Source organism: Helianthus annuus, chromosome 17, assembly GCF_002127325.2.
Source record: "Helianthus annuus cultivar XRQ/B chromosome 17, HanXRQr2.0-SUNRISE, whole genome shotgun sequence".
NCBI classification, from domain to species: Eukaryota; Viridiplantae; Streptophyta; class Magnoliopsida; order Asterales; family Asteraceae; genus Helianthus; species Helianthus annuus.
The window spans coordinates 33365372-33437460 of NC_035449.2; the positions used below are offsets into that span (position 1 = coordinate 33365372).

Genomic DNA, 72089 nt, shown 5'->3' on the forward strand with positions numbered 1-72089 from the left:
ATAAAGAGAAATAGTAACACGGTAAGCTTTTTTGGAGCTTTGTATGAAGTTTACTCTTACAAAGTGTTTTAGCCGGTTGGTCCATATATTTCTTATCTTTTTTAACAGGCTTTGTCAATCACTAATAAGTGAAGTAAGATCTAGTATAAGATCTTACAATCCTATGGATATGATATGATTATGATCTTTTGAAGGAAAGATACTTTTTCATCTAATAAGATCCTAAGATTTTAATATTTGAGATTCTAATAAACATCTCTCTCTTGGTTAAAGAATTTTACGTATATAAATAGTGTAGTTCATATTTAATTTTCATTATATAACTTAGGTATCCAATCGATATCAAATTTGTTTGTCACCGGTTATCTATAAAACACAGGCTACTTTAAAATAATTAACTTATACACATTCAATCATTTGAATTAGACAACTTTTTTTTTTTCTAGAAGATCAAGTTCAATTTTAAAAGTTTTTAATTACCTTTCTAATAAATTGCTCAACTTTTTTGAACGGAAAGCTAATTGGCACTTTAAACTCTTGATCTCGACATCTTATCACCGTGTAGTGGTTATTTATATATGATTTTATCATGCGTTGAATAGGGATCAAGTGGTGGAGGGCTTGCATTTCTCTTGAGAGATGCAGGTTCGACTCTCACTTGGTGCAGAGTGAGGCACTGGTGGGCAATGATAGGAGTCCCAGGGAAACCTGGGTTAGATCCTTGAGCCAAACGAGTTTTACCGATAATTTCATTGTCGTGCCTACGGGCGGGTGGGTTACCGGGTTTTCCTCAAAATTGGTGGTGGACTCGGGTTACTCTCGGAGTACTCCGTTTGTCCAGTGGGTGCCCCGAGAGTGCTCGGGATTGAGTTTGTTGGCCGTTAAAAAAATAAAAATAAAATAGGGATCGTTCGTTTTCAACATTCTCAGACGTTTTGGTCAATCACTTCACATTTAAAGGATTTTGGAAGACAAACAAAAATGCAAGTAATGTACGCCTCTTTCCATAAAGAGAGCTACACATGCCACAAATATTAAAAGAAAGATAAGATTATGTTTTCTTTTGAACTACGAAAGATTATATCATGCAACATATCACTTTTAAATATAATATAATATAATCTATATGGAGGTGAATAAATCATAGAGGTTTCACGTTCGGGTTCGACGGTGCTTCTGTGTGAACCGACGGTTTATAAGAAATGATTTTGATAGGTTGATGATTTTCGAAAATGGCAACTAACATACTATTTGCACGGTAAAATACAACCGAAAAAACACCACCTAGCGACAATATATAGATCTATATACGGGTTGGTCTCAGTAATCTGCAAGGGATAGAACTTAAGATAGTAATTTCAACAGGAGTTAATTCTTAATCACTTCTAGATCAAACAACTGATGTAGTCTTGAGAGCTAATATGCAAAACAGAACATCGTGAGCTCGTTACGAGAAAGATAAGTGGGGGGGGGGGTTCTTCTTGTAACCACCCTTCGGCGTCAGACTAAGTATCGCTTTAAGAATAAAGCAAGTGTGTGTTAAGAGTGAGTGAGAGAATTCAGATGCTTAAACCTTTGGAGGAGAGGGGTATTTATAGCCGAAGGGTTTGATGAAAAATGTGAGCTGACATGTGTCATATTAGATTTTTATGGGCAATGACAATTGAGTCAATTTTTAAGTTCCACCATTTTTTTTTAACTTAAATAACTTTTATATGCCTGGACTATTTTAAAAAAAAATTATACCATAAACCCTATCATTTTTATCTCTTTAAAACGTGTATAATATTGGTATTTTTTAATATAAAAATAACAAGTTTTTTTCCATTTCAAGTGTGACTCACTGCACGTATTACTGTGTTGTTATACAATGTATATGGTGTTTTTATACGCCCATTATCTGAGCGATTACTCAAAGACACATCAACATTGAAAAAATGGTATAACAACGCATCTATATGCGTAGTTATCTAGACTTGTGCACATATCAACATCGTTTTTTGGTCTATTTTCCATTGTGTTTTTAGTTTAATACTCATTTTGTTTTACGTTATGTCCATTTTGTAATACGTAACTGAGTTTTCAATTTTTTTTGAAAGGTATAACAACAAGGTATTCATATCAAGAATATAAAGACGCTCGATTTTATTGTATATTTTTTTATGAAACAAATAACGTATAAAAAATTTATGGATGTTCAAAAAGGGGTACTCAATTATGGATATAAAGATCGCATGTGCATTTTTTAAGCATTTAACTTGCATAGACATATTCTTTTATTTCTCTTTGACAAAATTACCCCCTTCTACTTGATTCTTTCTTGCATATTTGTCACTCTATGATGGTTGTTATTCTTCTTATTTTTAAATTTCTTTGTACTATAACTCAACCTGATTAATGGTTGTTACTTGTGAATGGATGAGAGAAAAAATGTTAGTGTTCATTGTATATCTAAAGAGACACTATTCACCATATCATTTTTAATATATTTTAAAAAATGATTATGAATGGAGGATAGAGAAAATGTAATGATAAAAATATAAAAAAATTACTTAATTTAAAAGTTTAAGAAAATATAGTCGTTTTTAATATAATTAATTATAAGATTGAAATAATGAAAAGGATATGAATGCTCTTTAGGCTACACGGTATCGTCCCGTCCTCCACCCGGCGCCGCCACCGTGTCACCGTCCATCCACGCCGCCCCCCTCCGTCCCCCCCTCCGTCCCGTCCTCTTCGTCCATTGTTCGCCGTTTGCGACGGAGCAAACAGGTGGGCCCCCCTCTGCGACGACCGTCCTCCCACGCCGCCGCCCCCGTCTTCATCCCCTCCTCCCACGACGCCCGTCACCATACCGGAGAGCCTTATACACCTTGGACCAAATTATACCATTTGTTTTTTTTTTTTTTTTTTTTTAACGTCATACCTAGTCTATTCTTTTGCAACATACCCGTGAATAAATGATATCCTTTTGGTAGTGACATTTTAACACATATTCATTTAATATTTTTGACATTCTAGCGTTGCCATGAAATGATTATCTCTAGAAAACAAAATATTAAAATTATAAAATATAACTAAATTGACATATTTGACGTGACATGATACAAGGTGCTTAATATTGAAACTAAATATCTCGTTTCTCAAAATTTTAGATGATATAAAAAATATGATCATACCGTTTAATTTAGACACAATAAATATTGTGTTTAATATCGACATAATTATTATACCATATTTTTTGATGCATTTAACTCGATATCCAACTGAAATTCTTCTTCAACATCTTGGATCTTTTCCTTGTATTGATATTGAGATGCGACTAAAAGAAAATAGCCCAAATTCAACACCCCCAATCCAGCTATCACATAATAAAAGTAATCAACTTTGCCAGCATTGATATCTGCGGTCAACCAATCTGGTCGTCCATGTTTTCCGGTCACCTTATGCACGGTAGTAACTAATGCACTACTTGCATAACTTGCTAACCCAATTGTCACACCGAACAACGCATTAGCAACACTTTTCATGTGATCCGGGAACTCCTTATAGTAAAATTCCATTTGTCCGAGAATGTTAAACGCCTCGGCAAACGCTGCCAAGATTAGTTGTGGCGCGAGCCACAAGACCGATAAGGGTGCCTGCCCGCCTGGCAGGTTGTGAGAAGTTGCGGAATGACGTCTCTTTCTCTCAACCAATGCAGCAACAATCACTGTCAATATAGAAAAAACGATCCCAATTCCAATACGTTGGAGGAGTGTTATCCCGCTGTCTATTTTTGTTCTTTTTCGAAGATACGGGACAACGATCCTGTCATAGATAGGGAGCCATATGCCAATGGTGATCATGGATATTACACCTATTGATCCTGCTGGTATCTGAAAGTGTGGACCTAGATGACGGTCCATTTTCAGGGCTTGTGACACGGTAAAAGTCCCTTGTTGAATTATCGCTATTAAACAAATAACACCCGAAAATAATACGGGAATAACTTTTATTAGGCATTTTACTTCTTCAACTTGTTGTATACTTGCCAACTTCCAACAACTTACTCGAGATCCATCCGGGTTTGTTTCACCATCTAATATTATCGCTGCTTTGTTCAAGCACCTAGAATAGTTGATGAAAAAACAAATATATATTAATTAAACTCTATGGATATAAGTATATGGAGTGTGTATGTTTAAATTTGAATAAATTACCTAAACTTATTAGTTAAAGGCAACTTTGAGACTTGATTTGTTCCTTCTTCAGCTATAGGTGGATCATATAGTATTGCCTTTTCAACTTGAATATTGCGCTTCTTGCAAGCCGCAACAAGCGTTTGTGCAATCCCGGAGAAAATACTACCTCCGGGTTTGACGTAAATGTAGAGCCTAGTACCCACAAAGAACAACACAATGGAGCATACCATGAGCATGGTTGGGATACCGAACCCCAAGACCCAACTCACGTTGTCTTGGATGTAGACCACAAGAGTCATGGCTATGAGCATGATGATAGTGAAGGTGGCGTAATACCAATTGAAGAAGCTACTGATGCCTTTCCTTCCTTCATCGGTGGTTGGGTCAAACTGATCCACGCCAAAAGGCAAACTGCAAGGCCTTATCCCACCCGACCCTATGGCCAAGAAGCCAAGGGCCAAGACCAGGAACCCAAATTGTCCAGTGGTTGGACCCTCACATTGGTTGAGTAGGGCTAGTTGCCGGGCGCATGATGGTGGGTGCAACTTTGGTAATGCCACTATTAAGGTCAAAGTCAGCATTCCCTGTATTAACAAGTTATATATATATATAAGATTAACATTGATATGTACCACTTGGTTTGATAGGTAACCCGTTAAAGTGGGTCAAACTCCTAAGAAAATAGATGGAAACCAGAAGAATATTTAGAGAGAAACTTAAGACTTAATTCATTTCATTCATAATTTAAATAAAAGCATACAAGTGATATTTATAGCTATTACCAAAACAACTAAACCCACTACTCAAATAACTACCCATTACTTAGAAGTTACTAATAAACAAAGAAAATGTAGAGAATATGTAGGCAACTTGGCATCGTGGTGATGAAAAGAATTAGCACATAACAATCCCACCCTCTCGAAACATCCTTGTCCTCAAGGATAAACCGGAGTGAAACTTGGCGAGAACTATGGCGGACGCCACTCGGTTCTTCCAATGACTTTAAAAAAAGTTGTAGCGAGGCACCAGGGTGGACGCCACTCAGTAACTTTTAATGTCTTACATAATGCTTTAACTACGGACAAACCAACATCATGCACTCCATATGAGACTTCATAATCATTACTAGCCCCACCAATTTTTTTACTGGTCGTCACCCCTGATTTTTTTGAGCATGGGTGCAAGTCAGTTAGGACCCCACATTCATTGATAGTGATACACAGTGACCCGTTTGAAAGGAAGACATTATCAACCTTTGTAGCAACCCCCATTTCGGCTTCACCAACAATACTGTGTAATATTTCATAACTTTCTAATGCCTTCAGATTTTTAGATCCATAATCCGTTGGCTCATTTTCCCCTTTCTGCACCTCTGCAACAAAGCTTGATGAAGACGACATGAAACTTCTTATTGGAGCAGATGGCGCCGGTGATGTGGCGGAAGCTGATGACAGGACACGTGGTGCAGTGGCGGAAACGGGAGGTGGAAGTGTAGGAGATTGGTCTTCCCACGCACTTCGGAAGGATCGAAACTCGTTGAAGAGAGTTTGCAACTGAGACTCGAGTTTCACAAGGGATTCGTTCATCCATTGATAGAACTCGATTTCGGATAGAGTTTGAGCAGCCATTGGTCCAGGGGGATCACGGCAGCTCTGATACCAAATGATATGTACCACTTGGTTTGATAGGTAACCCGTTAAAGTGGGTCAAACTCCTAAGAAAATAGATGGAAACCAGAAGAATATTTAGAGAGAAACTTAAGACTTAATTCATTTCATTCATAATTTAAATAAAAGCATACAAGTGATATTTATAGCTATTACCAAAACAACTAAACCCACTACTCAAATAACTACCCATTACTTAGAAGTTACTAATAAACAAAGAAAATGTAGAGAATATGTAGGCAACTTGGCATCGTGGTGATGAAAAGAATTAGCACATAACAAACATTCACCGTTAATTAATGCTACATATATGCTCATCTTAGTTAAAACATTACCAAGGTAATATAAATGTTTTATTAAATTATAAGTAACTATAATGAAGGTAGAATGTGTGGATATGAGCTTTTGTATTAATGTTAATCGAATATAAGAGGTTTATTGATCAAAGATAATTATTAAGGTGTAGAGTTATTAATATACCATGCAATATGATCATTTCCGCATCCTTATTAAATCAACTGATAAACCAAATTTTAGAAGTCTGAACCTGAAAAATCAAATGTTTTATTCCTAAATCCTTATATTTTTTGATAACTTCTTCGACCAGATAAACATAAACTAAAACAAGATAAAGTGTTGATTTTCTACACGCCTTTAAAAAGATAAATATAAAATAAAACAAGATAAAAGCATGCCTCACTTCCACCATTCATGAAATACATGGCCAGAAAGTGTTCATCAGATATTTTATTCTTAAATCTTTATATTTTTGCCTTTTTAGCTGTTGTTTTTTAAAGTTTAATATTTTTTTTATTAAAACAGGTTATTTATACGTAAAAGTTTTGAAAAAAAATTAAATAAAAATAATTTTTATGGGTTTTTTTACATGTTTTACTCATAATTCCCGAATTCGTAATAAACCCTCCCCTCTAGATACGTGCATATGCATGACACGTTTTAAACGATTTATGTACCATCTACATAAATAAATATATTATTTTACACGTTTTATAGTTTGTGTTGCCAATAATAACTAATATATATCACGAATATTTAAAAAAGAATTGTTAATAAATTTGACTTTTGATTGCTAATTTGCTACAATTAAGACAATTAAGACGACGCATGTTCAATAATTTCAGCTAAAATGACAGTAGACCAATAAAGACAAAAGAGTACTAACATGTCTACAAACAAGTGTGTCGTTTTTTTAAGTAATCAAAAAGTCCAACCAAATTGGTTATACGTAATAATCAAAATATTTGTTTTTGAAGAGCAATTTAATCAAAATAAATAACGTGAAGTATTATTATACTTGATATAACAAAACCCCAAAATGTACGACACACATCATTCGAAAATTACCATTATACCATTAATTGGTTGCAAAAAGATAATATTACCATTGAGGTAAACAAGCTAGCAAAGATGAAGAAAATTACCGCAAGAGAAGCGAAGGAGGAGAAGGCGATGACCCAAAATTTGCCAACATAAGCATCGGAGATGAAGGCTCCGACGAGAGGGGCAAAATTGTTAACTCCAGACCAAATGTTGAGTAGGTTTGACGCCGCTACTTGGTTCATGTGGAATATCGTCATTAGAAACACCATGAAGTTAGCCATCAACCCAGTTGATGCAAGTCTCTCAAAAGATTCATTTCCTATATGTAAATTATATTTTTTTAAAAACTCTCAAAAGATTCATTTCCTATACGTAAATTATATTTTTTTAAAAGACAGATGAGAATGTACGTTATGAAAGTGAACTAGTATCCAAACAAGAAAACAGAGGTTACCATAGTTTTTACCATAAGTTTAATTAATATGTTTCTAAAGGGAAGTTAATAATATTCATACCTAAAATATAAGGCATGGACTTCCAACCACCAGGCTTTCGTCGGACGGGCTTCGGTTGTGGTGGATCGGGGTGGTGATGAAGTTTTCCGACTTCATTTTCCAGCAAAGACGATGGTGGTGGCATTGATCTTGAAAAAGAGTTGGGAAACACTTGCAAAGAAGCAAATAAAACTTTAATTGCTTCTTGCTATTTTGTTAAAGGCATATGCTCACAAGTACTATATATTCTTTCCACTTCTACTTCACCGTCTATTTATAATTCACATGAGGCACATAACACAATTATTTCTCGGTAAAATAGTTATTTTTTCTATGAATGAATGATAAGCAAATCTGTGGTCATAAAGTCCCTTTTGGGGCGTTATGCGACAAGTGACACGCCACGTCATGGAGGGGTTTTATGAGGTGTTATATCACTAGAGCGTGTAGTTATAAAGCCCCTACCCACAATCACCTAATCATTAATTATCATTTTTATTAATTATTTAAAAAAACACTTTTTTATTTTTTTCATTTAATCTCTAAATTATATAGAAAACACTTTTAATAGCGAAAATAAAAAGGATTTTGAAGATTCAAAAATCTGTTTTGTAATACTAAAAAAATGCAGGGACCAAATATTGCAAATTCATACTTTTATAAAACAATTATTACCCACTTTTGGGTTATCTCTCTCAGGACCTCCCATCTTTTCCGGCGGGTTCTCCGACGATTACCGAACACATTAAAATTCGATCTTTTTGATCCGTTTCTCTGCGTTAATGCTTATCTCCATCTAATGCATACTTGATACCATCGAAACTATCCCGTTATTTGTTGCATACGTAATTATCCGGTCAAAAAATTGAATTTGCTTCATCCTCGCGCCGCTATGCTCATCACGAGACCTCCATCTTTCTCCCCCATAGCGCCCCCTGTATTTTGTATTGGGCGGCGCTATGGGGCGCCATAGCCCATTTAGCCGTGATATACCGCCCCATTACACATGCTCTAACGATAGGAAATGCGTCGTTTTCGAGGGTAATTAAGGAATACTTGTGGGATTCTTTGTGTGATTCGGGGGTATTCGGTATCGGGTTGTTTCCTTATGGTATTGGAACTCGCTATAGCAACCTAATAATATAACCCAAAAAATAAAGTCACGAAATGCTCAAAAAGATATCGACGCGTGTTTTACATCAATCGGAAAACATAAAAACGAATACCGGTACCAGTTCTGATAATACCGATACTGGTGGTAATGTTCAGGCGGGATTAGTTCAATTTGTTACGAGGCTAGTACAACACTGACACTCATATAATTTACAATAAAAATAACTTTATTTTGAATACATCTCCTTTTAAAAAAGATTTATACGGGAATGTCAAAAAAATATTTTAAACAAAAAGGTGCATTCAACTCGAGTTCAAACGTTGTGTAAGTTTTCTTTTTTTGTATTCTATCCTTTTAGTAGATATGGTGGGAGTTGGATACAAAGTCTATTTTTCCTACAAAATGTAAAAAGTAATAAAACACTATAATGTCAACCATAAAACATATTAAAAACATACAAATAAAATAGTGAAGATTACTAAAACACCATATTTGTGAGTCTTATTTTGTGTTTCGGATGATAATACTTTGATTATCGAATAATTAACATTAGTGTGTTTTATGTTGATTATCATGTTGTTTTTTATATTCATGGTTCTACGATAATGAATTTGAAGTTTTATAGACTGTTAGGGTTTAAATATGGTGTTTTAGTAATCTCCACTCTGTAATTTGTGGGTTTTGAGTGTATTTTATGACTGAAATTGTGGTGTTTTATGACTTTGTACACCTTTTAGGAAAAATGGACTTTGTAGCCAAACCCCAACTTTATTGCGAAAACCGCGAGAATCAGTGTGAACACAACCAAAAATACCTAAAAAAATTAAAACCACACATTATTTTATTAAAAATAGCTAAATTTCGCCATTAAAAAAATTGAACAATAGTACTGCTGCACACATGTGCATATGTCGTAGTTTTTTAATGACGAAATTTAGCGAGTTTTAATAAAAAAAAACTCTTTTAGCATTTAGTTGTGAGGTTTAGATTTATGGTTTAGTTTTTAGCATTTAGCTTAGGCGGAGTAGGTGGGTGGGTGGGTGGGGGTAGGTTTATTTTGTTGTGTTCACATTGGTTATCGTGGTTCTCGCAATAAGGGTGGTTTTTGCTATATATATATATATATACACACACACACACATTGCATTGTGTCTTAAATTGTTATGTTTGGTGTTTTTCTTGCCAAAACAACCCAAAGCATTATGTCCAAGTCCAAAACATGATGTCTACATTTGAATTTTTATGCCTTCTCACACTTCTCATGAAAAATGTCATTTTTTAAAGGATTCTAAGACTATATATATATATATATATATATAGTCTTAGAATTTAGTGATTTTTAATAAAAAAACTTTTTTAGCATTTAGTTGTGGGGTTTAGCTTTATGGTTTAGTTTTTAGCATTTAGCTTGGGTAAGGTGGGTGGGGGGTGGGGGGGTTAGGTTTTTGGGAGGAGGGGGTAGGTGTTTAGGTTTTTTTAGGTTTTTGTGTGTGTGTGTGGGGGGGGGGGTTGGGGGTGTTTAGGTTTTTGGGTTGTGGTGGGGTGGGGTGGGGTGGGGTGGGGTTGGGGGTGGGTGTTTAGGTTTTTAGGTGGTGGTGGGATAGGTTTATTTTGTTGTGTTCACGTTGGTTATCGTAGTTCTCGCAATAAGGGTGGTATTTGCTATACACACACACACATTGTATTGTGTCTTACATTGTTATGTTTGGTGTTTTTCTTGCCAAAACAACCCAAAACATTATACCCAAGTCCAAAACATGATGTCTACATATGAATTTTTTGCCTTCTCACACTTCTCAGGAAAAATGTCCTTTATTTTAGAGTTAAATGCCATTTTAGTCCCTGTGGTTTGGGTCATTTTGTCAGTTTAGTCCAAAGGTTTAATTTTCCACTATGGGTCCAAAAAGGTTTCACTGTTGTGATTTTAGTCCACTGGGTTAACTTCATCCATTTTTTCTGTTAACGAGAAGGGCAATTCGGTAATTATATATGTAATTCTGTGAACGAGAAGGGCAATTCGACCATATAAAATGATCGAATTGCCTTTCTCGTTAACAAAAATAATGGATTAAGGGGCTGTTTGGCAACATCTGAAGGGTTAAGTGGTAAACCAGTAAGAGATCTGAACCATTAAGTGCTGAACCAGTAAGAGGTCTGAACTATTAAGAGCATGTATAATGCTTAACCGTTTAGAGGCAAATGTCTGACCAATTCAGATTAAAGGTCTTAACCATTCAGACTCTATGTAAATCTTAACCATTCAGAGGCAAATGTCTGAACCATTCAGACATCTGCTCGTGAAACAAACAGTCTGAACCATTAAGTGCTGAACCAGCAAGAGGTCTGAACCATTAAGAGCCTCATTAAGAGGTAAACAAACAACCCCTAAGTTAAACCAGTGGATTAAAATGGCAACGGTGAAACCTTTTTGGATCCACTTGCGAAAAACGAAAGAGCCGAGCGCCAAAAAATCGAAAGAGCCGAGCGCCAAAAAATTGAAACACTCAAAGCGCCAAGCAGGAAGACTCTGGAAGATTACGGTTTCAGATCTCCACACGCTAGGTGTTCGAAGAAATGCCTAGGTGATTTTTTCGGGGTTTTTTAGCGTAGCGGATCAATTACCTTTTGACCCATCAGCTGCGTTTCCTTTTGGGTTGGGTTTTCTTTATTGGTGGGTGGCATACGTGACATTATCTAAGTGTCGACTCCGCTTACTTAGTTTTGTTATGGTTGGTTCTGATGGTAGCGGTTTCTGGCCTTGTCCTTTCCGACGGTTTCATTGTTGCCCCGATGGCTTGGTGGGAGCTAAGGAATTAGCAAGGTTAATGGCACATATCAATAGTCACCATTTGGGCTCAGACGAGAGGAAAGATTCCTTGAGATGTGCAATTGCTGACGATCTTAATCTTTTTACCTCTGTTTGTGAAGCTTTGAGGGTGTCCGGACAATGGTTATGTGGTGAGTGTATGTGCCCTCATGCTTTCAGTCGGGCGTGCCACCATGAGGATAAGGTTATTCGGTTTATGCCAGGTGAGAGAGATGAACAGGGTTTTATTGTTGGTATCACTAGACCCGGTGTTGAAACGTTGATACCTCGTCGGAAGAGTTGGGTGTAGATATTGCTTTGCTTGACCGTGTTTTCTCTCTCCCCATAAAGACTGTTAAGAGTATCCCCCTTAGTTGTCGTATTGCTTTTGCCCAAGTCTTAACTGCAGCTTTGGACAAGGTGGTTGCTATGCCTGATTCTGTTGAGGCATGGGTTTGACTTTTGATATTACCACGTTGCACCTTGCTGGTGTTCAAGCCTGCTGGTCGTCAGGACAAGAGGTCGGGTAATATGAAGACGGGCCATTTCTTTAGCATCCAGCGGTCTTTGGCTCAGTGGGGTGATCGTGAGGGTTTTGCCACTGTTGTCCAGTCGTTGTTTGATAAACCCGCGAGGGGGGTTACGGATGGAATAAAAAAGGGCACTGAGATTGATAATGAGTGTGGGGGGACCAATGTGAAACAATGTTTACGTAAGGTTGCTGATGGTCATTTCACTGCAGCGGTTAAGGTTTTATGCTCCTCGGGGGTCGCCCCTCTCAATAAGAATACTCTGGAGGCTTTAGTGCCTAAGCACCCATGTATGCCCCCTCCTTCCATGCCTGCCTCCTTGCCTTCTGAGTCTCCTCTTGTGGTGGAGCCCGATTGTGTGCTCGGGTGTATTAAATCTTTCCCCAAAGGTACGTCGTGCAGGAGAGACGGTTTAAGGGCCCAACATCTTTTAAATGCTTTTTTGTGGGGAGGGGTCTGTGATTGCTGATAGCCTGCTTAGGGCTACTTCAACTATGGTTAATTTGTGCTTGGGGGGGAGGTGCCCGACGAGTCTGGCGGAGTTTGTTGCTTTTGCTCCTCTTACACCTCTTCTCAAACCAGATAATAGGATTAGGCCTATCGCTGTTGGGTCGATTTGGAGGAGGGTAATCTCCAAGGTGGCCATGAAAGGTGTTGGGAAGGAGATGGCCAAATACCTTGGCGATTTCCAGTTTGGGATAGGGATTCCGTGTGGGGCAGAGGCCGTTCTTCATAGTGCGAACAGGTTCCTTAATGAGTACCACCAAGATGGGTCTCTTGCTATTCTTACTGTTTATTTCTCGAACGCTTTTAATTTGGTTGATAGGACAGCCCTACTATGCGAGGTAAGGAAAAGGTGTCCTTCTATTTCTACGTGAGTCGATTTTTTATATGGTCAACCAGCTAGATTATATGTGGGGGATGAGTTTATTTGGTCTACTACTGGCGTTCAGCAGGGGGACCCCTTGGGGCCCCTCCTTTTTGCCCTTGTTCTACACCCCCTTGTTCACCGAATAAGGGATCGCTGCAAACTTCAATTTCACGCCTGGTACCTAGATGACGGAACGCTTATTGGAGATGCCACCCAAGTGGCTAATGCTTTAGATATCATCAGAGCTGAGGGTCCTTCCTTAGGGCTTCAACTTAATATAAAGAAAACTGAAGTTTTCTGGCCAACCTGCAATGGTGTAAAGGTTCAGGGGGGCTTATTCCCTTGGGGGATTGGGAGGCCGGTGTTGGGTGTGAAACTCCTGGGGGGTGCCGTTAGTCGTGATGCAGCGTTTATTAGTAGTATGGCTCTTAAAAGAGCGAACTATGCAGTCGAGCTGATGAGGTGCCTTAAACGCCTACGGGACCCTCAGAGCGAGCTCCTCTTGCTTCGTTCTTTTATGGGTGTTGCTAAATTACTCTTTGGTCTTCGAACGTTTCAACCTTCTTTGGTCGGGGGAGCTGTCTCTGTTTTTGATGAAGGCCTCCGGGGAGCATTAGAGGATATTGTTGTTTGCGGGGGTACCTTTTTTTGGAGATCTCCAGTGGAGGTTGGCTTCTCTCCTGACCCGGTTCGGAGGCTTAGGGACTTGTACGGCCGAGGATGCCTCTTCATATGCTTTCGTGGCTTTAAGGGCCCAATCTTGGGGTTTACAAGACCACATACTCCGAGAATGTGGTGGGGATGTTTTAGACTCCGATTACAGGAGTGCGTTAGACCTATTGCATAGTTCTCTTCCCGACCTTGATATTGGCGGTTTCTACATTAAAGACACCGCCCCTCCTAAATCCCAGAAAATTCTGGCGAATGCCTTATATGGCGAAATTGTCAAGAGGTTTGAAGAGAAGTTTGTTTTATCCTGTCGGCAAAGAGTTGTGTTTGAATGTCTATGTGCCCCACATGCTTAGGATTTTCTGTCTGTCGCACCTATTGAAGGCTTGGGGCAACACATGTCGGCTGTGGAATACCGTGCTATCCTTAGATACCGACTGATGATTCCTTTGTTCCCAGTTGACGAGCCATGTCTTGGATTCTTTCGGTGAGCACGTGATCCACTGTAAAGAGCTACCAGGGTTTAAATATCGACATGATTGGGTGAGAGATGTGTTATGTGATGTTCTTAAGCGGGCCGGGATCTCTGCTAAAAAGGAGGCTCCAGTAAATTTCCTGACTGACCCCTTAGAGGGGAGGTCCACTTTACGCCCGGCGGACATCCTTGTGTTTGGATGGGAAGGTGGGAAACACGCTTGTGTAGATCTAACTGGAGTCTCCCCCCTTCTCGGGCTCAAGGACAAGGGCTTTGTCGTAGGGCAAGCGGTGCTCAAGGCAGAGGCGAGAAAAGTGGCAAAACATGAGAAAACCTGCCTGGAGAATCAACATGTGTTTGTCCCGTTTGCGTTTGATACCTTTAGTGGTCTCGCTCCTAACGCTGTGCGACTTTTGAATTGGGTTCAAAAATTCATTAATAGTAATTCTTCATCGCTAAAGGTTTCAAACTTTGTATTTAGTAGAATTGGTTTTTCTATTCAAAAGGGGGTGGCGGCGCAACTTGTTACCCGACTACCTGCCATTGCTTTGTAATTGCCCTTTTTCGTGTGGAATGATATTGTTGTGGATCTAAAAAAAAACCTTTGGACTAAACTGGCAAAATGATCCAAACCATAGGGACTAAAATGGCATTTAACTCTTTCTTTTATTTTCTTTTTTCACTCTGACTTTATTAGGTCACAACATGCAGATAAGAAAAATCGAATTTGTGTTTTGTAACTATTGTTTTATAACTCAAAACATTTTTCATGACTTCAAATTCTTTTATCCTACGTTTCGATTTCCATAACAGAACCTAATAAACTTCACATGTTTCTCTTTAATTGTCCAACCACGTCGATTTCATAGCTGTAATTGGGTTTATGGCAACGTTTCGACATTGGTTTTGAAGCTTTCAAACGTGCCATTTTACAAGTTAATGTTATCGGAAGGCTCCGTTCCAACACGCAGGGGGTAATTAGGGTATTTCGTTTAAAATATTTCTTTTTTAATTTATAAAGACGTAATGTGCGAGGCATAATATGTTTTTAATACGTTTTCTTATATGTACTTAACAACGTTAATGTCACTGTTGCAATGAGTGTAACCAAGTTCGCGAATGCGCCGCTACCCACGCTCCCACCGCAACACGTGGGCAATTTTGCTCGTAGAAACTAAAAAACCAAGGTCAGTGAACATTGGTCTTTAGTTTTCTTTTTTGACTCTCAAATTTATAGACTTTACACATTCATCCTCAATATTTTGGTAAGTGATACATTGACTCCTTATTTTTGGTGTTTAACAACTTTGACCCCCCATTTATTTCTACTTTAAATTACTTTTACGATATTACACACCAACTTGCGAGATACTCTTTTTATCTATGTCTGTGACACCAGGTTATTTAGAGTCTATACTATACTAGTGTAAAACGTCATATTTATGAATAAAGACATTATTTAATTTGGATTAGTGGTTTGGTTTTCTAGCAAGGCAAAATTTTATATAGAGTTGGTAAAAATTGAAACGGGCGTCAGTAACAATCTGGTTAATGTTAAAATCCTAAAATTATTCCGTTTTGATTAAAATGCTATTTTTAATCATGTCCGCAAGGAAAAATTAAATAAAATGCTTAAAAACACTATTTTGTGGTTTTGAATGCTTACTTCGCAATACCACGCGTATCTTACAAAATTTAAAACACCTCAATCAACCAAGGCAAATAATATATTGTTCAGCAATATTATGGCGAGTTAATTTTTATAGAATAACAAAAATAATATAAAACACCTTAAAACTCTAATAAAATGCGAAATAAAATACCCGGTTATCAGTAAAATATTTGTTTATACAAGTAATTAAGCTATATATATATATATGTGTGTGTGTGTGTGTGTGCGCGTGTGTGCGCGTGTGTGAACGTAAGGAATGTGTGTGTAGGGCAAGCTAGCGGCCCATGAGGGTGCTCACCAAAGCTCCATGTTGACAAGTGTTGTATAAAACCTTTCATACAATCATTACGTATCTTTATAAGATCCATCCAACACCCAAGAACCAACCACAAATCATAAAACCCTTCATCTTCCTCCCTCCTCTTAGCCAAACACCCCTCTCCACCACCTCCATTGTTGTTTTATTTCAAAACTTTAAGATTCAAGCTCAATCCAAGTTGGTTTCAAGCTTATTTGAAGATCCAAAGGTGATTCCAAAGAGGAACAAGCTTATTCTCATCAAACCCACTTTTTGTTCTTGAAAGGTATAAACCCATTTCCAACTTTTAAACTTGTTTCTTCAAGATGATGATGATAGATTGTTTCTCAAACGCTTGGATTCTTCACAACTTTTGGAAACCAAACAACAACATGATTTTAATCAAACTTAAAATGGAAGTGTATATGGGTATGTGGGTTAGAGATTGTGTTTTGTTTAAAAGTTGAGTTTTGATTGAATGGATTCTTGAAAAGTTGTTGCATGATCAAAGTTGATTTATGGAAAGATGATGATGATTTAAGTTGATAAAGTGAAAGTGTATGTTCGGATGTATAGGTGTGGCCGTATATATATGTGTGTGTGTATGTATGTATGTATGTATATATGTATGTATGTATGTATGTATGTATGTATGATGTATACATGTGGGTTTTATTTGATAGTTCATAAATATGTAAGAATGTTGCATGCAATGAGATCAAAATGAATAAATGGATGAGTTAAGTGAGGTTGAAGTATTGGATTATTTGAAGTTGTAATAAAATGTATGATGAAGGGCATTTAAGTTGCTAGATGATGAAGAAATGATGATCATGCATTGAATACTTGTATATAAGTGTTAGTGATGATTAGATGACAATATGAAGATGATTTGATGATAATATGATAAACTAAATCAGCTGCATGGATGTTAATATGATGAAATGTGATGTGTTTTAATGATACAAATAGGTGTCATAAGTTTGACGGTCTTGCATGTTGTACATGAGGCTTAAAAAGTAGTTAAATGGATGAAAATTGTATGATTTATGTGGTTTACATAAAATCAGAACTAATATGATTATTAGCATCATATTATACAGTATATAACATGTGTTGTGTTAATATATGAAGTCTTGATAATTTAGGATGATTATGGTAAAGTTCGGTACAAGACTATGCGTTAAAAAAAGGTAAAATTGACTTTTAAAGTGATTTTTGTGAAACTGATTTAGATTAGTTTATAAAATGATATTTTATAACAAAAATATGTATTTAAATTTATATTAAGTATCCATGGTGTTTGGTTAGTCATGCGTGACTTTCGACGCCTAAAAACGTTAGTGAAACGTTAAAAATAAACATATTTTGATGTATGCGAAATGGATTGTTTAAATTTGAAATTGCATGATGATATGCATTATATAGGTATTGGTATGTGATATGTGGAGTGATAAGTGCTAACATGATAGTAGGATGTAAGACTATGTATGTGTAGTAGTATGATTAAACAATGGTTTCGTTAAAAAGACACATTAAAATGTAACTTATTTATCGAGCATGATATTATACGTAAATTAACTCATGAAGTTATTGCGTGTATAAAAGCTTTTAAAATGATGAAATATATAGGTTAGCAAAATACGTGCAATTTGATGTTTGATGAAATGTTATGTGCTAAATGTTTATGTAAATATCTTACAAAACGCAAATTGTAGATATATTATACACAAATGAGTGTGTTAACGGATATAACTTAACGAGGGTCCCCAATAAATCGTAGTTCGCATAATCTTAAAGAGGAATATATATATATATATGAACACACATATATATAAACACACTGACATAATAAAAATAAAGACATTTCGAGAAACCATGAAGTTGCGTGAAAAATCAAAAGTTTTGGAGAAACTTAGGGATTGTAGAATATTTGGTCAATAAATCGTTCTTACTTAAAATTAGGACGTGTCGATCAATTTGCGTGGAATAACTGCTTGCTTGAAACACACCCGAAGGCGAGTTTCACTACCCCTCTTTTTACTATTTTATATACTGTTTTGGGTAAAGAACACAACGCCTTAAAAAGATTTAATATGTTTTTATATAAAATATGCCCTAAATGGGATGATAATATATTTTCGTGGAAAATGTGGATTTAAAATGAATATCTTATGTTTTCGAGGAAAACATGGTTATTGGAAGTGGATGATATAAAATTGTTTTCGAGGAAAAACAGGAGTAATTGAATAATAATTGTTTTCACGGAAAACGGGTATGGATAAATAATAATATTTTCGAAGAGAAATAAGGATGATTACAGGGTTGGGGAAAGACGGCTATATAGATTTAAAAATGTTTAAGTCTAAGTTGTGACGATCTTGCCCAATCTCAAGAGGTTAGGTATGACTTCAGGGATTCATACAACATTAATATTAAATTTTTCGATATAGTAGGATATATATATTGTTCATGAGGCAGAGGCATGTACCATAAGGGTGAAGGGAGTGGTTACCTATTCCAAATAGGTAAACTCCTCATTCAACCAATTAAACAGTGTCACGTCAATTCACCTAATTAGTTTACCTATTGCTCAAAAACGTTGGCGGTGGGTTACCTATCTTGGATTAGGTAAACTATTTTTTTATTTTTTATTTTTTAAACTAGTATATTTAATATTTAAACATGTATTTGAACTTAATAAATGTGGAATAAATTAAAAATAATATTACATTAAATTAAAAACAACTAAAATTACAGTAAATTAAAAAATTAAAATTACATTAAATTGAAATAAATTAAACTAGTCTTCGTCGGAATCGACCAGTAGGTGGGGTAAATCTTGACTTGCGAGATGATTCACGAGATTGTGTTTTAGTATCCAATGCGTGTCTTCGTCCATTAGCTCGTCCAACACCGTATCGTTTGGAGGGGGCTCGACCGGAGGATCCCGAATGTGTACCGGTGCTATCGCGTTTCCGTCGTCTTTTAAAATCATGTTGTGTAAAATAATACATGTGTACACAACATTCCTATTTTTTTTAACGCTCCTTGCTCGCATCGGCCGACTCAATACACCCCATTTCGACTTCAAAACACCAAAAGCTCGTTCGACGTTTTTCTTGCCGCCTCGTGTTGCCTCTTGAAGTTCTTTTCGTCTACTTCGTGAGGGTATGGGATCGATTTCACAAACACGGACCATGTAGGGTAGATTCCATCCACGAGCAAATAACCACGTTCGTATAAATGGTTGTTAACGTAAAATGGACATTTAGGCGCGGTTCCATTTCGTTCCGTTAAAAATAACGGAGATTGTTGTAGCACATTGATATCGGTTTATGAACCTGGTGGACCGCAAAAAGCATGCCATAGCCATAAATCTTGAGATGCAACCGCTTCGAGCATAACTGTCGGTTATCGGTGATCTCCTCGCATATACTGGCCTCGATACTCTATGGGACACATTCGCCAAACGAATTGGGTGCAATCAAGGCTACCGAACATACCTGGAAGGTGATGTTTTTCCTCATGAGCTTTGTATAAAAGTGCCATGTCGTGGCATGTCGGTCTACGTAAGAACTCCGGAGCGTATATTTTGCAAACCGTGTCGCAAAAATATTCTAGGCACTCACGGGAAGTTCTTTCGGCCATATGCAAGTACTCGTCGTTCTCGTCTGGAGTGCTACCAGTTGCGAGCTGTTTAATAGCCGATGTAACTTTTTGCAACAGCGTAAAGCCTTTCCTACCTCGCGCATCGAAGGCCTCTTGAAACCACGAGTCGTTCGCTTCCATGTCGCTCACAATTTTTAGAAACAAACATTTCGACATATGGAACTTATGCTGAAAAATATCCTCGTTGTATTTTGAGTCTTCGACAAAATAATTCGCCATGAGTGTCTCATGCCTAATCTCACGTTGACGTTCAATATATCTCCTTCGGTTAGATGTGCCCGTGTCTTGAAGTTCGGCTTCTTCGGTGAGATTTTGGAAAAAAAGAATGCTACTATCGGATGATTCATCGCTACTATCGGGTGGAAAAAACAACGGGATTTCAATACCCATTTTGTTTTGGAATGATTGGGTAAATGTTTGGTATTTTTTGGTTTGGTTTGGGTATGAATTTGAATGTGTTTGGGTATGAATTTATGTTTGGTATTTATAGTTAAATTTAAAAAAAAAATTGTTTTAAACGGCTATATAGCCGTTGAATGTCTCCAACGATCAAACCTATCTCGTTTGTCGATCAGTATAGGTTCACCGATGAATCAAACAAACCGAACGGTAAAGGGGGTTGGCGGCGGTGTTACCGCTCGGTAAACAAGTTTACCGCCCCACTTTACCGCCCACTACGTTCACCCTAAGTGACCCAAAAGAGGCACTTTGCGCGAATTAGCCGCTTAATCATTAAAACATGTGTGCTTAGAATTGGTGATAGATCTATCGGGTTGACAACCCTGTCGTGACCAGTCGCCCCGTGTCAAGTCAAAACGACGAATTGATATTCTATGATTGTCTAGCGTTGATTATATGCTTATTGTTAATATATAGCTCATTGGCTTTGCAACCATGTGAATCTGAAATGTTGATACAAAAATTTAATATAACTAATTTTGAAAAGGGACTCTCAATGAGAACGCTTTTTCTAAAAGGAACTATGGAGAAAATTTATTTTTAGTTTTACTTACGTGAACTCACCAGCCTTTGTGGTGACAATTGATTTACATGTTCTTAGGTACATGAGTTCTGCTTCATAATTTTAGCATATCGCGCAACTAATAAAAAAACAACAAAGTTTGGACAACTTTTAAAAACTATTTGGGACTGTGTGTACTAAGATTCATAATAGATCAAACAACTAACTTGTGGTTGTGGTTTTACTATTAAAACTTACATGGTTTGTTTTTAATTAAGTTAAAAGTCAGATATAACTAATGCATCATCCACTAAAATATATGGATACCAACCCCCGTCACTGTCCTGTTTGTATTTCCGCTACGACATTTTGAGGTATGACAATGCCTAACCACATTATTGTCACTAATGTAACGTGTGTAATAAAGTAAAAAACATTATGTCACGCGTGAGCACTACACGTCAATATCATTACCGTAACGTGTGTATCAAAGTAACAAACGTGACGTTACCATCACAACACATGACATTGGTAAAAGTATGGTTCTAAATAATTTTACACGCCTTTAAAAATATTAATATATAAATTATGCATTTTTTTACTAAAATTCGGAGGTTCCCGTGCTTAAAACAACTTAGGAAGAATAACCACTAAAATACATATAAAAAAAACAAAATGTGAACGAACCTAGTCGACTTGGACTTGGATAGTCTTATCACTTTGACCTAACACGCATGATAGTGGTCTTTTGTGGTACCAATAATTACGTGATGATTATGTGTACACACATGTGGGTGTTCAAATGAAAACGACACAAATATTGGAAGTGTAAAATTATCTTTGGATATATGTTTTTACCCTCATTTCATTTTTAATTCCTTCGTAACTAATACTTGAAATCAAAATCTTTCCCTTTTAAAACTAAGGTGCTGTTAGTTTTTTAAGAGGTAAAATATCCGTAGTCTGCGGACCACATTTACAGACATCTGTAAAAAAAGAGGTGGACTAAACCTCTGCAGTCTGCAATAAGAAGGCTCTTTGTTTTTTTAACTATGTAGACTTCTAAAATAAACTGGTACTAGTATACGGACAGTGGTGGTGGGTGGTGGTGGACGTGGATGGTGGGTGGTGGGTGGTGGGTGGTGGGTGGTGGTGGACGGTGGTGGACGGTGGTGGCAGTGATGGACAGTGGTGGGTGGTGGATGGTGGTGGCGGTGGTAATGGTGGTGGGTGGTGGTGTTTATATTAAGGAAAATGACTAACTCAAGATGATCAAAGAGAAAATCAAGTCCATCACATTAATCAGTCAAAACCGTTTGAGTGATTGTCTCCCAAATTATAGCCTTGCATATATTTGTAATTAAATGTATTCCTTAAAATTAGCTTTCTCTTCTTGTATTTATATGTCTTATTGTAATAGACAAAGCATGGTTGATCAATTTCTTATATGGTATCAGAGCACTTATCTCCACTGAGAAGCTCTTGATCCTGCAACCATCATTTCTTTAGCCAACACTCCTAAACAAGTCTACCATTAGCAATGACTTCATCTCCATTCCCACTTCAACATCCCGACCCTTCTCTTCTTCCGTATATTTCAAAATCTCCTTTCTTCTTTCTATATTCAAGTAATATTTCTTACAATCACAATATTACTTCTCTCCACCACACACGACCATAACTATCAGAATAAATACCTAACGCGACCTTCACTCTCGTTGTCGCCATTATTGTCAGTTCTCCTCAAACTCCACCACCCTCCGTCACCTACAATCCATTTTCCATCCATATGTTTCTCCAAAAAAAAAAAAAAACAAAAACAAAAAAAATGGTTAAAAAAACCATCGACCTACATCACCATTACACATGGTTACATCTTCAAACACAACTTCTCCGTCAATATCAGTTAGGTTTTGCAAAACCTATAATCCTATCACTGCCGCAACCATCATTCTATCTTCTATCTTTTATTGCATTCACCCTATAAAAACCACAAAATATATCTTCTTTTGCTTCATCTACTTCATCTTCGTTTACATCTTCAACTTCACCAACTTCTTCTCTTTCTTAAATACCACACTCATCCACTGTTAACAAAGATCGGACTTATCCTACGGTCGTCCATCTTGTGGGAGCATATTAAGGAAAATGACTAACTCAAGATGATCAAAGAGAAAATCAAGTCCATCACATTAATCAATCAAAACCGTTTGAGTGATTGTCTCCCACATTATAGCCTTGCATATATTTGTAATTAAATGTATTCCTTAGAATTAGCTTTCTCTTCTTGTATTTATATGTCTTATTGTAACAGACAAAGCATGGTTGATCAATTTCTTATAGTTTAACCCTGTACAGACCTTAGAAGATCTTAAAAGTGGTTGAGCTTAGTCTGCATCAAGAAGAGCTCGCGCATACGTTTTTTATTGAAACGTTTTCGGAAAAACAAACAGTCTGCAACTACAATATCTGCACAGCGTAGACAGAAGAGGCTACACAGATCTTTTAAAAAAAACCACCTAAGTGTTTAAATACTTTGTTTTTATCAATTCAATGGGTATCTAAAATTATGTGAGAATTGCTAGGGTGTAAACGAGTTAAGCTGTGCTCAAACTCGCTTAATCTACGAGAACTCGAGCTCGACTCTTTGTCGAGCTCTAATTTCAAAACTCTAGCTCGGCTCAAGAGTACCTTTTCAAGTGCAAACTCGGCTTGTTGGTATACATTTAAAATAATTTTTATTCAAAACTCTAGCTCGGCTTAAGAGTACCTTTTTCAAGTTCAAACTCGGCTCGTTGGTATTCAGTGGTGAAGTATAGAAAGGGCGGGGATGGGTGGCCGACCCCCCCGAACTTTTCACTCAGTAGTGTTATATGTAGTTTTCGTATAGAAATTTTTGGGTATATACGTTTCCGACCCCCAAGTTCTATAGAAATTTTTTGGTATATACGTTTTCGACCCCCCCCCCCCCCCCGCGTCATTCGGGTCAAGCTTTTATTTATAAGTTTTATGTATAGCATAATTATTTAGATATTTTTATTATAACTAGGGTCATGAAATGCCCGCGCTTCACGGCGGATAACGACTTTTTCGGGCGATATGACGATGATTCAGTCGATATCGTTTCATTCGTTACAGTAAACCTCTGAACATAAACGTAACAACGGAAAAATACATTGTAAATTAAATAAATCATGATCCTACACCGGTATCTGTCACGACCCCCGTCCCCATCCTGGACGGAACGGGCGCCGCGAGCAGTCCCAGTGGTACCGGTGATTATTTTGAAAAACATTGCAGCGGAACTTTCATCAGGACCGTGAGTTAGGAAAAATATCAGAGTTTAGAAAACACCGGATTTTATTTAAATAGATGGGATAAACCCATGTTTTACAATGGTAGCTTTAGTAAAGATAATTTTGATTTACATAAAACAATATTTCTTAATTTGATTTCATTAATTAAATAAGCCACTTCTTGACGCCTTCGGTGCCGGATCCAATTCTTACTCCAATATAATATACTGTAATTACCTGAAACGCGTTTTAAAAAGGTTTTGTCAGCGGGAAATACTGAGTGAATCATTCAGTTTTACTAAAACGACACATTTGTTATAATTTACAGTATTAAGGGGAATTACAATGCTTCTGATATCAAACCAACTACCCACAGTACTTGTCACTCGACTACCCATTGGCTATCTCGTTGTCCAAATGGTGTCTGTGACTGTGGTCAGATCACCCCTTGGCTAACTCATTGTCCAAGTGTGACGGGAAATAAGTAATGTATACAAAACCCCACATACCGGCTGTAACTTGGTGATTACATAGACTTAATCACTGTAACTATAACTTTGAAAATAATTTGGAGTTTTGTAAAACAGTTGATAAAAAGAGAATGGCTCACTTTATAAGCATGCAAGATTGAGTTAACAAGCTTCTTGATTCTACTTCTTCCGATAATTAAGCATGCACTTTATTATTTTGGATCTTCTGATGATTTAATAGTTTGTTTGATTGTGAGTGTGTAGTGGGAAGTATTTTCGGTAGTTAAACATATAGTTTAACAGAATGGAATACGTATTTGTGTAAAACCCAAATCAAACCTTAACGGTAGTCACGAGATTCGAACCTTAACGAATTTCACAAAGTATAGTCTTATTCAGACAGTACTTTGGTATCCATTTAATGAACTCACAAAGTATAGTACTTTGGATTCCGTTTAACGAAATTCACAAAACATAACACTTCGGCATTCGTTAGATGGTTCCTGAATCGATCGGACAGAACATCGCATCGGTGATTATTGGTTAGAACACCAACGTATAGAGAGAAGAAGAAGAGAAATGAGCAAAGAAAAATGAATCCTAAGCTTCCTATTTATAGGTAGATTTATTCCTTTAGCTAGAAAGTTTCCTTAACCATTAAGTTTCCTTAAGTATTAAGTTTCCTTAACTATTAAGTTTCCTTAACTATTAAGTTTGCTTAACTATTAAGTTTGCTTATCCATTTAACTAAATAACTTACTTAGCTTAATTAATCTTGCTTAGCTTAATTAATATTGATTAACTGATTAATTAATCTTACATGACCGATTAATTAATCCTAATGGTTTAATCAAGTAATTTATTTGGCCGATTAATTAAATAACATAACTAGCTGATTAATTAACTTACTTAGCTTACTTAAGTTTCCTTTCCTGTTAAGTTGTCGTAGCTAGTAAGTTTTCTAACCCATTAAATTATCTTAATAGCTAAGTTTAATATACTAGTTTAACAGCTTCCTGATTATGAGTTCTAATTTCTAGACACAAGAACTCGTATTAGTGTATTAACTCAATTCCACTTTAACGATAATCACGAGATAAAAACCCTCACAACGATTTACAAGTGCAATACTTAACAATTCAGCGGATTCACAACGAATGACAGAGTATAGCCCGAGTTCGGACAGCACTCAAACATTCAAGTCGAAATCACGATGAATAACAAAGTATAACTCAATTTGAGCAGTACTCAGACAATCATTGGATAGTTATAATCGATCGGATAAAGTATCGTACCAGTGATTAGAGTTATTACCCTAATAATGGGCAGAGTTTAGGGATTTAGAGGGTAAAATCCCGAGCTATTATTTACAAAATAAAAGCTGACGGAAAGAAAAGAATTGAACAGCGATCGAGTTAATACCCGGCATCGTAGCAGCACCCTGCTATACTAATTAGTGATTCGCGTGTGTGTTTTTAGAGTATTTGGACGATAACTCGGTGTATAATCGGAATTTAATCGTCGAATGAACAGCAGACTGCAAGTGCCGATGCCTGCTATTTATACACGAAAATTGACATGCTTACGGACCGTAAGCCTAATCCCTTACAGTCCGTAAGGGACACCTAAAGGTCATAGGGTTGCCACGCGTGGGACTAGGCTTGCTGAGTCAATGAATTCGAAAGTTTGTATTTTGACAACGTTTTAAGAGGATAATCGTCAACTAGGTTTTACCCCCCTTGAGTTTTAGGGGCCCTGATCCTGATTCTGATTGTTCTGGAAATTTTAGGGTTCATGCGGAATTATTTGGGTGTCTCAATTAGGGTTTTCTTATTGACTAATTATCACCCTAATTATTGTTTTTAGTGAGAGTCGTTACAGTATCAAATATGTGAAAAAATTAACGTCGAAAATACTTATAAAGATGAGCATGTTATTCGTTTCGAAACACAAAATAAATAATAAAAACATAAGAAACCACATGTCATAGTAAAATCAATCAACAAAGTTTTCTTCCTCTTATGGTAAGTATGCGGGTTGTTGGAAGAACATTGTGAATCTGATTTCCAAAATTAAATTAAATGGAAAGGGTTTAAATTGTTTGATTAAGGGTAAGGTGGGGAATGGAGAGGAGATCCGCTTTTGGATAGACACATGGGTGGGCGATCTTCCATTCATGGAAAGATTGCCACATTTGTTCATTTTGGATTTGTGTAAAAATTGCAGTATCCTGGATAGAATTGACACGAGACATGAAAATGGTGGATACTTATGGAATAGGGCAAGACAACCGGAGTCTGATATAGAGCTAAAGGAATGGCAGGAATGTCAAGACGCCATAAACATGGTGAGATTGTCCAATAAAAAAGACGAGTGGATGTGGAACATTAACAATCAGAAGGATTCTCGGTTAAAGCAGTAAAAAAGGAGATAATTTCGAACAGGGGAAAAAGCAATCTCCCTAACTTCGAATGGTGCAAATGGGTTCCCCTCAAATGCAATATAATGGTGTGGAGAGGTAACTTGGATATGCTAGCTACCAGAGTTAATTTGAGAAGAATTCGTGGATTTAAATTCGGTTATGTGTCCCTTTTGCAAGGAATATGAGGAAACAACGGATCGTTTATTCACTGTGTGCTCGATGGCTATTAGGGTATGGGCGACAATCAGCGCGTGGTGCAACATCCCATCAATCTTCGCTTTCAAATTCAAAGATTTATTGGATATCCATAATTCCATTCAGGTGGGGAAGAAAAAGAAAAAGATTATCCTTGGAGTGATTATTATCTTGTGTTGGAGCATTTGGAAAAGTAGAAACGAGTTGGTATTCAATCAGTCCAAGAGAAGTCATCAAGACATATGGTTGAGATCAAGTCTAGAGGTTTTAGGTGCATCAAAAATAGATCTTCATGTAAATATATTAGTTGGAAGGAATGGTGTAAGTACCCTATGTATATGTTGTAAATTTGCCCTTTGCCTGTTTGGGTCGGGGGTGCTGTTTCGTATGGCCTTTTGCCATCAAAGGTATGTTTTTAATGAAGTTTTGTTTTAAAAAGAAAGTTTGTTCAACATTGTAACACGTGATACATCTAGTCTATACGTCATATTCGACTCATAACTTGTTCTGAGATCATCTTACTCTTCTCTATAAGAAATAGTAAGATGATAATTTAGTAGTTATTTTTTAACGTCAATCAATCTTTAATTTCTTAAAATTCATAACCATATAAATATGATCATATGATACGAGTCTTTAAATAATACACAATAAACATTATAGCTAATATTTACAAAGTTATTATATACTATTTTCACAAGCAAAATTACATTGTAAAATAACTATAACCACATTCAATTCTTAAATGTACACCATATGCATACATTATATAACAACTATAACCATATTCATCTTCGGTTTTATTACAAGTAGATATTGTAACACATATATACTCTTGTACCATGTTCTACAAAGCTAAATGATATCATTTTTTTGATGCATTTAACTCAATATCCAACCCAGATTCTTCTTCAGTACTTTGGATCTTTTCCTTGAATTGATATTGAGATGAGACTAAAAGATAATAGCCCATATTCAACACCCCCAATCCAGCTATCACATAATAAAAGTAATCAACTCTGCCGACATTGATATCCGCTGTTAACCAATCGGACCGTCCATGTTTTCCGGTCACTTTATGCACCGCAGTAACTAATGCACTACTTACATAATTCGCGGTCCCAGCCATCACACAAAACATCGCATTACTGACACTTTTCATGTTATCTGGGAACTCCTTGTAATAAAATTCCAATTGGCCGAGACTGTTAAAAACCTCGGCAAATGCTATCAAGATAAGTTGTGGTGCGAGCCACATGACCGATAAGGGCGCTAGCCCGTCCGGCCGATTGTGATAAGTTGCAGAATCGCGTCTCTTTTTCTCAACTAATGCAGCAACAATCATCGCCAAGATAGAAAAACCGATGCCGATTCCCATACGTTGGAGGAGCGTAATCCCACTTTCTATTTTTGTTCTTTTTCGAAGAGATGGGACAAGGATCCTGTCATAGATTGGGAGCCATATCCCGATGGTGATCAAAGATATGACACCTATTGACCCTGCTGGTATCTGAAAGTGTGGACCAAGATGACGATCCATTTTCAGGGCTTGTGACACAGTGAAAGTCCCTTGTTGGATTGTTGTTGTGAAACAAAAAATACCCGAAACTAATATGGGAATAACTTTTATTAGGCATTTTACTTCTTCAACTTGCTGTATACTTGCCAAGTTCCAAGAACTAACTTGAGATCCATTGAGGTTTGTTTCACCGTCCAATATTATAGCTGCTTTGTTGAAGTACCTAGTTTAATGTTAAAAAACAAATTAATTAAACTTAATAAGTATAATCATATAGAATGTTTGGTATTTGAATTCTAAAAAATTACTTAAACCGATTTGTTAGAGGCAGCTTTGGGACTTGATATGTTCCTTTAGTAATAGGTGGATCATACAGTATTGCCTTTTCAACTTCAAGATTACGTTTCTTGTAAGCCGCAATAAGCGTTTGCGCGATCCCAGAGAAAATACTACCTTCGGGTTTGACATAAATATACATCTTAGTGCCCACAAAGAACAACACAATGGAGCAAGCCATGAGCATGGTTGAGATACTGAATCCCAAGACCCAACTAACCGAGTCTTGGATGTAGACCACAAGGGTCACGGCTATGAGCATGATGACAGTGAGGGTGGTGTAATACCAATTGAAGAAGCTACTGATGCCTTTCCTACCTTCATCAGTGGTTGGGTCAAATTGATCCACGCCAAATGGCATACTGCAAGGTCTTATTCCACCTGCGCCTATGGACAGGAACCCAAGGGCTAAGACCAATAAGCCAAACTGTCTACTAGTTGGACCCTGACATTGGTTGAGTAGGGCTTGTTGGTGAGCGCATGAAGGTGGCAGCAACTTTGGTAATGCCACTATTAAGGTCATGATCACCATTCCCTGTTTAAACAAAAGATTTTGTTAGGTCCCCTGTAGTGGAGCGCGAACAAGGGCATAGCGCCCATATGGAGCCCCCCACACCGCCCCCAGGGGCGCCATGAGCAAAAAAAAGAAAACCCCCGTGAAAAATTTCGCGGCGCGAGGAAGAAGGAGATTTCCACTTTGGTCCCTGCATTTTACAATTTGGTCCCTGCATTAAAACACTTTGGTCCCTGCATTTTACACTTTGGTCCCTGCATTTTACACTTTGGTTATGATGAGGTAGGGCTTTATGACTACGGCCTCAAGCCCCATAAAGCCCCGGGGTGACGTGGCATGCCACATGGCGCATAACGCCCATTTGGGGGCTTTATGACTACACATGGCCTTATGTAAGATTAAAATCATATCTATACAGACACACACACCAAAGAGTTTCTAGATTAGTGGCATGGAAGTGTATAAAGTGGTGTCTTTCTCCATGAAGTTGAGGGTTCGAGTCTGAAAATGGATATTATTGTAGAGTTAGGAGTAGAATTAGAGGGTGTGTGTCAGTCGTTGTGTTGTGTGTGTTTACGTACGTGCGTAGATACATACATACATACACACACACACACACACACACACATACATACATACATACATACGGGTGTAGTGAGAGGATCATAATGAAAACTACATATAAATGAGAAACTAGAAAACTAACTAAAAAAAGCTAAAAAACATACCATTTTTTTTTACAATTTTTTATAAAAAAAATCGCTAGTTTTTATATATAAAAAAATAAAAAAAAAATTTGTTGTACAGCACATGTGCAATATATGTGCATTATATGTGTACTACACATGTGCACTGTATCCGTAATAGTGCACATGTGCAATACAACAAAAAAAAATATTTTTTTTTTGAATTTTTTTCCATGCATAAAAAGCTGTGATTTTTTTATAAAAATTAAAAAAAAAATTGGTATGTTTTTAGGCTTTTTTAGTTAGTTTTTTGATTTTCTCATTTATACATATATATGCACATAGTTTAAGAACTTTAAAATCTTGGGTTAGATTCATTTTAGAAATATTTATTTAATCATATTTTGGATGAATATGAGGTTCGTTGGGGAAAACTAAAAAAATGGAAAACCGGGGAACACTCTTAAAAATTCAACTTAACATGTTAAAAAACAATTTTTTAAATTTTGGCGTTTTTTCTTATAAATACATGTAGAAACATTTTTAATAAAAAAAATCAAATACTAAAAATATAGAAAAATGTTTAAAAACAGTTAAAAAATATCTTATAAAATTAACTTAACATGTTAAAATCAATTTTTTTTAATTTTTTCAGCGCTTTTCCTTATAAAAATGGGTAAAAACTATTCCAATAAAAAATCATTTTTGTAATATATATATATATATATATATATATATATATATATATATATATATATATATATATATAGGGGAACGATGTATAGAAAACCCACTTTAATTTAGAAAACCCGGGAAACTCAAAGCTCCCGATGTTTTTTTTCTTGAAAAAATTTACACATGTTATATACGTGTTTTAAGGGTTTTGGGCAAAAAAAAATCAAAAAAGCGCCGAGTAGATATTTAAAAAAAAAAAATAAACAAGTTTTGGTGTAACACATGTTACATATGTGTTACACCAAAACTTGTTTATTTTTTTTAAAAATATCTACTCGGCGCTTTTTTGATTTTTTTTTTCCCAAAACCCTTAAAACATGTATATAACATGTGTAAATTTTTTCAAGAAAAAAAAAACATCGGGAGCTTTGAGTTTCCCGGGTTTTCTAAATTAAAGTGGGTTTTCTATAGATACTTACATTATATATATATATATATAGGGAGAAGATCATGCGAGAACCACCTCTTATTGTGAGAACCAATGTGAACACACCAAAAATGCCTAAAAATAGCTAAAAATCACACAAAAAAAAATTTTTAATATTTTTTATATAAAAATCGCTACTTTTCGAAGCCAAAAAAAAAATTTTTTTGCCACTAAAAGTAGCGATTTGAGCATAAAAAATATTAAAAAAAATTAGATTTTTTTTTTATTTTTTTAGATTTTTTGGGGGTTTAGTTTTTAGCATTTTAGCTTGGGTGGGGGTAGTGGGGGGTTTTAGGTTTTTGGGGGGTGGGGGAGGGGGTTTAGGTTCTTTTTTTTTTTTTGGGGGGGGGGGGGGGGGTTTAGGTTTTTTTTTGGGGGGGGGGTGGGGATTATGTTTTTTTTAGTTTTTTTAAGCTATTTTAGGTTGTGTTCACATTGGTTCTCAACGTTCTCACAATAAGGGTGGTTCTCGCATGAGCCCCTCCCTACATATATATATATATATATATATATATATATATATATATATATATATATATATATATATATTAGCCTTTTTAACAGTTTTTAAACATTTTTTAATATTTTTAGTATTTTGATTTTTTTTTTACTAAAAATGCTTCTACATGTATTTATAAGGAAAAACGCCAAAAAGATTTAAAAGAAATTGTTTTTTAACATGTTAAGTCGAATTTTTAAGTGTGTTTTCTAGTTTCCCAATGAATCATCCGCTATATATGGAGAGGATCCAATAGTGTTCCCCACTATATGTATGGGAATGATTCGTTAAAATGTGGGTTTTGCGTATGTAGCCTAAGAAGGATTGTGAAAATGACACGTGACACACCTAAGTAGGGTAGAAGGGCATTTTGGTCATAAAACACTAACTTTCACCATTTTGTTTTCTCAAAAAATATAACATAAATAATCTAACACAAAAAATCTAGTATAAAAAAATCTAGCACAAAAAAAAATCCAGCACAAAAATATAGTACAAAAAATTCAGCAAAAAAATATTATACAACATAGAAATACAACACAATTTTTTTGTGTTTTTTTAGTTTCGTATATTAAATAGCAATAGGGTACTCAAATTAAAAATAAAAAGATACTCAATTTTATGGTGCAATTTAAAAAAATGTCGTATAAAAAGTTATGAACGTTTACAAAATGAGGGAGAATATACAAATGTACGTCTTGCATGTGAAAAGAGAAAGTCACCAATTAGGTTATTTTCATCTTGTCCATTGATTTAATTAATTAAAGGATAAGATCTCTTTTTATCCTACTTAGGTAAAATTAATTTTTTATTTGATCCTACCAAAATAAACCCAAAAACAAATAAGAACCGTTCCCCACAACACCACCCAAAATCAAAAACCCCCCACCTCCCCCCCCCCCCCCCCCCCCCCCCCCACTTCCAAAAAAAAACTAAAACCCCCACCCACTCTCACCCCTTAGAAACCTAAACCCCGCACCCACCCCACCCCATGCAAGTTAAATGTTAAAAACTAAACAATAAAGCTAAATCCAAAACTAAATGCTAAAAAGTAAACCTAAAAAAGTTTTTTTTTATTATTTTTTACAATTAAATCGTGACTTTTTATTAAAAAAATATTAATAAAAAGCTATTATTTTAATGGTTTTTTTTTAAAATTGTGTGTTTTTAAGCTTTTTTTTAAGTAGTTTTAGTTGTGTTCACACTGGTTTTCACAGTTTTCGCTATAAATGATGGTTCCTAAATGATCTCTACCCGATATAACTCTTAATCAATTTAATATAGAACACTCATGTGATAAATTAACCGACAACATGGTTGATGTTTGCTTGCTTATCACTTGATGAGTATGTTCATTAGTTTTACTAATATCATATCTACCAAACAACTTGTTTGTTTAATTATTCCAAAAGATTTTTGTTGTGCGTAAATAATAACGTCCCAAAAATTACTACAAACGGAATCATAATATTACCATTAGTTGCAAACATTAATATTACCCTTGATGTATACAAGGTTGATGAAAACTAGTTTAAAATTTAAAAGATGAACAAAAGTTTATTGCTCCTTTAAATTTTAAAGTAGAAAAGTAAAAAAACAACACCGTTGCTTAATTAAAAAACCAACCAAATAAAAAGACAACGAAATAGTTAATTCGTCTTAGAATCAAATTTAAAGAAAAACATAAAACAAACTAATTGATAATTTGGTGATGTACAAGAAAAACGAATTAATTAACTCCGTCGTTATCAACTCTTAAAATTTTAAATTGTTTGGGTTGGGTTTGTCATGAAGGTGGCAAGTGGTGCACAGCCAATTAGGCCCATAGTGGGAAACGTACTAAGTCAAAAACCTCCACCATAAATATGACCAATTATTGGAATTCACTGCGTTACATGGTGGGAATTCAATCGTTATCGGTTTGTATCTTTAGGGCACTAACACCCGCAATAACACTTGAAAGAGAAAGCTCAAAAAATAAAATCGAAATATGTTCAAAAAGATATTCACACGTGTCTTACATCGGTCGCTAACGATAAAAAAACAAATACCAGTAGCGGTTCTGATAACATCGACTCCGATATTGTTTAGTCGAAATCGATTCGACTCGTTAAGATACCAATTCAACATTCGTATAAGTTATGATGCGAAAGAAAATACTCTATTTAGAATAAAACTTTGTTTTTAATAAAATCTATACCAGTATGTCAAAAAAAAAGTTAAACACAACAGAAATCATACAAATGTTTGCAAAAAATGTAACTGTTTATCTACAATTTTGACTATAAAAATATTAATTTGTTTCAGATTAATCATTTTTCACCACCACTATCCTTTATAAAATAATAATATGCTATTATGTCAAACATACAATAATAATAATAATAATAATAATAATAATAATAATAATAATAATAATAATAATAATAATAATAATAATAGTAATAGTAATAATAGTCTAACACTAATAAAAGAGTAACTTTAATGTCACATGAAATTCTTTTATAATAAAGGACTTCATCAAAATGACATGTGACAATTTATCATGCTACCTACCATATAATATAATATAATAAATATTAAGTAAATTAATATAAAGACTATTATATGATTGAATTTAATATATATTAGAAATAATCTTATATTCATAATTATATCTCTTCAATATTCTGAATTCTTAGTAATTAATATTTTTTATTTATTTACCTATACTTTAATATAATATTTATACTTTAGTAAATAAAAACAAACTTATCAAAAGAAGATGGGATAACCAAAAATTTATATACCCATCACTATTTGACGTAATCAAAAATTTAAAATGAAATTATAATAATTATTCTGTATTCAAAAATAAAATTCTTACTTCATAAACGCATCATTTAAAATGAGTAATGTTATATTATCTTTAATTTTGTATGTAAAGTTCATATTAGGGTTATATGTATTCCTATTAAAATTTATATTTATTATGTGTGATAAAGAAAGAATATGGAATATAAAAAATAATTTAAAACTTATAATCGTTATGTCCTTCAAATGCAACCAATCTCAACAATAACATATTTAAAAAAAAACTCATTCAAGTTTATATAAATGGAAAACACATTTAAATCCTCAAAGAACTCGATCAACTCCATGATTATCTTAAAGCCTTTCATTTTCTATTCTCAAACTCATACATAACATGGGTGTATAAACTAGTAATAGTAATAATAACAAGTGAGCCCAAAATGATACAAGCCAAGAAATTTTGTGGCCAAAGTAGAATAGAAGAAGCATCAACCTTATAAATTTTATTTATATTTATTTAATTAATATATTTATTTAATATTAATAACCAATATATTGATATCGCTTATCTTTATATTTATCCTTATCTTTATTTTAGTATTAATAAATTCAACTAATAATATTATAGATATCTAAATCTAATATCTAATAAATAATTAATATATTTTGAATTAATACTAAAAAAATCAGTCTTAAATTCATAAATATTAAACTAATCAAAGAATAATAAATTATTTGAAACCATATCGGGTATTATGCAGATAATAAATAAGTAGTTAACTATTAACTAGAGTTTACTTAATTAATATAATAGTTTATTCAAGTTTTCAAAAATAAAATTTTTAACTTTTTTTTAACTTATGGTGTTGTACCTCATTTACAGGGTTTTTTCATTTCTAACCCAAAACTTTTATTCTTTTCCAATTTAGACCCTTTGTTTTTTTTTTTTTTACTTTTAACCTAAAGCTTTTCATCTTTTGCAATTTAACCTCAACTCTTTTTAATTTTCAATTTTGGCCCATCATATTTTTCTTCATCCCCAAGTTTTTCGTTTCGTTCTAAATTTTGTGAGTTAATGCACCGCAATGTGCGTGTGGGGTTCAACATTTTTCATGTATTTTTTCCCGTTTGGCCCGTCGCAACACATCTATTTTTCTCCGTTTGACAAGTTCGTCGCAAAGCGCGGGTCCTGGATTGACTCAGTTATTTTTTCTATGTTATACGTTTCGGTTTAATTTCTCTGCAACGAGCGTACGTGATTCAAAGATTTTATGCCTGCTTTTCGCTCGACTTTATTTTTTACATTTTTATTTATTTTGTTTTTACGAACTTTTCCGGTGTTGGTGATCGCTGATAATGGTATAGCATTGATACTACTTGACACAGTTTTACGACAACCGCTGCAACGCAGGGGCTTAATACTAGTATAATAATAATTACCAAAAGAGAAGCAAAGGAGGAGAATGCGATGACCCAAAACTTGCCAACATAGGCATCCGAGATGAAGGCACCGACTAGGGGGGTGAAATTCGTAATTCCAGACCAAATGTTGATTAGGTTAGACGCTGATACTTGGTTCATGTGGAATACCGTCATTAGAAACACCGTAAAGTTGGCTACCAACCCAATTGAAGCAAGTCTCTCAAAAGATTCATTTCCTACGCATAGTTTTCAATTTTTTAAAAGTGGTGATAAAAGATTCACCGAACGTAGGTATTAATGAAGTGGATATAATAAAACTAGTACCTAAAATATAAGGCATTGACTTCCAACCACCAGGCTTTCTTTGGATGGACTTTTGTTGTGGCGGAGAGCTGTGGTGATGAGCTTTTCCGACTTCATCTTCCAGCAAAGAAGGCGGTGGCATTGATCTTGAAGAAGACATGGAAAACACTTGATAAAAGCTTAGTTGCTTGTTGTTTTCTCACAAGTATCCTGTCCACTTCCGCTTCATCATCATCTATTTATAATTCCCATGAGTCACATGACACAATTATTGGTTTCTATGGATAAAAAGACACAAATAGGTTTTTTTTTTTTTTCTTTTATCCATCCTCTATCTAATAAATCTCATGGTTTGGATCATTTTGATAGTTTAAATCAAATGTTTTATTTTTTAAATGTGGGTTCAAAAAGGTTTTATCGTTGCCATTTTAGTCCACTAGGCTAACTTCATCCATTATTTATATTAACGAGAAGGACAATTTGTTCATTTTATATGACCGAATTACCCTTCTAGTTAATAAATTACATATAAAATGACCTAATTGCCTTTTTCATTAACAGAAAAAATGGATGAAGTTAACCACTGGACTAAAATAGCAACGATGGAACTTTTTTGGACTCACAGGCAAAAATGCAACCTTTGACTGAACTGGTAAAATGACCCAAACCACAATGACTAAAATGGCATTTAACTCCTAATAAAATAAATAATTTTCTACACGACGGGTATGTTTGGCATGGAGCTTCTAGCTTTAAGCTTTTAAGAAAATGCTCCTACCCAATAAATGAAGCTTTTAGGTTAGGAGGTTGAAGCTTTTGGTTGAACCCTCCTACTAATAGCATTTAGAAGGAGCTACAAGCTTTTAGTGAAAAATGACTATTTTAACCTCTAAAGATAATGAACTTTTTAATGCACAAACTTTTTAAATTTTTAGTTATGTCAATTTTAGTCATTTTATACATTTTATTAAAAGCTCCAGCTACTCTGCCAAACACCAAATATATCTAAAAAACTACAGCTACCAGCTACAGCTACCAGCTTCCAGCCATCAGCCACTAGCTACCAGTTTCTAGACACCAACTAGTTTTGCCAAATATACCCGACATGTGTTTAGCACCTTTGTCACATGACATATTTTAAGCACTATTTTTACATTTTAGAAAAATAAAGGTAACATAATATGTATATGGACGCATGTCATATTGTAATTGAAGTAGTTTTTGCCTCGCCCGCGTTGCGGGCAATAAGCTGAATATTTCTCTCTTATAACATGTATGTATGTCTGTACAGAGGGCAAAATCATAAATTATATTTTGAAATGGAGACGAAATCATAATTTTAAACTGAGAGCAAAATCATAATTTTGAGCTAGGGGGAAAATATAATTTTATTTTGAACTGCGGGCAAAAACGTAATTTTAAGCTGAGGGCAGAATCGTAATTTTGAGCTAGAGGAAAAAACAATTTTTTTTTAAACTGGGTGCAAAAACGTAATTTTAAAAGGAGGGCGAAACCGTAATTTGAAACTGGGAACAAAATTAAAAGTGAATTTGTGAACCGAGGGAAAAAGAGTAATTTTAAGCTAGGGGCAAAATTATTTTATTTTGAGCTAGGGGCAAAAACGTAATTTTAAACAAAGGATGAAAGTGTAATTTTAAACTAAAAATAAAATTAAATTAAAAATAAGTTGGTCCGATAGAGAAGTGTTAGGCAAGCTGTCTGACACTATTCTCCTAACTTAGAAATATTTGCCTGGCACTATTCACCTAACTTAGAAATGTATATGTAGGAAATGTTTTATTGTTTAGGAAAAATTATTTATTTGTTAAATTAGGAAATTTAGGAAAAATTCATCTTAAGCATTAAGTGAGAACAACTACTAAGAATTTGTTTTTTTTTTTGTTTTTTTTTTTTTTTGAGTAAATTACAAGTTTTGTCTTTTATGTTTGTTCTAAATTTCAGGCGTTGTCCTTTACCTTTAAAATTGATGAGTTTTATCTTTAATGTTTCGAAATCTTGTACGTTATGTCTTTTAGGGCAAACCCAGTTATAATTTTCAGTTAAGTTATGTCATGTGCATTGCACATGAGGGTAGAACGGTCATTTCACTTCCCCACTTATCTTTCCCCCTTTTTAATACCCTAATTTACTTCCTCTTTCATCTTCAACCTTCATACTCATCATCTGAATCATCATCCCCCTTTATTTTCAGTTTGGATAATCATAATCTGTGTTCCGGGGTGTGCTAAATTTATGTAAAAAGATTATATATAATCAATCTGTATTTTGATAGAAAAGTCATAATAAGATTTGGAAAAATGGGGTGTCTCTGTTCTCTAGCAAACACCGGCAGCAAACACGCAAAAATAATATTTGTTACAAGATTCATGACCCAAAAAATCTTTAGTGACTTTATGTTTCTCTCGACAAAACTTAAAGCCCAATTACCTGCAATTACTTTTCTTTCCGATTCACCCACTTTCACATCACCTGTAACCTAATTTAAAACCATCGCAGAGGTAAGGGGTTGGTTAGGCTGCTCAGATCTAAAAACCACGTCGCAGATCTGCTCAGATCTAAAAGCCCTATCGCATAGAAGACTTGGGTGCGGCTGTTGTCAACATCGTCGGAGTAGAATTAGTGATAGCCAGCCGCGAGGCATGGATCGATGGGTTTGATTTGTGGTTGAATGTAATATATATATGGATTGATGGGTTTCAATGGGAATACGTCGGAGCAGAATTAATGATAGCAAGCGAACACATCGGAGCGGACCGTAGTCAGGCTGATTCGTGGTGGTGGATGGTGGTGTGGGCGCGTGGGTGGGTGGGTGGGTGGGTAGGTGGTGGTGGATGATGGTGGTGGTGATAAGTGGAAGAGATACAGAGAGAGATGGGGGGGTGTAAAAAAACTTGTAATTCACGCTTGTTAATATATATATATATATATATATATAGGGCTTGGCTATATAAGAAACTCTATCTTTTAAAGAAAACTATGGAAACCCATTGTGAACCATTGATTAGCTTACATCAAACTTGATCAATGGCTATGATTATTTTGGTATGAATAAAATTAAAAAGAAATGAAAGTACTGCCATTAGTACCAGTGAAGGGCATTTTCGGAAGTCAACAAACACATTGGAAAACAGAAATCACTGCCATGCAGTAGCCGTCTAATCAAGAACTGCAAACAAAATTCAAATTTTTTTCTTCTTTATGTTCAACCCATTATACTCATTACTCCCCTGTTCATGTTTCTCTCTCGTCAAAAACAAACATTGAAAACCTACTTCCGGAACCCTAACACAGTAGCCGATAGTGTCGATCTTGGATAATGAGGAAGTCGTTCATAATATTGTCGTCGTCGGTGAAGCTCAAACGATTAAGGAAGATTAAGAGTTCTATTAAAAGGTTAGTTGTTGTAATCGGTCATGTAAAAGGAGGTTTTGTTCAACCGATTTATCGGAAAATGGCAGTTGAGTTTGTTGTCTTTTATATATGTAGGTCTTCGAAACACAGATTAGGGCAAAAAAGGTCTGAGAGCCGGAGTGTTGTGATTATATCCGACGAACCTAAGCCAGGACCTTCCAAACAACAATCTGACTTTGGTCCGACCCAACGGGAGTTAGGTTAGAATTGTTATGTCTATGAACCTTTAACATAGTTGAAGGTGATCTATATATGGATAGTGTGTTGGATAAGAAATTGTGCATAACAGAATTTTGTTGGCTGCGTTGCAGTGTATGATGATACCGATAGTGTGTCACCAAGCCATGGGAAAAGACGGAAAACAGGTAACAGTTAACCAGTAATATTGTTTATAATTTGTATAATTTCTTGTTGGACTAATCGTTTTCGTTACGAATCTATCGGTGCTAAATGAAGGTTGTGTGTAAAGCAAACGGGGACATAACAAAAATCACAATGGTAAGTTCCTTTTGTTACAATAGCGGCTATTTGCGTATCCAGTTAAATCTGAGTAACATGTTTGAAACTGTAGGGAAGAAAAGCATTGCCGGGGACAGTTCTGGGTGTGGTAATAAAAGAAAACGTGGTTAGTTAAATATTGTTGGCTTTGATTAACATGTGTTAATTGGGCATGACCTTGAAAATTCGCTAACATGTGATAATTGGCAGGGGAAAAGAACAGCGCCGATGATAATTCTGGCAATGTAATGCGAAGAAACTGTGGTTAGTTAATTTTTAAGCCCTTCAAATTTTTGGATGTTAGAAATGAAAATTTGTTACATGTTTTAACGTAGCTAATCAATGTTACCGTTTGTGTTAGAAAGATGTTGTCATAGGTGGTTGTAAAGTAGACTAATTTTTTGGGTTCCTGTGGTTTCGTATAAAATGTTATTTCAGTAAGTAGGGCAGAAGTGACGGCTACATCGAAAGGTGGGACGTTAAGGACCAAAAATAAGAAGGGTTCGGAGGACAATGTGAAAGGTGAAGCAGGGAAGCGAAAGGTAGTTGGTAACAAACCGGAAAAGGTTCAGAAAGCCCGTAAGCGAGCAAAGAAGGATGAATTTCCGGGTATAAGGACAAGATCTGCACCACTGCAGTTTTATAAGTGTGTACGGGCATTGACAGAACAACAACGTGACGCAGTCAGGCAAATGGGCTTTGGTCGTTTGCTTACTTTCAGCGTTGATGGTTTGCCGGCTAAGTTAGGTTATTTTGTTGTGGACAATTTTAATCCCGATAAGATGGTGATATGTACGCCTGCTGGTGATATCAAGGTGAATAGGAAAGTGATACATAAGTTATTAGGGATTCCGACTGGTGGACAAAAGATTAGTTCGATTGATAAGCTGCCGATGCTGATTGATGCCATTGCGGATTGGAGGGCGAGATACCCGGGTGTAATGGTGCCTCCAACACAGATGGTGAAAATGATAGATGAGTCCGATGGCGAAGACAGTTTTGATTTCAGGATGGATTTTGTAATGTGTTTTGTGGCAGTGTTGGTTGATTGTCATAAACAAAGTTGTTTACGGGAAGAAATCTTAGAGCATCTGGATGACGAAATGGACTTTGCAACAATAGACTGGTGTAACCTAGTTGTAGATAAGCTGAGAACTTGCAAAGATACCTGGAATCGGCTTGACCCACAAAGTTTCTTCGTCGGTCCTCTCACGATTCTGATGGTAAGTGTACTTTTAATTATTTTAGATAATTAACATGTGTTAGAATACTTGATTTTGCCGGGCTGAACGGATCGTTATTTCTTGTAGTAGTTGTACGTTGATAGCATTGAGTGCACGAGGATGGAGGTAGACAAGGCGGTGTGTCCTTTAGCTTTTTGGAACTTGAAAAGATTGCGAGAGAGAGAAAGGCTTGAAATACTTGCTGGTGGGTTTGGACTGGGACGGTTTAAAGGATTAACACGTCCCAGAAACTATAACGTGGAACACTGGGCAAGTAAAGAGGTAAAGTTATATGCTCTAACATGTGTTTTTTACAATTAGTATATAATCTTGGTATCAAAATGTTGAAAAACTATTTTCAACAGGAGAGGTTGACGATGGTACGACAGTTAATAAATGTGACAAAGAAGAACAAAGTCAAAATAGAGGGTATGTTAGAATCTCTGTTGGTGGAGAGCCACGAAGACGAGGAAGTACAAACGTTGAAGGCAACGTTTGAAAGTATGTTTGAGAAGAAAGTTAGTGAAAGTGAGGATCACGATGAAGCGGTAGATTTAGCGTCGCACAAGATCAATTCGGTGTTGGAAGATTTGAAAAATGATCAAAGAATTCACATCAACGAGGGAGAGAAAGAACGCTGGTTAGTAACTGTTATTCTTTGTGTTATTTAGTTTAATAATTTGGAATCCATTTATCGATGTGCAAACGATTTCGTAGGGGATGGCGTGGATGACGATTTTTCGGATGGGTCGCCAATAGCTAGCTTGTACAGGAAGTCACTTATTCGGCAAAACAAAAAAATCAGTAAAAGTAGATTGAAAGAAGTAGGATCTTCAGCAATAGACTTTGATGCCCCAGAAGGTGTGTTGATAATGTTTCTGAAATGAACACTGAACCACGTGTTAATGTGATACCTGTTGTGTTGGTTATCATTCTTAAAGTGATCACTGTAACACTTTTTACGGTATGGCAACCTGTATTGACTGACATATGTTTTTGGGGTTACAGCTGATGTTGCGGGCCAATCAATCGTAGATGATGGTGGAAAAGACTATGCTGAAAAGATGGAAGATGGTGTAAAGTCGGGTCAGGTGAGGAGATCTGCTAGACTCGGGAAGTTAAAGCATGTTAGTGAGATAGAAGAAGGGTTTGTGACCCCAAAAAGACGAAAGACAAATATGAAGTTTGGTGGACAAGACACGGATGGTGGTAAAGAAACAGGTAAATTGTTACATGTATTACCATTTTAAGAGTACGTTTATATCGCGAAAAGAGTTTATGTCCCTGTACTATAGGTTATGGAATGAAATGTGTAGTGTAACACATGTTAATGTGATAACGATCGTAAAGTTTAACATTTTATTGTGGTTGCAGCTGATGTTGCGGGGGAATCAAGCGTACTTGGTGATGGAACTGAGTGTACCGGAGCACTGGAAGAAGGTGGTATGTCGTTACGGGTAAGGAGATCTCCCCGTCTGAGGAAGTTAAAGGATGCTCCTGAAATGGAAGCAGGCTTTGTGACCCCAAATTGCCGGAAGACAAAAATAAAGATTGATGGGGAAAAAACGGATGATGGCAACGAATCAGGTAAACTGTAACATGTGTTACCAGTTTCATCGTACATTTAGATTTAGAAGTACACGTTGACGGTGACGCGTAGTTTGTTGCTCGTTAAAATTTATTACCCTCTAATATGCGTACGTGTCTGAAACCCATTTATTATTAATGTGATGTTATAGGGTTCAACAAGACTGAGAAGCAACGGGAAGAGAGAGAACTGGGGTGTAGTGAAGTTGGGGAAGAAACAAATCAAGGCGTCCAAGGTGATAAGGTTGTTCATGATGCTGGTAATTCAAGTGGAGGTGACTGTAGTATGGGTGGGGCCGAAGATAATAAAAGAGCAGGAAGCGGGGATAAAAGTGATGTTGAAGAAGTGCATAAGCCGTTGGGTTTAATGCGTGCAATACTGCGTATTAAAGCAGCAGAAGTGCATGGTGCACGTGGTAGTTCCCGTACCCTTTCAGAATGTCTGATTTTAAAAGTGTGCTGTATTACTTTATTCGTTTTAACATGTGTCATCTTGTTTTGACAGATGACCGTGGTTCGGACATGCAGTTTGTTAGTAAAGATGAATATAGAGTGGATACAGACAATAAAGTGGCTGCGAATGACAATGATCACCAGAACACCGATCTAGAAGCGAATGACGCCAAAAAGGATGAGATTTACGAAGCACGGTTTATCTGTGATCAAGAGGTAGCCAAAATGGTCGAGATGGAGGTTAAGGATAGCGAACAGGTTGAAGGGAATGAGAATGAAGGTAATCTTCGGAAACCGTTTTATTTGTTTAGCCATGTTTAGCCATGTCTAATTTATTCGAAACTGTTTATGCAACTTCAGATAGTAAGATTGAGAATGAAGTTAGGGCTGCAACTGATGGAAGTAAAGAAGAAAGTGGTGGCATCGTGTTTGCATCTGTGGAAGGTGCTGTCAATGATAAGGACGAACATGTGGTTCTGGATGGCAAAGACAAGGGGGCTGTTGATGAGTGTGACCGTGATTTTAACGGTAATTATTTATGCAGCTTCCGGTACTAAGTTGTGCATGAGATGTGATAAGAATGTTTTATGCAGCTGAAAAAGGTAATATTGAGCATGATGGGCTGCATTCAACTGATGTAAATATTCAAAAATGCATTAGCGCGGTGGTAGACTCTGTCGCAGGTGCAGCTTTCGATAAGGCTCAGGATGTCGATGGTAAAGGGAAAGCGGCTGAAGAGGTGTGGCAGCCGGAAAAGAACGGTAAAGATTTTCATGCTCTAACATGTGTTAACTGCTTCCCTACCTGTATCATTTAGATAGTTAACATGTGTTAATCATATAAACAGTGTGCGAAGGCGATACGTTTTTTGATGAATGTAATTTAGATGGCCCTAATTGGAGTCTTGGAATGACACAAATTAGGGGTGAATTGGACGTGTCACAGAAAATCGGTACGATAGAGCATTAAACAAAATCAGCACCTTCTGGGTTAGTAGGAGTCATTTATAATATACTTATTTGCATCAAACGTGCAGGTTGCACAAGTGGGAAGGTGGATGAGATGGCTGGTACAGAAACAGTGCTGGAGCGTTCCGGTGAGCTGAAATACATTCATTTACTGTGAAAAGTGTTATATTCGTTACCGCGTTACGTGAGTTATTTATTTTATATGTTTTAGGCGATATGGAGGCCACCACAGACTTGAGTATGGTTATAATGGTAGAACCAGTTAGCTCCTATGACCCGCCAATTGCAATCCACAAGGGGAAAACTGGTCTGGAATTTTATGGGGGTGATATGAATGAGGTGGAGGACAATATGCCGCTTGCAAACCGTGTGCGTATGTTGGCTGAGTTGGGGGGCCAAAAAAGGAAGCTCCCTTTTCGAGAGAAAGTGGCAGCGGAACCAACAGATCACCTTACTATATAAGGTCTGTTGACATGGGTCAGCCAATAACTAAGAAGGAGGCAAATCTGTTGGAGTACATATACGCTGATGAAAGCCCAATGCACTTTTTAAATGGGCATTCTCGTAGGAAGCGGGCAATGGAGGCAAACGTGTAAGTAGAACTGCAATGTGTTTTATTGTTGTATAATAATAGTGTAAACCATGAACCAAGTTCCACACTAGTTAATTGGTTATATTTTGGTTTTTTACGCAGGAGGGAACAGGGTTCGTTGTCGGTTGTTGATGTAGATAGTCCGATACACATGGCTGTGTAAGTAGGGGGGTCACCGTAGCATAAATTAGTTAAATAAAAAATAACATGTGTTAAAGTATGCAATTTAATTTATAATTTGTACATCTGAAACCAGGGAGTTGCTGCTTAGAAGCCCTACCCATGTAGAAGCGTCTCGGGCTATGTTCAAGAGTTTAAACGTTGGCAATGAGGTGTCAGATGGTATTATTCACTGTTGGGCGGATGTGCTAAACTTCCAAGAGAAACGGAAATCACGGGAGGCTTACAATAGGCAATTCTTTGGTACTAAAGTTGTGGTGAGTGTCATGTATATAGAGATTACAGTGTGGCGAGTTTTTGACCTTATTAATTTCTCTGTTGTGCTTAAAGTTTCCGTGGATGCTAACAACTGAGGAAGGTGGCGTCGAGGCGCGGATGCACAAGTTTCGGCTTGGAATAAAAGGTGCGGTTAACAGCGGTGAAAATGTTCCTGACTTTCGAAATCACGACATTGTTTTCTTCCCGATATTGGAGCACAAACACTTTTACTTGCTAGTGTTTGAGTTACGCGACCCCGGAATTTATGTCGTTGATAATGACAAAGCCCGCCAAGGTCAGTTGATAGAAGATAGTGTCTACTACCTCCACAAGGACACAGCATATAAGATCGTAAGTTATTAAACTGACCATTGTTGAACAAAAAGTGTGATAATATTGAGGATCTGTTTTTTTATTGAGCATGGCTTGTATATGTGTATGCAGAAAGATATGTTTGTGCAATACCTTCGGGAGGTTGGGAATCCGCGAGCCGATGACATAGACTACTGCAACATCCAGCGTATGCCGGTTCCTTGGGCGACCACCGCAAACACAACTGATTGTGGGGTCTTCTTGATGCGACACATGGAGTGCTACATGGGGAAAAACAAAAGTTTTAACTGTGGGTTCAGCATGAGTGGGGCGAGGAAGATGGCGGAGGTGCGAAAGTTGAGAAAGAGGTATGCTGCGCACATCTTATGTTCGGAGGTGAATGTGCTGCTGCCAAAAATCAAGCAGGATTGCCGAATAGACTAACACGTGTTAGGGGGTGAAATGGTAGTTACTGTAGCACCAGTGGGCTTTAAATGCGCCAGCTTTGTTTTTGGATATGTAATGTACTTTGATTTGGGGATGTTGCTTTAAACTTATTGCGGGGTTGGTGTTTTGTTGGGTATGGCATCGTCACGATGTCTTTTTGGGGATAGACTATCTATATGAAATCTGATGTTTAGTAACTTGGTAATTGTATACTCTAAAGAATATTGATGTGTTGTTGGATGTGTTAGAATATTATTAATGTAGTTGATGGAAGTAGTTGATAATGTTTTAGATGAGGTTGTTTTAAATAATATAATGGTACGTGTAACATTATAGAAAATGAGAAAATGCTGCTTCCTGTTTCCAAGGGGACCACTATTTCTAAAAATGTAGTAGGAATATTGGAAATTGGGGAAAGTAGGTGGCAGAAGTCTACAAACATAGGGGTTGGTGTCTATAAAACAACTTTATTGGAAAAGGGCCCCTTATGGTCACATCAAAGTCAAGTCACAAAGACCTATATTAAATGTACCCAGGGAAAACCTCTATAAGTAGTGTAATGAAGAACCAAAGTCATATTCTGTAATACTTCACCAGTTCAGTAAACCATAAACTGTTAGCGGTTCAAAAGTGTTGTAATGTGATGGACCCTTGTAAAGGTAAGGTCACGGATACCCAACCAGGCATGGAGGAGCGGAAGCAAAAGGGGAAGGAAGCATGTGAGGGCCGGTACGGGGTGTGCTACGAAAGAAAAGTGTCTCACAAGAAGCGAGAAGACGGGAAAACTGGAGTAGGTTCTGGTGACGATGCTTCAGATAGCGGAACCAAAAATGTAGCTGATGTAGCTGGTGTGTCGCAAGAAACATCATGCCGTAGGGAACACGTTGTTCCAGAAGCTGAAAAGTTGAAGGGGCTACCAAATGAGTTGGTTAGGTTGCTGACGGATCCAGACCATGAATTATGTGGTTGCCCGTTGTGTCCATACTCACCCGAAACAATCCAGTCCTGGTGTTACCATGACCCATGGGAGAGTGAGCGCAGCCCATCTCCTCTGTACTTTCATGATGAGGAATTTGCCACATCATGATGAAAAGCTTGTTAGAGATGGAGTATAATAAGGGGTAGTTAGTATGTTGAAAGTGGTTGAAGATGTGTTAACCTGATGACCCTATGTTTTAACAAAACGACATACCAATGTCGTTTTGTTGGTATTTTATTATGTTTTTTTTTGGCAATCGGTTGATGTCATTTCTCGGTAGTCGATCAATTGTTTTAGACGCGGGGGTGTAACCTATTGGTAGAATGTGTGGTTAAGTTGGCTAGACGTGAAGTTTAATTCTATAACCTGATGTGGTTTAATATATAAGCTGTTGGTGTGGTTAACACAGATTGTTTTGATCCTTTCCAGTTAAAAGAACCAACAATTATGGGGGCTAACATGTGTTAAGCATCTGTTTTTATGCCATGGTAAAAAATAAAAAACAAAAACACAATTATCAATGCAGATAATATTAAGATAAGCCCATTAATAGCAAACAGAGGTCCCCAAAAAAGTAGGGCTACAAACACAAAAGTGGCCAAGGCCATAGAGTTTCTTACAATCCTATTTATGATAAATGGGATCAAAATAGTTCCACCTTCTTACACACCTAACAGAGAAGAGCAGGAGGATGTCAAAAGGCTGTTACATGTGTGTAAGAAGGCCAAAATGAAGAGAGTCTCCCATTACATAGTACTAGAAAACGACAATAAAGATTTTAATCAGAGGGTGAGGCACCAGTGGCGGTCTGCCTTTGTTGTTCAGCAGCTGCCTTTGCTGCTTTCATTGCAGCCACCTTAACGCAGTTGCGTGAGTCATGGTCGTCGACATACAGACCACAACGCTTGCATAAACGAAGCTGCTTTGGACGTTTTGGTGATTTTGCCTTTGCCTTCTCATCGGGCCCAGAAATGCGAGTATGAGTACCACATCCTTTATTGCGTGCAACTTCTGGATTAGCAACTTCGACTGGAATGTTGATTGGCTGCCCAACTATTTCTTCCATTTCACACTCGTTTGATTCATTTTGAATTGTAGACAATGGTTGCTTGGAAAGCACATTGATCTTGAAATCCCTGAGTTGGTCAACCAATTTTGCCAACGAATCCTCATTGGTTCTGGCCACATCAACGCATTCAGTAACGAGGTCGAGGATTTCATTCCGCATAACAGACGGTGCGTGTGGGTTGACTCCGTATCGGCTGGAAATTGAAAAAACCTGTTTGGGGAGGGCATCTCGACGCCACCTATCGTTTATGTATTGGGGTGGAATCCTTTCAACATTTTTCAATCGATAGACGCAAAAGACATGGCGACACAAATATCCGATACGTGTGAAATTCCTGCATGAGCAACTGGCGGATTGGTCTACAGTGTTATAAGTAACCTGTTTTGAACATAGTCAGCAAAAAAAAGCCCTTTAGATCTAACATATGTTAGAAGATGGGTAATAATGAAATTGCCTAACATGTGTTACCTGATAGACATTTGTGATGTTGTTCCTTTTATCCAAATGAGTGACGTCTATCAAAAGACTGGAATCGCTGGACTCGGTTTGGTTTGTGATGTAGCATAAAAACTTCCCTTTAATTATCTCTTTTTGAACTTGCGCAAAAACAGCGTTTGTGTAAATGGCAAACGCGTGCTGTTCTATCGCTAAATCAGTATTGCCAGTGAACATCGTGGATGAGGTTTTGTACTCCGATACACGTTGCCGATATCGTTGGCTGTCTACCCTATTTTCAAAGCACATCATAAATTGTACAAGGGTGTTTGCGCTTGTTGAGTTGACCTTGAAGGCAGCGTTAGAGCTTTCGCAATGTGGTATTCATTAAGCAACACATGGGCAGTTCCCTGAAGTACGCTGGTACCCAAAGATGTTTGATGTTGTACATGTCTTTCAACCAGCTGTGGTCTTGAAGTCCAAATGTTTGTAGGAGGTCATTCCAGCGGGACTCAAACGTTTCAGGTTTGATATAAACATTCCAAACCAACCGGTGAATGCAGGACCGAAGATCAGTGTTATCGAGAACGTCCGCAGAGATCTGAAAAAGTGAATAGTTACTAACACGTGTTAGATTAAAACAGTTTGAAAAGACATATAAAAATCCTGTTATGTTGAATAACACATGTTAAGGGCTAACAAATTAAGCTAACCTTGGAGGGTAGTTTTTTCATTATATGCCACATGCATAGACGGTGTCGTGATTCGGTAAAGACCATAGGAACAGCTTGTAGCATGGATGGGTCTTGATCACTCAGCACGAGAGTTGGTTGAGTACCGTGTGCCTTCAAGAAAGCCTTAAGCAACCACACATAAGATTCAATGGACTCGGTTGATATCAAACCCGCCCCAAATGTAACACATTGGAAATGATGATCCACACCCGTGAATGGCACAAAAACCATCTTGTACCTATGAATAAAAAATTGATTTGATGTTAACAAAATGTAAAACTTTTTTGGGTTAGGGTTGTATACTTGGGGATCAGGCCTAACACATGTTAATGGGGGGGGGGACTAACCTGTTAGTGCTGTAAGTTGCGTCAAACGCGAGGACATCGCCAAAAGCTTTGTAGTTTATCTTTGAAATCTCATCAGCCCAGAATACAGAAGACAACTTTCCATTTGATACAGTGTAATCAAAATAGAAGTTGGGTAGGTTGTCAAAGCGCTCACGCAGGCGTTCAAGGAAAACTTGTGCGTCGCGTTCACCAATAAAAATTCGCAACTGGTGGCTAAAGTTTTTAAAATCCACCGGAGTCCCATTGACATTGTGATGCCCTCCTTTTAAAGCTACAAGACATCTATAAGCTCTCATGGGTCCGATACGGTTTAGACTCATATTGTGAATGAATTGTTTGGTGGAGAATGACAGCTTCCGTGATATCTTGCTAAGATCACGGTTGTAACTCTCAACAAGTTCATGATTATGAATATCATTGAAACTCAGAACTGTGTATGAATCATTCGAGATTGAGACTAGTATGCTTACCTTACAGTCACACCATGTGAAGTTGGTCCTCCGGTGCTTAACAGAAGATTCATCTAGGGTGTCAAAAGTCCTCTTGGGTTGTGGTTTTCCATATTTTGAGCATCGAAGATACTTGTGTGTGGGAATTCCATTCCAGACTTTAGTTTGCCCTTTTTTTACAGAAAAACCTGCTTCAAACGCATAAAGTTCATACATGGAAAGAACATCCGCAAAAGTTGGATAAGATTTCCCACACACTGGTATGAACTTATCAGCGACGTTAGGAATCCAGTAATGGGTTCCCTGAGGGGTATCAAAAACGAAGTATGGATTCGATGGCCCTGCATCATAAAACGAAAAAGGTTAGGAATCTGCTATACATGGCATGACAAAAGGTTAGAAATCTGTGATATAAGAATAAAGTGGGCTCCCATGTAATATACAACCGTCTAACTGGCCGCGTGATGATTCAGCAAACAGAGAAGGACCATGAGATGATCCAGAAACAGCACCAGGCATGAGCTGCATATGGGAATCTTGGGATGCTACATGTGAACATTATGGAATATGTTTGAACAATGCGACATCTGGGGAAGAAAAGTACAAAACCAGTGTATAGAAAAAACAAACCTTCTTGATTATCCATAACCTGGTCATCATTAAAAGCGCTGTTCATGAAATTGTTGGAGATCACAACATCCGGGGATCTAACAGGGGCTTCAGATGATCGCGAACAATCAACAGGCATATAAGTGTATACAGAAGCTTCGAATGGAACAGGTGAACATGGCCATGCAGTATAGTTTGGATTATTCGATTAAAAAGTTGTAAAAGACAAAAAAAACAGAACTTCGAGAACAGCTAAGTTACATAAATGGACAAACCTAGAGCATTAAATTCCTCATCATTTTGGAAGTCGCTGCTAAAGAACCGGTTGGGAAACTATGGACCGGCGACATTAACTCGGAGGTTGGTGGATTTGTCTCCATGGATATTAATGGAGAAATGATAATTTGGAGTAGAAGATGACAATGGTACTTCTGTTGAAGAATATATAAAATGAAAAATTGTAAAAGAAATATGGGGGTGGGTAAATTGTACAAATGAGTTGATGTGCATTAAATGATCATGTCAATTCAAATGGGGGAAAATATCTTGAGTTGCATAAATTACAAATATAACCTTGGAAGCAAAAAGTAACAGGAAGTGTGGGAGGGCTACGTGGCTAAATGATGGCAACAATTAGAGTTTGCTAAGTTTTCTAAGAAAATGGGGTTTCTTGCTAAGTATTATCCTATATATATATATATATATATATATATATATATATATATATATATATATATATATATATATAGGGAGCCGCTAGAATGAAAACCAACTCGAGTTGTAAGAACCGCGAGAACTACACCCCACGGAGCGCCGTTCGCCATGATTTTTTTTTACAAGTAGATGTGTATATTATAAACACAGCCGTAAAAAATCATGGCGAACGGCGCTCCGTGTGGTGTAGGTTTTTACACCACAAGTTTGGTGAAAAAAAAAAGAAAAAAGAAAAAAAATTAAAAACACCAAACTTGTGGTGTAAAAAACTACACCCCACGGAGCGCCGTTCGCCATGATTTTTTACGACTGTGTTTATAATACACACATCTACTTGTAAAAAAAATCATGGCGAACGACGCTCCGTGGGGTGTAGTTCTCGCGGTTCTTACAACTCGGGTGGTTTTCATTCTAGCAGCCCCCTATATATATATATATATATATATATATATATATATATATAGGGGAAGGTTCAAATGAAAACCACTAGTTATTGTGAAAACTCGAAAACTAATTAAAAAAAGCCAAAAAAACATACAAAAAATTTTTTTTTTAATATTTTTTTTGCAATCAAAATTTCGCAGGTTTTTTAATATAAAAAAAAAATTTCAAAAAAAAAAAAAAATTTTTTTTGTGTAGTGCACATGTGTAATACTGCACATATGTATGTGTACTACACATGTGTATTATTACACATATGCACTATACAATTTTTTTTTTTTTTTGAAAATTTTTTTTTATATATAAAAACTAGCGATTTTTATAAAAAAAATTGAAAAAAAAAATTTTGTGTGTTTTTTAGGCTTTTTTTAGTTAGTTTTCGAGTTTTCACAATAAAAGTGGTTTTCATTTGAACCATCCCCTATATACATATATATATATATATATATATATATTCTGTTAAGATATTTATTTAAATAATATGGTAAAATGTCAAAAATGCCCTCATGTGCCTTGCACATGATCAGTTTTAACAAAAAAAATTAACTGGGTTTGCCATAAAGGACATAACGTGCAAGATTTTGAAACATTAAGGACAAAACTCATCAATTTTAAAGATAAAGGACAACGTCTGAAATTTGGGACAAACATAAAGGACAAAACTTATAATTTACTCTTTTTTTTTTTAAACTTCTTAACGTAGCAACATATATAAGACACGTATATCAAAAACTAACATTCTTAAGAGTTTTTTTTACCATTATGTTTTGATAACAAAATATAAATGGCATATCAAAGATACACACCCATGTTAAAGAATATTAAACTCATAGTGCTAACTACCTTTGAATTTTATAATTTTAACGTTGCTTGAATTTGCAACTATTCTCCATACGCATAATAGACTATTTTTTTTTATTTATTATATTTTTTTTTCATAATTCAATCCTCCTATAGTTGTTTTTATTTTCATTTAATTAAGATCATTATGATTTTGTAATACTTTTTATACACTCTTAGAGCATCACCAATGCTAAGGGTGGGTCTGATTTCAGACCTGCCACCTCAACATGTCAAATCATTTCAGCCCTCTACTTTTAAAAAAAAAACTACATTTTTCTTCCAACGCTAAACCAATCCACATATCTACATCAACATTCACCTCATCACCTACTATTCCTTTTATTAATCAATATCTAATTTGTTTCTTTCATAATAAAAGAATTCTTTCATATTAAAAATATTTTTATATTTTGTTTAAACATTAAAAAATATTAAAATCCAGGTAGCAAGAAAAAAAAGAAATAAATAAAAAAAAATCAACAACTAAAAGAAATACATTACATGAAATTTAGAAAACATATGACAATTAAAAAAACACATTTAAACCTATAAAAAACACAACAGTAAATTAAAAACCACTAAAATAAACATAAGACCTATAGAAACCAGAATAATTATTTTAATCCATGACTTTTTTTTATATCAGTGCAAACCTTTTCCTAGATTTGGCTTGCTACCACCGAGTCCTTATTCGAGGAAGCGATGTCTTAATTCATTAGAAACTAAGACATTGATCCTTAAACACATCCGTTGTTTCTTATCGTTTCACCATGTATTGATGTATTCGTTCCTTGACAATGCCGTTCGATTCCGACTCCGATGTCTCCTTTGTTTAAGTTTAAATGTAAAATCATCCAATATGTATACTATTAAGTAGATGAACTAGGCACTTTTGAAAATCATTCATGTTTAAAATGCTTACTTATTTTTGTAATTGTGTATTATATTTGAAAGTTTACATAAATTTATGTTTTTATAAATCTTATTTGTTTAGTGGAACACTTGAAATGGATATATGAGCTGGATCCTCCTACAATATTTGATACATTATTAGTGTTTGGTAAGGTGTTAAAAAGTTTTATATATAATTAATATACAGCGGAGAGTTGAAATGAGAATAAAAAATAATGAAAACATAAAAGAACAATTTGAATCAAGAATATTGTTTTATTTTATTGTAATACTTAACGTTGAGTATTTCAATTATAAGATGATTAATTTAATGATATCTTACAATTTAGCTAAATAAAATACACAACTGTGAGATACATTTCATCAAATCTTCTAAAGAAACATGATTATCATATTCAGTAAATCCCATTAATAGCAAACCTAAGGTAGGGTAGGATCTGAGGAGTGAAAGATGTAGACAACCTTACCTCTACCCAATAAGAATAAAGAGGTTGCTTCCAGTCAGGGCCGGCTCAAGAGGGAGTGAAATAAAGCAAGAGCTTTAGGCCTCCATTTTCCTAGGGCCTCAAGTTCTAAGAAAATATATTATATTTTGGTAATTTTGGCTTTGAAATTGTTAACATTGAGGTTTATGATCTATAATTATGCGTATACAAAGATGATATATGAATAATAGATTTATAGCAATTTTTTTCGTTTACAAAAAGGGCCTCAATTTTGCTATCCGCTTTGGGCCTAGAAAAATTTAAAAATTTTTGAGCCGGTCCTGCTTCCAGTGAGACCCCCGGCTCGATGGTAGTTTTGCATCAAATCTTGGACATAAGGCACATAACACTCGGTAATTTAAACAGGCCACTTAGTGCATGTACTCCCTTGTCTTTCGGCTATCAACACTACCACATGATGCATGATTAACCATCCTCCTCTTTTAATATTATTTTCACGAATTAGTAAAATAATGTTAAAATTAGTGCACTTTCACTTTTGCCCTCCGAACGCCCACACATATATACATTATACACGTATACCACAAGCGAGGTGTAAAATCTTCTAAGGAAACAATACATGATTAATGTTTGTTTTGATATGTACAAGACAAATTTCAATATGGGTAGGATAAGTTTGATACGTGCATATATTTTTTATATTAGTTGAATAATTTTATATAAATGTAGAATTAATTTCAATAATTTTTTTTTGAAAAGACGAGGTGACTATTGTTTGTTTAGAAACTTCTGACTAATTAATTAGAGGGTTACATAATAATCAACGGTTACACCAAAATCTCTAACGCTATGTACATTGGTGACTAAAGTTGGGTTGGTCACCAATAAGACAAAACTTTGAGTAATTAATAAAATCAAAAATGAAATTAAAATTGGCAACCAAGTTGGTGGAGCAACCTTGGTTGCAACCCAAACTAATTCCCCTATTAGTTTAATTACTTAAATAACTTATAATGTTCAAACATTTAAAAAAAACTAAATACATGGTATTTCTTATTTTCTTTTTGTGAACATCCTGATATAAATTTTATTAGAAACCGAGTCCGTTAAGAAAACATATTTTTTAGGTTGGAATGGGTTGTGAATGTGTGTTAAAAATTGAGTAAGGTTTGGTTGTGTAGGTGGAAGAAAGAGATACTAATTTTTTAATAAAAAGTTGGGTTGAGTTTGGTCACCAATGGAGATAGTCTAAAGCCCTTTCAATATAAAATAAAGAGTAAATTGCCAAAATCGTCCCTGAGGTTTGGCCATGTTTGTCATTTTCATTCAAAACAACTTTTTGTACCATATAGTCTTTCACATATGGGTTTTTTGTCATTTTCATCCAAACGTCTGACTTTTTTTGCCAAAATCGTCCCTAAGATTTGGGAGTTTTTGCCATTTTCATCCAAACGTCTGAGTTTTTTTTTTGGCCAAAATCGTCTCTTAGATTTGAGATTTTTTGCCATTTTCATCCAAATGTTTGATAGAAAAAATAAAGCAAATTAGAGGTTTGGATGAAAATGACAAACAATCACAAAAATAACGGACTATATAGTACAAAAAAAAATGTTTTGAATGAAAATGACAAATACGCTTAAACCTCAGGGATGATTTTGACAATTTACTCTAAAATAAAAAGTTAAAACAGTTACACTATTTACAAAGTTGTCACCATGTTGGTGCAAGACCAAGGCTAATATCGCTATATAATTCGATGATGTGATAAAGCGTATGTAGTATATAAGTGTTGTTGTAGACATGGGGTTGTTAAGCTAAGTAGACCATTTACTTGTAATATGATAATCTACAATGAAAGACTTGTATTAATTAATTTTGTTGCTATCAATTTATGATAAGAGTTAAGTTCCTGTAAAAATAAAATAAACGTACGAATTGAAAGAAAAGTCAAAAAAGTGGCGGTGTCATTTTGGTAATTATCACAAACTTCAAAATTACTCTAGTAGAGTAATTTTGAGCTTCTGTAGAGTAATTTTGTAAATGTTCAGATAGAGTAATTTTGGTCGTGTAGGGTAATTATCAAAATTACACTACTCCCCCCCCTCCCCACAAAAAAAAACCTAAACCCACCCCCCAAAAACCTAAAAAAACCTAAACCATTGTAAATGTTCATGTAGAGTAATTTTGGTCGTGTAGGGTAATTATCAAAATTGTAGAGTAATTATCAAAATTACACTAACCCCCCCCCCCACCCCCAAAAACCTAAAAAACCTAACACCCCCCTCCCAACTAAAAGCTAAAAACTAAACCATAAAGCTAAACCCCATAACTAAATGCTAACAAAATTACTCTACAAGACATTTTCCAAAATTACTCTACAGAAGTCAAAATTACTCTACTAGAGTAATTTGATAATTACCCTACATTTCCCGAAATTACTCTACAGATGCTCAAAATTACTCTACAGATGCTCAAAATTACTCTACAAGACACTTTTTGCTTTTTCCCCAGTTATTTTGAAGTTGCTCATAATTACCAAAATGACACCGCGACTTTTTGCTTTTTCCCTCAATGCGTACGTTTCGTACGTTAATATTATTTTTATTTGATCCTTTACCTTTATGATAAACACTAATAATCATTAGTCACAAGTCATGTATCAACAGATTCTCCTTTCTCCTTGACTGATGATATCAGGTAATATTCTCTGGTAAGACTTGATCTTCTAGTATTGCACTATGATCTTCAACTTTCAAGGCATGTCTCCCTTGGATTGATGACTACACGATCAATCATTTGTAGATCAATTTTGTTTGGCTGCTATGTGAAACCTGATCGGATTGTCGCGGTCCCATCAAAGATTAATTTATAAACTCCTAATTACCTCAAACAATAGTTAGTGGCAGTCAGGTGTCGAACCATGAAGAGTGTGTGGTTTGTGTCAGGATTCGGATTACTAAAAAAACTTTCTTTAGGTATTGGGTGGTTAACACGAACTGGGTGTGTAGGGTTTTGGGATTATTGCGGGTTTCCATGGATAGGATGATAAAACCAGGTGAAAGAAATCGAAACTGATGATTAATGATGTGTAATTGTTTTTTTTTTTTGCATAAATTTCGCTAAAAACAAATCTCATTGTTTCTTGAGGTTGGTTTGATACTTTAATATCAAGCACTAATCGGTTTTGTTGTTTCAACATATTTAGTTGATGGATGATGGTCTGAGTTCAGTATTAGCCTACACAGTATCCAACTTATGAAGAACTGAGTAGTGGGAAGATTAAGTTCAAAGCTTTCGATTCGGGAGGGCATCAGATCGTTGTCCGATTCTGAAAAGATTGTTACGCGAAGGTATAGTTTTACTGTGTTTAGTTTTTTTTATGATCTATAGGGCTTTGTTTTTGTAATTGAAATGTATGCATTAGTTTTACAGTATCGATGTCTTTTATGTTTTAGTTTATTATTAGTTTATCATGGTAGAGGATCCTGTACATTAATCTAAAAGTGTGAGAAGGGTGAGATATTGTGGTGATGATACGTGTCCTCAATCTAAATTAATTCAAAAGGGTAAACAAGTAATTTTCTTATTGATTTAATTAATTGATAACCTTCCATAACCGCCACCCTTAATTATAGGAATATGAATTAAGAATTAATCTACGAATTTGTGTCATATCGTTCAGAACTGTATAGTGTTATATATTTTTATATAGTGTTACAAAGTGTTATAAGGTGTTATATAGTGTTTTTTGGTGTTATATAGTGTTATATGATGGATGTATAGTGTTATATGGTGTTATATGATGTTATATGGTATTATATGGTATTATATGGTGTTATTTAGAGTTATATAGTGTTATAGTGTTATATTTGTCTAATAGCATGTTTATGATAGATGTATAGTGTTATATATTGTTATATATTGTTATATATTGTTACATAGTGTTATATGGTGTTATATGGTGTTATACGGTGTTATATAGTGTTATATGATGGATGCATAGTGTTATATATTTCTTGTAGCAGTTACATAATACTGGATTTTTTAGAATGTCCGAATTTTAAAATAAGTTTAAAATTGAATCGCTAGAATTTAGGAGTGAATCGCTAGAATTTAGGAGAGGTTACCTAATTTGAAACATATACAAAGACACTATTACTCTTACAATTTTCAAATCAGCCCAAATAATTAAAACACAGTTTATAATTTGGTCCCTATTGATCTCAACCATTAGATCAAAGATCTAATGGTCTAAAACACTTCTCACACTTTTAAATTAATGTACACTATCCCTACCCAGTTTATCATTAGGTGATATTCACCAATCTTAAGGATGACCCCACGTGGGGAAAACTTGCTGATTCATGGAAAGTGAAAGTATAGAAATCTAGCAACAAATTTCTTTTTTCAACTGGTTGGATTATAATTTGTGGCAATATTATCTATTGATTATAATTTGTTTTAGCTGATTATGACCTGTGAACAGAGGCGTAGCTTAGTGTAAAATGAGGGGGGGGGGGGCACCCGCCCCCCGAATGTTTCGGTTAGAAGTGTAAAATTTCTTATTTTTCATCCGAAAATTTTAAAATTATATAGGATTGTCTCCCCCCCCCAATTATTTTGCAAATATTTATACAATATATAGATTGGGTCATGACTTTCCGCCCCCTCGGAACTTTTGGTCAATCTCCGCCACTGCCCGTGAATTATTAATTTGATAGGGATAATAATGAATTTACAAGCTCAATGGTAGTACAACACTCGAGGCTTGCAAATGGTATACTTCTCACTTTGGAGCAGCGGACCAGAATCAGATCTTAAAGATATTGACATGAAGTGTTATGTCATATTTGAATTTTAATCTGATGATTAATTGAGGGTTTTTTCCTTTTATTTGTTTGATTTGCAGTGAATCTTAACTATGGCTGATAGTTTAATGCTTATTTGCAGTGAACCCGGAAGAGTATTGTTGGTAAAAAAATGTCCTAAGGTGTATGTGTGTGTATTAAATCTTTTCTTTAGCTATGCAATGCTTATTGGAGCAGATGAATGACTACGATAGTGTATTAATAAGTTTAATTTTTAGCTACTTCTCATTTATCATGAATTGATATGGAATCTATTGTGTAGAAATTTGTACTTATGGCTGCTGAGAGTTCTTATTCATCATTGACTATCAGGTAATTCATGCTTATTAAGTGTTTAACATACCATGCTTATGCAGTTATGCTGACTTGGTATTTTAGTGAATTTAATCTAACTTCAGCATAGTTAACAAGTCTTGGTAACTTAAGAGTTAGAGTTCTTATTCATCATTGACTATCAGGTAATTCATGCTTATTAAGTGTTTAACATACCATGCTTATGCAGTTATGCTGACTTGGTATTTTGGTGAATTTAATCTAACTTCAGCGTGGTTAACAAGTCTTGGTAACTTGAAAGTTTGACATCCAATATACATCTGGTAGGTGGAAATGGATGGGATACTGCATGTTTCATAATTTTTGCTCAAGACTATGTATGGATGAAAGCGTCACACACTAGAAAAGTTGTTCGTGGAGTCATGTTTGCTAAACATTTGTTCCATTCATATGGTACCATGGCTGAAAAAGTAGTTGCCATAGCTCAGGTTTTATTATTTGGCTTTAGAAATTTGACTACTCATAGAAGAATTTGATAAAATCCTCATTGGAAGTGTCACTCATCTCTTCTTAGTATATTATTTGCCTTTTGTTATAGAATGTCTAATGAAATATGTTATATAAATGAACAAATTTGTTTGGTAATATGTCAGGTGGGATGCATAGTTATTATGTCCATTTAAATAGACGCTTAAGAGTGCATATAGAAAACCCAAGAAAACCCAAGCTCAACCCCCCTCCCCCCACACCCAAAAACCTAATCCTAATCCTAAACCTCCAAAAAAACTAACCCTAAAAGCTAAACTAGACTCAAAAAGCTAATTTTAAGCATGTAATGCAATTGTAGTACATGTTATATTGCACATGTGCACTACTATAATAATAGTGTTGAAAACAAGACGACATCATAAATCTTTTTTTATGTCATAAAAAATATGCTCGAATATACTTGAATGAAAGATAAGAAAATTTGTGATCTTATGGTGCTATTTTTGTTTTAAAAAGATAACGTATGGAGAAATGGGAAATGTTTGAAAAGTTAGATATTTTTTTTCCAATTTTACCCCTCCTTCATTAAAAGTCCCCCCTCCTTCATTAAAAGTCTCCCTCCCCCTCATTTTTAGTGGATTTTAGTTAGTTTTCTAGTTTTCTCATTTATATCTAGTTTTCTCATGATCCTCTCCCTATATATATATATATATATAGGACAATGCTAGACAGAAAACCCTCATTTAGGTAGAAAACTCTGGAAACCCAAATCTCCCCCCATTTTTACCCAACCTCCCGACCTTTTTTTTTTTTTTTTAAATTACACATGTGATATACATGTTTTAGAGTGTTTTGGGCAAAAAAAAAACAAAAAAGCGCCGAAGGGATTTTTTTTAAAAAAATAAACAAATTTCAGTGCCTAACACGTGTTAGGCAAAAAAGACAGAATTTTGCTGAAATTTGCTGATTTTTTTTAAATTATCCCTTCGGCGCTTTTTTGATTTTTTTACCCAAAAGTCTTAAAAACATGTATATTACATGTGTTATTTTTTTCAAAAAAAAAATGTCAGGAGCTTGGGTTTTCTTGGGTTTTTTATATAGATAGGGTTTTCTATATAGCCCAACCCTTGGGTTTTCTCATTTCTAGAAAACATTTAGTCCATTTAAATAGGGTTTTCTTGGGTTTTTTATATAAAAAACATTTAGATCATGAGAAAACTAGATATAAATGAGAAAACCAGAAAACTAACTAAAATCCACTAAAAAGGAGGGGGAGAGAGACTTTTAATAAAAGAGGGGGGACTTTTAATGAAGGAGGGGTAAAATTGGAAAAAAAAAATATATAACTTTTCAAACATTTCCCATTTCTCCATACGTTATCATTTTAAAACAAAAATGGCACCATAAGATCACAAATTTTCTTATCTTTCATTCAAGTATATTCGAGCATATTTTTTATGACATAAAAAAAGATTTATGGTGTCTTCTTGTTTTCAACACTATTATTATAGTAGTGCACATGTGCAATATAACATGTACTACAATTGCATTACATGCTTAAAATTAGCTTTTTGAGTCTAGTTTAGCTTTTAGGGTTAGTTTTTTTTGGAGGTTTATGATTAGGATTAGGTTTTTGGGTGTGGGGGGAGGGGGGTTTAGGTTTTTGGGGGGGGTGGGGGTGGGGGGGGGGTTAGGTTTTTTTCGGGTTTATGTTTAGGGTTTAGTTTTAGGTTTTTGGGGGGTGGGGGTGGGGGGGGGGGGTTTAGGTTTTTGGGGGGTGGGGGGGTTAGGCTTTTGGTGGGAGGGTGAATTTAGGTTTTGGGGGGGGGGGGGCTTAGGTTTCTGGGGGGGGGGGGTGTCGGTGGGGGGTGGGTTAAGTGGTTTAGGCTTTCCGTATTAGTGCACATGTGCAGTACAACAATTTTTTTTTTTTTTGAAAATTTTTTTCCATACATAAAAAGTAGCGATTTTTCTTTAAAAAATTGTAAAAAAAAAATTTGGTATTTTTTTAGGTTTTTTTAGTTAGTTTTTTGGTTTTCTCATTTAAACTAGTTTTCTGATGATCCATCCCCTATATATATATATAGTAAAAAATTAAAAAATCTTAATTAGAATCAAATGATAAATATGTAAGTAATATAATAACAATTAAATACAATAAAAACACCATGTTACTTTCAATTTTAGGTGATGATTATTATTTCAATTGGTTAAAAACGAATTTGAGGTTACTGGTTACGAAACTCCAGCAAGTAGAAGAATTAGAGTAATAGGCTTTCAATTTATATTTCACACCAGAAAAACGTATTTCCTTCATTTACTTGTCTTTTTGGTTTTGTTATATCTATAGTACGATGCTTCGTTTTATTTTAATCTGCAACTTCAGATTTCCATAATAAGTTCATGCGTACAGTTTCTTTATGATGAGTAACATAATTTTTTTTCCTAAAAGTAAGAAACATATCATTTTTCAACACCGCAAAATTCGCGGGTATTAGCACTAGTTAATTTATATGGTATATTGATTTCAGTCCCACCCTTTAAGTATAGTGATTTTATGAGTTTTTTTCCCAAACTAGTGTTGTTGAAAAAAATATTTACCAAAATGGTGTTGTTAGAAAACTATTTACCAAAGTGGTGTTTTTGAACATTTACTTGTTTCTCACTTTTATTTCATTGGATGACTCCCAATTTATTAAATAATTATTAATTAGTGATTTATTCATATTAGTGGTTCTCTAACTTATATTTTTATGGAATCTAAAATTTAATCTATTCTTTTATAAAAAACTATCGGAAAAAAATACTTAATATAAAAGTTGCATTCAATGTGTGAATTTAATAATTTAAGTAATATCATATGTAATCTATATTTAATAAATTACAATTTAACCAGATATACATATAGTCAATTTATATTTCTTTTACCTAATGGATAGATCCCCCAAACAACTCATGATTATATATATATATATATGTATATATATATATATGCAAACTCAAATAAATCTTTATAAATCATTAAAATTAAAAAAAAACATTTAGTAAAATAAGAAAAAAAATTAGCATTTGAAGTATGTAATAGTGAATGTTCATCAAGTTGCTGCAATTAACTTCGTTATGACTTGTATTTGCCTACTCTATTTCCGAAGCAATGAACTTCGGATTACCCGATATCTAATTATGTGAAACCCGATATCCAGTATACTAAATCCGTAGTACCCGAATAACATTTCGATCGGTTAGTTTGTTTGATTTCAGTTAGTTTTAACTAATGCAATTAGTCTATATTTTGTTATTAATGTAAAAAAGAGAAATATAAAATAAACTGTATGTATATTTGAGTAAAATTTTATTTTTTAATATAAATTTCATAGGGTATTACTTAAGTAATTAGAATCACAAATAACATGCTGATTTTTAGAATAAACATTTTTTTCACGGTAGATTATATAAAAAATAAGCTTATTTTAAAATTAATAAAAATATAGGTTTAAAGAACCACTACCATAATTAGATAATCACTAAATAATAATTAATAATTATTTAATAAATTATAATCAATTGAAAGTTATCCAATAAGATAAGGAGTGAGAAACAATTAAATATTCAAGAAAACACCATTTTGATAAATAGTTTTCTAGCAACACTAGTTTGGTAAATACTTAATCTACCAACACTAGTTTAAGAAAAACTCATGATTTTATCATTAAGTGTTAAAAGTTAGTGGTTTGACCAAACAAAAAAAGCCATGTATAGTCTAGAGAAGTCTTTTGGGATTTATTAGATCTACCATAGGTTCTATTTCTTTCTAATTTGTATTATGTTTTGGTTTTGGCTTTACAACTTCCAGGTGATAAATGATAGGTTTGGTATTGTTAATGGTCTTATGACAACATTCCATTCTATGACTGGTAATATGGACTTTTAGTTGGTTAATTAAATCAATCTTTATACAAGTTGAAATGTAAAGTTTTCTGCTAACCCGTTGTAGCCACCCAAAAGACTTTTGATGGTCAATCTACGATGAAATGGAGTGGACACACATTAAAAAAAATTACAAATTACATTCCTTTATTATTACAATTTAGGAACGTTCTATGTGTTAAAAATAGACTCAATTTTTTAACAACTTGAATTAAACCCCAACCAAAATGGGGTGGAGTGAAGAGGAAAAAAAGTTAAAATAGCTCAACTTTTAATATAAACAAAATGAATCAGGTCGAAATGGGTTGGCCACTAAATAGTTTTTCATTCATATTTACAATTTTTTTAAATAAATAATGAACTAATTATGATTTTTTTGAACGGCTAGTTTTTTTTTTAATTTGGTCGTTTGTGGGACTTGGACCCATAACCCTCCCCTCCCAAGTTGTTTAAAGGCTTTACCTTTGTCAATGAACCACCACCCTCTTACTATAATGCACTAGTTATGATATTTAAATACAATATTATCACAATAATATTGATTTAGGAGTTCTATATTTTGTACGAAATTAGACGAGCCATGTTGAAATGGATTTAAACGAATAATTAGTGTGTTAGTTTTTTTATTACAAAGACCATTGGACCTGTTCCAGCAACTCTTAGTATTTTGTACGAGATTAGACGAGTCATGTTGAAATGGATTTAAACAGATATCCTTATTATACCCCAACCAAAGTGCGTTAGTTTTTTTCTATGTTCTATTTGTATTTTCGTCTTTTGGTAAGATTTCTAAGCTTTTTTTCTAATAAAAAGTGGTCTTTTTTTTTTTTTTCTGTTTTAGTTATTAGTTTTATTGAAGGTTTGTTCATTTGTATCCATATTGTTTTTTAAATTCATGGGCATATCACTATGCTTAGCTAATTGTCCTTTTTGGCAGTGTCGTTTAGCTTTGGCCAGTTGAGGAAAACCCCTTCGACTCTCTGATGAGGAAAGCTGGTTACAACAACACCATAATTGAATCAATTTGGAAACGTATCCAAGTAACCCGTTACCAAAGCACATTATTTGCAATGCATTTTGGTGATTATGTGAGATATGTGAAAAATAGCGCGGTTGCACACCTTATGTTGATGGTATCTAATCATATAACTTGGCACACTTTGTTGTCCCAAGCCCTCCATATTATAAGTCCCAAGCCTTCCATTATACAAGTCCAATCAGAATGAAATTGTTTTATATCCAGCTATGGGACGCATGGAATTTTTAATCAGACTATTGGCACTTAATGTTTACCAACGATGTGGGACTGTTTGAAAGATCTAACTCACTTGGTTATCTTTACGTTCTGTAAATCTTCATATATAGATTTGTATTTGTAATTGTAATTGTAACGGTTATTATTTTTCATTATTACATGTAACATATAATAATTTATTATAAGAAGTATGTACAAATAATTTATTGCATCAGTTTTAGGGGTTTTAGTGCCTAAACCTGTGTAATACATTACACAGGTGAATGCATGCTCCATTAATGGTGCATATGCTTGATCTATAACAACAACAACAACAATAATAAAACGTAATATTAAACTTTCAATAAGTAGTATTTCTTTAATCTATAATATACTTATTACCTCACACATCATACATTCTAAATAAATTTTATATTTGTTGTATACATAATTTTAATGGTCCAACTCCGTGAGTATTCATGGGGATAACCTAGTAAATAAACTAAACAAAACACAAAGACATTCTAAATTTTTTAAATAATGTAATACCCCATTTTTTTAGTTAAATGAATAAAATTCGTGTATTTTAAATAAATGGATCATGACTTAAAATAGGTCCCAAATGAGAAAGGTTAATGCCTAGCCCAGCCCATGAAAGGAAAGATGGCAAATTGAAGAATGGATCCCTAAATGAAGAAAGGCTTGAGAAGCCCCTATCGTTCTTCAGTGTTCTTCGCAGCCTAGAGAGAGAAAGGCAAGATCAAGCCATATAGCTCACAGGCTGCACCGTTTGCATTGAGGATTCATATTTGAAGACGGTACTATTATGTGTGAATATTTCTACTAATATTCTGGACCACAATTTACCATCTGGGATATTCAACAGGTTATTCTGAACTTGTCCTTTATTTTTAAACTAACCTAATTCGCACGTGCTATTTATTAGTCACAGGTCGATAAATGAAAGACCGAGTCTTAGCATACTTATCGCTGACTTAGTTGATGGAACTGATCGTTGGACTCGACGACGTGGACTCAAACGTTCGAAAAAAGCATATGCTGGGGCATCCCCGGAATATCAGAGTTATAGTTAGGAATTTATCTTATAAATAAAGAGGCCAATTTATCGATAGGACCCTTATGGACTACTGCTCATATACTCGCAAGCTCTAACACTCTGATTTTTTGCAGATTACACACCCCATTCCACATAATTGCCCACACTTTAGCAATCATTGTACCATTGATAACATTGGTTCTCGAGTTGTACCTTTTACATTATTTCAATAATATTGACTGTGGTAGATGACTTTTATAGTCGTCTCCCGAGGTTTTGGGCCAGGGATCTACATTGATCAATGGCTTTCCTCATAACAGCTTGTGTCCTTAGTAAGTTCATTACTTAATTTTATCGTCAATATCCTGAATCATATTCTGGCATTCTGAGTAGTATTTTAGCAAATCAAACGATATTCTGTCTCAAATTCTTAGCATCTTTGTTCAACGTCTCAATTTTACATTATTTAACGAAATTCTTAATCGATTACAATTTAGCACACTGCCACACATAACGAATTTTATCAACTAATTGCTAAGGTAATTTTTAACCAAAACAGGTACCATCTCTTGAAGATCAAAAGTAACCTATTTCATTGAGTTTTGAAGGATTCGAAATCGGATCTCATTCTTCTCAGTTTTAAGGTGAGAATCAAGTAAAGCATTACATATTGTCGATGATTTATGCATGAAATGATGTTATACGAATTTTGATGTAAAACGTTAAGATCTTGATGCCAAACCAACTCAGATATGAGAATTTGCTGCTACTTTGAGCGACTATGGTTTTCCCAAGTACTTCACATGCCACTTCAGGCTTAATATTGATGACACGCAATGTGCCACTTTGCACTTACGTTGCTCACATGCACAGCAGACTTCACGCGCTCAGTGAAGAGTGCAAAGTGTGTAATGAGTAATGATAGTTTAGTGTTGTGTTCCATAGGAGGACATAATAATGCCTATACACAATGCTACCTTGCGCATCGCATTAAACCCCCCCCCCCCCACACACACACACGCGCGCGCGCGCAAAATCTTACTTTGCGCTAGGTATTGAGGGCACCATGTTGACGAGTTGTACATGTTCTTTGTCCTGCATTGACTAAGTGCTCAAAAGTCGGATTGTACGTTGCTAACAGTAAGAAGATTACTCTCAAATAAGTTTTAGATGCCCACTTTTACAGGTTTTTACTATTTTGCCCTTTGGGCTGATATGCATGCTACCTTAAATGGTATTTCTTACCAAAGTACTTAATTGCTATTACGTGATTATTGATTGATTGAGGTTATGTGTTTAATATTGATTGATTAGGTTTAATAAAATTTAAATGTTTGACAATTTGATGATTGATAGCTAGCATTTGTTGATGGTAATAACTAGTGGTACCTTGCAAGCGTGACGGCGTAGAAGTTATGGACAAAGTCATATATCTGTATAAGCCTGTTTGACTTTGCGTTAAGCAGTTAACAGTGAAGTTTCTTCATAACTTGATGTTTATTTATGATTGAAGTTCATGTGCATGTTTAATGTTAAAATGTGTGTTAATGAAAGTTGCTAAACGTTTTATGTAAACAATTAACTCATTGTCTATATTAAAACTAGGATTCACTTAGCGTAGCTAACTTTTTAGTATGCAGGTCATGTTGACAAGTTGATACTTTGATAGGAAGTCTACGACATGGATCGAAGGCTCCCATAATCTTCATACTTGCATCCGATCAATCACAGAGTATTCCCTTTATACTAATTTGAATGTTTTGTTTAAACTTAACGAATTGATGTACTTGGTACTTAATATTTTAGTTTGTTATTCTTAGCCGTAGAATATTCCAGAAGAATAATTAATTTTAGGAATAGATTGTGCTCCTTGTTAATGGTACATTATTGTGTTTCCTTTTTAACCGATTGTATTATCCCTATATAATGGGTATTGTTATTCAACAAGTTGACGCTAATCCGCGCGTTGCGGCGGGACTGTTAAACCAAACAAAAAAAATGTAAAAGATATTGAATCACTCTACGCTTATGTATATAAAAGAAAATGGTATAAATACTAAAAAAAATAAACAACTAAAAGCACTATTTATGTTTGATCAGATGTGAAGGTTTAGACTATAAAAAAAAAACAAATATGTGCCTTAAATGACAAAATGTTAAACATGAGTCCTTCCAAGTTAAAAAAAAAGGTTGATTTCCTTATGTAAATGTTAAACATGAGTCCTTCAAATCAAAGTTAAAAAAATAGTTCCTTATGTAAATAACGTATTTTCCAGTTTTAGGGTTTTCTTTCTTTTTTGTTTAAAAAAACGCCGGTGAAGTCTGATTGTATTGCTCAACAGATTGTGATACGGTTATGAAACCTGCAATGATTTCAAACACTTGTCCTTTGGGCTTTTGGTTTGCGCCCTTTCGTCCGGTCCTTGTTTGTTTGGGTTTTTGAATTCCGGCATTTCTTCGCAGAATCCTTGTTTCGATTGATTTTTATTTGAAGATGGTCTTTAATAGTCCTTCGTTTAAAACGCATGTTCGATGTAATTTTTTTGTTTTGATTTTGACATCACGACATTCCTTTGCCGATTCTGATTTCTTATTTGATAATGATTCCATGTCTCTTCAGGGATTATCTTGTATTGTATTCTTTGATGTTTGTGATTTTGGAACACAAACACTTTGATCCAGACAGTCCTTCACCGAGATTGATGGAAGAGCAATCCACAATCCTCAGGGCGGTTCTTGGTGGATGAATTTTGGTGGCAGGGCGGTTTATACATGGTGTGAACGGTGGCAAACGACGGGAGTCGGTGGATTAAGGAGAAGCGTTTGTTTATTTTTTTTTCTATTCAAACTGTGTGTCGGTATGGTTGTCAAACATAAAGTCACGATGGTTTTATAGATGTTTATGTCGGTTGCATACAGGTGTGTCCACCGCCGATATATAGTTTAGCGATTGTTTGTATGTTTCATTTGAATGTTGTGGCTGGTATGGTTTTATGAATGTGTATGTCTAACAGACGTGTCTTTTAATTAAGAGACATGGCATGGTTTTATGAATGTGTATGTCTAACAGACGTGTCTTTTAATTAAGAGACATGGCTTATGTTGCTTTTTGTATAGATATATAATAGAATTCATTCAGAAATCAAATACTTTTATGGTATCAGAGCTTCGGTTCTATACCTAAGCTCTCTACCCTCTCTTTCTTCCCTGCCCTACAATTTTTTTTCTCCGATCAGCAGCCATGACTAAGACTGACGAAAACCCCAATTCCCTACACCCGGCCTACTCGGTCACAAACATACAATCAAAGATTCGTACCCTGGACGACACCATGTCGTCGCCTATAAGGTTTCCGATCACATTGACGGTACGCCTGCTCCATCCGATAGGGACCCGAACTATCCACAATGGAAAGAGCTCGATGCTCTTATCCTGCAATGGATTCTCAGGACCGTATCAGATAATATTCTGCCTCGAATCTTACCCAATATGACAACAGCCAGACAAGCCTGGGTCAAACTCGAAAAGATCTACCTCAGCAATAAGAAAGCCCGCGCCGCCGCTCTTGAAACTCGATTCTGCAACATGACTCTTTCTGCTTGTGCCTCCTTGGATGATTATTGTCAACAATTACAAAGTCTTGCCACACAGCTTGCCAATGTTGATCACCAGGTCTCGGACTCCCGTCTGGTCTTACAGTTGGTACGTGGTCTGCCTGCTGAATACAATACTACCGCCTCTTTCATAAATAATAAAGATGCAGATTGGGATCTTGCTATTTCCCTTCTTCAAGATGAAACAATCCGTATTGAGGCACAAAAAGGGTCGGCCACCTCAGTTTTGGTGGCACCGAACCCTAACAACTCCGACAGCACAGCGACGACCCCTCAGCCGGCCCTAACAGCATCTTCTGACCACTCGTCTGACTCTCACAGCAGCAACAATACAAGGGGACGCGGTCGTGGAAGGGGCAGGAATAATTACAGAGGAGGAGGAAGACGTGATACCCGAGGAGGTGCCTCTAGATATGGTCGCTCCTTTTGGACAGCAGGAAACCAAGCATCGGCCTTTAACTCACCATATCCTAATTGAGCTTGGTGGACTACCCCCCTGCTCCTACCCCACCCAAAACAATTGGAGGCCCAATAATAATAATCAATCGGCTCCATCACATGTTCCAGCCCATTTCACTGCCTCGGGTCACTATTCCTCCCCTCAATTTGGACCACAACCTTACGGGTATGATGCTCTAAGCCCATCTGATTTAAGTGCAGCTTTCTCGAATATGCAGATGAATCCGAACAATTCCTGGACCAATGATATTATGGACACTGGAGAGGCTCTCATTCGGCAAGAGATCCAGGTAAAATTCTAATTCCTAATCCTTGTCCTGTAAACAGGTCAATTATGGTCGGTAATGACACTTGTATTCCAATTAAAAGCACGGGCACTGGCTTTCACCCTTTACCAAACCGAACATACATCTTACCCAATGTCCTTTACAACCCACAAATAATTCGAAACCTTATTTCTGTACGACGCTTTACTCGTGATAACAATGTGTCTATTGAATTTGACCCGTTTTGTTTTTCTTTGAAGGATCTCTTCACTAAACGAACACTTTCAAGACACAACAGTATCGGGGACCTCTATCCTTTCACTCCACCAGAACTGCCTCTGCAAGCATGTTTTCTTTCCACACCAACACTGCCTTGGCACGAGCGTCTCGGCCACCCCGGGAATCAAGTTTTAAGTTTATTACGTCGTACTTTTAATTTTTCTTGAAATAAAGACAATTTGTCTCATGTTTGCAACTCATGTAAACTCTCAAATAGTAAACGTTTACCTTTCTCAGTTTCTAATTCCTTTACTTTTGCACCATTTGATATTATCCACTGTGACTTATGGACCTCCCCAGTCACGAGCAAAACCGGTTACAAATATTACATGGTGCTCGTTGACAATTTCTTCCACTTTGTTTGGGTTTACCCACTTAAATTCAAATCCGAGGCCTTTCCCACTTTTGCTAAATTCCATAAACTAATCCTTACACAATTTCAACGTAAAATTAAAACCTTTCAATGTGACCTTGGGGGCGAATTCGATAACCATGCCTTCAAAAGTTTTGCCACTCACCATGGCCTACTATTTCGTTTTTCATGCCCCCAAACATCCTCACAAAACGACCGGGCCGAGCGCATGATTCTTCGTCTCAACGACATCATACGCGCACTCCTAATCCACGCAAACTTACCTCCTATATTTTGGATCGAAGCCCTTCACACCGCCTCGTACCTTCATAACATTTTAACCACCAAAAGATTAAACTTTTACACCCCTACCTTTGCCCTTTACCTGCGACATGTAACAACTGCCACTAAAATCAATAGTTAGGACAATAATTAGTCAATAAGAAAACCCTAATTGAGACACCCAAGTAATTCTGCATTAGTCCTAAAATTTTCAGAACAATCAGAATCAGGATCAGGACCCCTAAAACTCGAGGGGGGCAAACCCTAGTTTAATATTTATCTAAAATGAATGTTGCATAATTCTGATTTGTTGAAAAGTTGAGTCACCCAAGCTACAACCGAGTCTAGGCAGCCTATGAATTAGACTGCTTAGCTTACGGACCATAAAGGTTCGGGCTTACGGTCCGTAAGGGAGCCTCAAAACTTGCTATAAATAGCCGACATTGGTACTCACCTGTAGAAGTTAAAACGACGTAAATTGTCCCTGTGTACGTCGAGTTCAGGCCATAATACCACACTAAACACACACACGATCACGAGGTGCTGCCGCAATCAGGGTAATAACTCGATCGCTATTACGATTCAACGTCCGATCGATTATAACTATCCAACGATTGTCCGAGTGCTGCTCAAATTGAGCTTGTACTTTGTTATTCATTGTGATTTTGACTTGAATGTTTGAGTGTTGTT

The 72089-nt window shown here is 35.6% G+C and overlaps 5 protein-coding genes across 6 annotated transcripts; 1 reads left to right on the top strand and 4 right to left on the bottom strand.

Moving 5' to 3' along the window:
* Positions 1-3102: 3102 nt before the first annotated feature.
* On the bottom strand, positions 3103-7939 carry LOC110921242 (protein NRT1/ PTR FAMILY 2.13). 2 transcript variants are annotated; one of them, XM_035986827.1, is made up of 4 exons: positions 7708-7939; positions 7294-7424; positions 4203-4768; positions 3103-4110 (listed from the first exon to the last, which is right to left on the bottom strand). In XM_035986827.1, exons 1-4 carry the CDS (start codon positions 7829-7831, stop codon positions 3228-3230), a joined length of 1704 nt encoding a protein of 567 aa, XP_035842720.1. In that variant the 5' UTR covers positions 7832-7939; the 3' UTR covers positions 3103-3227. The 2 variants fall into 2 exon arrangements, with proteins under 2 accessions (XP_035842720.1, XP_022021222.1); XM_022165530.2 differs by having other exon boundaries at positions 7294-7511; positions 7708-7938.
* A 19874-nt stretch (positions 7940-27813) lies between these two features.
* LOC110922660 (protein NRT1/ PTR FAMILY 2.13) lies at positions 27814-36569 on the bottom strand. Its single transcript, XM_022166914.2, has 4 exons — positions 36393-36569; positions 36087-36304; positions 28965-29527; positions 27814-28879 (listed from the first exon to the last, which is right to left on the bottom strand). The coding sequence occupies exons 1-4, from the start codon at positions 36529-36531 to the stop codon at positions 28003-28005; spliced, it is 1797 nt and encodes a 598-aa protein (XP_022022606.1). The 5' UTR covers positions 36532-36569; the 3' UTR covers positions 27814-28002.
* An 11509-nt stretch (positions 36570-48078) lies between these two features.
* On the bottom strand, positions 48079-49041 carry LOC118488819 (protein FAR1-RELATED SEQUENCE 4-like). The gene is made up of 2 exons (XM_035986192.1): positions 48838-49041; positions 48079-48747 (listed from the first exon to the last, which is right to left on the bottom strand). Exons 1-2 carry the CDS (start codon positions 49039-49041, stop codon positions 48079-48081), a joined length of 873 nt encoding a protein of 290 aa, XP_035842085.1.
* On the bottom strand, positions 48838-50347 carry LOC110923954 (protein FAR1-RELATED SEQUENCE 5-like). Its single transcript, XM_035986828.1, has 3 exons — positions 49886-50347; positions 49518-49776; positions 48838-49405 (listed from the first exon to the last, which is right to left on the bottom strand). Exons 1-3 carry the CDS (start codon positions 50203-50205, stop codon positions 49166-49168), a joined length of 819 nt encoding a protein of 272 aa, XP_035842721.1. The 5' UTR covers positions 50206-50347; the 3' UTR covers positions 48838-49165.
* A 19289-nt stretch (positions 50348-69636) lies between these two features.
* On the top strand, positions 69637-70239 carry LOC110923953 (retrovirus-related Pol polyprotein from transposon RE1). The gene has a single exon (XM_022168006.1). It carries the CDS (start codon positions 69637-69639, stop codon positions 70237-70239), a length of 603 nt encoding a protein of 200 aa, XP_022023698.1.
* The last annotated feature ends 1850 nt before the right edge of the window (positions 70240-72089 follow it).

Coding starts and splice junctions, on each gene's coding strand:
- LOC118488819 (XM_035986192.1), bottom strand. CDS start 49,041: ATGTTCACTGGCAATACTGATTTAGCGATAGAACAGCACGCGTTTGCC. Junction 48,748..48,837: donor ACATCACAAATGTCTATCAG/GTAACACATGTT, acceptor TGTTCAAAACAG/GTTACTTATAACACTGTAGA.
- LOC110923953 (XM_022168006.1), top strand. CDS start 69,637: ATGACAACAGCCAGACAAGCCTGGGTCAAACTCGAAAAGATCTACCTC.
- LOC110923954 (XM_035986828.1), bottom strand. CDS start 50,205: ATGAGTCTAAACCGTATCGGACCCATGAGAGCTTATAGATGTCTTGTA. Junction 49,777..49,885: donor GCAACTTACAGCACTAACAG/GTTAGTCCCCCC, acceptor TTTTATTCATAG/GTACAAGATGGTTTTTGTGC. Junction 49,406..49,517: donor TGAAAAAACTACCCTCCAAG/GTTAGCTTAATT, acceptor TCACTTTTTCAG/ATCTCTGCGGACGTTCTCGA.
- LOC110922660 (XM_022166914.2), bottom strand. CDS start 36,531: ATGTCTTCTTCAAGATCAATGCCACCGCCTTCTTTGCTGGAAGATGAA. Junction 29,528..36,086: donor CCTCCTTTGCTTCTCTTTTG/GTAATTATTATT, acceptor TTGTTTAAACAG/GGAATGGTGATCATGACCTT. Junction 28,880..28,964: donor CCTCTAACAAATCGGTTTAA/GTAATTTTTTAG, acceptor ACATTAAACTAG/GTACTTCAACAAAGCAGCTA.
- LOC110921242 (XM_022165530.2), bottom strand. CDS start 7,831: ATGCCACCACCATCGTCTTTGCTGGAAAATGAAGTCGGAAAACTTCAT. Junction 7,512..7,707: donor GTCCATGCCTTATATTTTAG/GTATGAATATTA, acceptor ATTTACATATAG/GAAATGAATCTTTTGAGAGA. Junction 4,111..4,202: donor CCTTTAACTAATAAGTTTAG/GTAATTTATTCA, acceptor CAACTATTCTAG/GTGCTTGAACAAAGCAGCGA.